This window comes from Coregonus lavaretus, assembly GCF_964263955.1.
Source record: "Coregonus lavaretus genome assembly, chromosome: 20".
Taxonomy (NCBI): domain Eukaryota; kingdom Metazoa; phylum Chordata; class Actinopteri; order Salmoniformes; family Salmonidae; genus Coregonus; species Coregonus lavaretus.
In genome coordinates, this window is record NC_140007.1 from 5,995,464 (window position 1) to 6,067,552 (window position 72,089).

At 42.5% G+C, this 72,089-nt stretch overlaps 2 protein-coding genes across 2 annotated transcripts; one reads left to right on the forward strand and one right to left on the reverse strand.

The window, feature by feature from the left end:
- Window positions 1-14,659: 14,659 nt before the first annotated feature.
- On the forward strand, window positions 14,660-50,990 carry LOC311147763 (ceramide synthase 5-like). Its single transcript, XM_084184536.1, has 10 exons — window positions 14,660-15,024; window positions 28,759-28,861; window positions 29,273-29,403; window positions 29,495-29,552; window positions 30,020-30,070; window positions 30,225-30,317; window positions 47,656-47,784; window positions 49,684-49,790; window positions 49,964-50,120; window positions 50,353-50,990. Exons 1-10 carry the CDS (start codon window positions 14,852-14,854, stop codon window positions 50,512-50,514), a joined length of 1,164 nt encoding a protein of 387 aa, XP_084040662.1. The 5' UTR covers window positions 14,660-14,851; the 3' UTR covers window positions 50,515-50,990.
- Window positions 18,334-22,778, reverse strand: LOC311147290 (uncharacterized protein; the record flags this gene model as incomplete). Its single annotated transcript, XM_084183977.1, has 5 exons — window positions 18,334-18,342; window positions 21,544-21,734; window positions 21,827-21,905; window positions 22,060-22,163; window positions 22,478-22,778. 5 exons carry the CDS (start codon window positions 22,776-22,778, stop codon window positions 18,334-18,336), a joined length of 684 nt encoding a protein of 227 aa, XP_084040103.1.
- Window positions 50,991-72,089: the final 21,099 nt, after the last annotated feature.

The window sequence follows — 72,089 nt, forward strand, 5'->3', positions numbered from 1 at the left end:
TCCCCTAACCAGGATGACGCTGGGCCAACTGTGCGACGCCTCAAGGTTCTCCCGGTCGCGACACAGCCTGGGATCGAACCCGGGTCTGTAGTGAGGCCTCATGCACCGGCGACGCAGTCCCTTAGACCCTTTAGACATTTTAGCAAATTTATTAAAAATAAAAAACTGAAATACCTTATTTACATAAGTATTCAGACCCTTTGCTATGAGACTGAAAATTGAGCTCAGGTACATCCTGTTTCCATTGATCATCCTTGAATTGTTTCTACAACGTGATTGTAGTTCACCTGTGGTAAATTCAATTGATTGGACATGATTTGGAAAGGCACACACCTGTCTATATAAGGTCCCACAGTTGACAGTGCATGTCAGAGCAAAATCCAAGCCATGAGGTCAAAGGAATTGTCCTTAGAGCTCCGAAACAGGATTTGTTGAGGCACAAATCTGGGGAAGGATACCAAAAAATGTCTGCAGCATTTAAGGTCCCCAAGAACACAGTGGCCTCCATCATTCTTAAATGGAAGAAGTTTGGAACCACCAAGACACTTCCTAGAGCTGGCCGCTGGCCAAACTGAGCAATCAGGGAAGAAGGGCCTTGGTCAGGGAGGTGACCAAGAACCTGATGGACATGTTGACAGAGCTCCAGAGTTCCTCTGTTGAGATGGGAGAACCGTCAAGAAGGACAACCACCTCTGCAGCATTCCAAAAATCAGGCCTTTAATGTAGAGTGGCCACTCCTCAGTAAAAGGAAAATGACTGCCCGCTTGGAGTTTGCCAAAAGGCACCTAAAGGATTCTCAGACCATGAGAAACAAGATTCTATGGTCTGATGAAACCAAGATTGAACTCTTTGGCCTGAATGCCAAGCGTCACGTCTAGAGGAAACCTGGCACCATCCCTACGGTGAAGCATGGTGGTGGCAGCATCATGCTGTAGGGATGTTTTTTAGCGGCAGGGACTGGGAGACTAGTCAGGATCGAGGGAAAGATGAACAGAGCAAAGTACAGAGAGATCCTTGATGACTGGGGCGAAGGTTCACCTTCCATCAAGACAAAGACCCTAAGCACACAGCCAAGACAACGCAGGAGTGGCTTCGGGACTAGTCTGAACGTCCTTGAGTGGCCCAGCCAGAGCCCGGACTTGAACCTGAACTAACATCTCTGGAGAGACCTGAAAATAGCTGTGCAGCGATGCTCCCCATCCAACTTGACAGAACTTGAGAGGTTCTGCAGAGAAGAATGGGAGAAACTCCCCAAATACAGGTGTGCCAAGCTTGTAGTGTCATACCCAAGAAGACTCGAGGCTGTAATTGCAGCCAAAGGTGCTTCAACAAAGTACTGAGTAAAGGGTCTGAATACTTATGTAAATGTGATATTTACGTTGTTGTTTTTTGTCTAAATGGTCCTTCTGGGACTGGTATGTGACCTATAGACGTGGTTATGCCTTTACACACATTATTTTGCGCACAAACTTCACATTTTGCCAATGCATCATCTACCATTGCTTGCAAATATGAAGTAACAGTCAGTATCTGGTGTGGCCACCAGCTGCATTAAGTACTGCATTGCATCTCTTCCTCATGGACTGCACCAGATTTGCCAGTTCTTGCTGTGAAATGTTACACCACTCTTCCACCAAGGCACCTGTAAGTTCCCAGACATTTCTGGGGGGAATGGCCCTAGCCCTCACCCTCTGATCCAACAGGTCCCAGACGTGCTCAATGGGATTGAGATCCGGGCTCTTCGCTGGCCATGGCTGAACACTGATATTCCTGTCTAGCAGGAAATCACGCACAGAACGAGCAGTATGGCTGGTGGCATTGTCATGCTGGAGGGTCATGTCAGGATGAGCCTGCAGGAAGGGTACCACGAGGGAGGAGGATGTCTTCCCTGTAACACACAGCGTTGAGATTGCCTGCAATGACAACAAGCTCAGTCCGATGATGCTGTGACACAGAATATGACGGACCCTCCATCTCCCAATCATTCCCGCTCCAGAGTACAGGCCTCAGTGTAACGCTCATTCCTTCGACAATAAACGCGAATCCAACCATCACCCCTGGTGAGACAAAACCGTGACTCGTCAGTCCTGTCTGGTCCAGCGACGGTGGGTTTGTGCCCATAGACAACGTTGTTGCCAGTGATGTCTGGTGAGGACCTGCCTTACGACATGCCTATTGACACATGACAAGCAGTACGGGCGTAGCCTATTGTCTTCTGAATGATAGGCATACAACATCTCTCAGTTTATATACGGCTTTGCAAGCTAATTCCATCCAACAGTTGCCAACCATTATTGAGTGTCACTCCCAACAACAATAGTATCACCCCATATGGTATTGTGTTGTACCCTAGTCAGTATATTCCATCACATACTCCTTCTAAGATTAGCACCAGTGGCCCCCAAGCTATCTTGGCACGCAGACCTTCTGGCACCCACCAGTGACAGAAATAAAACATGGAATGTCCTCATCCTCCCAATCCCTATGCAGCTCCTAAGATCAAAGACATTAACAAATACTGTATAAAAAGATGTCATATCGATTGGGTATTGTGCACCAAGTCTTGTAGGTTTTTTCAGTGTCTTTCTATCTCGCAGCCCTCCTCTTTCTCTCTCTCTGCCATACATTATGTCCCTAAAGCTGGCTGTCTCTTCTCCGCTCTCCCCGTCTTGTTCCTTACAGGCCTGTTCTCTTTGTTCTCTTTGTTCTGTTCTTTCCCTCTTCCTGCTTAGCTGTTTTTATTTCTCTCTCTACTTCCCCACTTTTTATTTCAGTATCAGTTATCATATATCCATCCATGGATTCCTCATCTTCCTCCTTTCTCACCTTCATTTTTTCCACGGCCTCTCAATCCTTCATAGCAATTAAACTTTTTCCCTGGGTTCCTCCCTGTTTCTTGTTCTTTCTCCCCTGTCCTTTCCAGGTCATTTTCTCTCCTCTGAGTGGATGCAGCATACATTTCCCACTCATTTTCCAACTCTACTTCTCCCTTTATCTTCACCACCCCAGATACCAGGGGATATTGCCCGCTGAACCATTCTACTTTCTTTCCACTAGTTTTTTCATTATCCTTTTTCAACATGTTTCTAGCTTCCCGTATGTTTTTCAGCAGTCCTTCTCCTTCTGCTTTAAACATTTTTAGTACCTCTTTTTCTCTTGGCCTTTATTTTCTTTCCTGTGTCATTGTTTTATAGTTTTTAATTAGTGTTTCCATTTCCTCACACACCGAGACGTCAAGCGTTCCTCCTTCTGGCCATTTGGTGCCCATCTTTTTGCTGCGCTGTTCCCAATTTTTGGATATCTTTATCAGCTCCTCTTTGCACAGAGGATACCTGGCCCTTAAAATGTATATTGCTGTTTTACTCATTTCTACTGTCAGTCCCAAGTTCAACCTTTTTTTTCCTTCCTGTATTCTTCTTTGTTCCCTAGTTTCTTTTTATCCTGTTATTCACTTTTCCTATTGGTAATTTGTCCACAATCTTGATTCTCCTAGCCAAAACTCAGTTATTGTAAATGTGTGTGTTCGTTTTTCTCGTAGTTCGCTTACTTCTCCTGAGATCCACCACCTTTTTCTAGCTAATCTCATAAATCGTATTTTTACTCTTATTGTTCTTATTTCTAAACCGCTTGGCAGCGTGTATCTTTCTACTCCCAGTACTTCAATTGACATTCACGCAACGTTCACTCTTTCTCTCCTAGTGCGAGACTGGGTGCGTCCTCTCTGCCAGGTTACACTTAAGCAACGGTCCAGGAGTGGTGCGCAGCCCCTTCCCCACCAGAGACAGAAGCTTTCACACTTTCTTTATGTTTCTCCCACAAACAACCTGCAAATTCAGGCCTTAATTGATTCACTTCCTCAACACAATAAAGCAGTATCCACAGGACTTTTGCCTACCCATGCAGCCCCCTAGTGATACACTTCTCAACACACTAGAGCGGTATCTGCAGGACTTCTAAATTATTTTCTGATCACCTCAAACAGATATTTAGCCGCTCGCGCCGAAATGAATCAAACAGAACGATCTGCAGGATGAACAGATGAATCAGACGATTTGAACAAATGTACCAGATGAACAACTGAGTGACCCCGATGAGTTGAATGCCCGAACTGAGTCAGACTGATTGAATAAGATGAACGGGTTGCATTCGCAACTGGAACAGGTTGAACAAGACAGGTCTGGTGAAAACGAACAGATAAAACAACCGGATCAAACAGATTGATCAAACTGATCAAATGAACAACCTGAATGAAACAGGTGAACAGTCCAACTTAACCGAACTGAATTAAACAAAACCACACAAGCAAACCATGCACCCAAATTATCTGAGCAGATCTACTTCTACCTGGGCTTTTTCTACTTATTGCAACCCTCAAGGCTTTTTATTCCTTCATTGTTTTGCATGCATTTTGAATTCAAAAGCTCACAGTTTATATTTTTCTAGTTCTTGAATTTGGAGAGACCTACTTCGTGTCCTGCTGCTGAGGCCAGGCCCCAGAGCGAACCCCACAAACTCTATACTATCAAGCAAGAATTTCGCTTACCTTTTTTAGTGCCCACTTGTTTGTGCAGTTCGCCCAAGACGTCCACAGCCGCAGGTTTTCACCGTTTCTGGTCCCTTTTAGCCAAAATTATTTGTGACGCCAAGATATGTAGTGGAAATACTTCTCAAAGATATCTCTCAGACACCGGAGCTTGTGAATTCAGTATAGACTTTATTACAAAGTAACAAGCCAAGCTGGTCCATTGAGCAACTGCCCATCCTGACTCGGAGCTCTTGTTTTATACAGTTTCATTCTTACACAACATACATACAGTGGGGAAAAAAAGTATTCAGTCAGCCACCAATTGTGCAAGTTCTCCCACTTAAAAAGATGAGAGAGGCCTGTAATTTTCATCATAGGTACACGTCAACTATGACAGACAAAATGAGGGGAAAAAATCCAGAAAATCACATTGTAGGATTTTTAATGAATTTATTTGCAAATTATGGTGGAAAATAAGTATTTGGTCAATAACAAAAGTTTCTCAATACTTTGTTATATACCCTTTGTTGGCAATGACACAGGTCAAACGTTTTCTGTAAGTCTTCACAAGGTTTTCACACACTGTTGCTGGTATTTTGTCCCATTCCTCCATGCAGATCTCCTCTAGAGCAGTGATGTTTTGGGGCTGTCGCTGGGCAACACAGACTTTTAACTCCCTCCAAAGATTTTCTATGGGGTTGAGATCTGGAGACTGGCTAGGCCACTCCAGGACCTTGAAATGCTTCTTACGAAGCCACTCCTTCGTTGCCCGGGCGGTGTGTTTGGGATCATTGTCATGCTGAAAGACGCAGCCACGTTTCATCTTCAATGCCCTTGCTGATGGAAGGAGGTTTTCACTCAAAATCTCACGATACATGGCCCCATTCATTCTTTCCTTTACACGGATCAGTCGTCCTGGTCCCTTTGCAGAAAAACAGCCCCAAAGCATGATGTTTCCACCCCCATGCTTCACAGTAGGTATGGTGTTCTTTAGATGCAACTCAGCATTCTTTGTCCTCCAAACACGACGAGTTGAGTTTTTACCAAAAAGTTCTATTTTGGTTTCATCTGACCATATGACATTCTCCCAATCCGCTTCTGGATCATCCAAATGCACTCTAGCAAACTTCAGACGGGCCTGGACATGTACTGGCTTAAGCAGGGGGACACGTCTGGCACTGCAGGATTTGAGTCCCTGGCGGCGTAGTGTGTTACTGATGGTAGGCTTTGTTACTTTGGTCCCAGCTCTCTGCAGGTCATTCACTAGGTCCCCCCGTGTGGTTCTGGGATTTTTGCTCACCGTTCTTGTGATAATTTTGACCCCACAGGGTGAGATCTTGCGTGGAGCCCCAGATCGAGGGAGATTATCAGTGGTCTTGTATGTCTTCCATTTCCTAATAATTGCTCCCACAGTTGATTTCTTCAAAACAAGCTACTTACCTATTGCAGATTCAGTCTTCCCAGCCTGGTGCAGATCTACAATTTTGTTTCTGGTGTCCTTTGACAGCTCTTTGGTCTTGGCCATAGTGGAGTTTGGAGTGTGACTGTTTGAGGTTGTGGACAGGTGTCTTTTATACTGATAACAAGTTCAAACAAGTGCCATTAATACAGGTAACGAGTGGAGGACAGACGAGCCTCTTAAAGAAGAAGTTACAGGTCTGTGAGAGCCAGAAATCTTGCTTGTTTGTAGGTGACCAAATACTTATTTTCCACCATAATTTGCAAATAAATTCATTAAAAATCCTACAATGTGATTTTCTGGATTTTCTTTTCTCAATTTGTCTGTCATACTTGACGTGTACCTATGATGAAAATTACAGGCCTCTCTCATCTTTTTAAGTGGGAAAACTTGCACAATTGGTGGCTGACTGAATACTTTTTTCCCCCACTGTACTCACTCCTCTTTAAGGGAAATGATTGACATATTTTAGTCCCACGCCACTATTGTTTCCAAAGTCTAAGTGGTTTCTCTTTAGGTGGGGTTTCCCCTCCACTTGGACTCTTAACACAGTTACAGTATATTGGTGGTGTGATACTAGCAGTATCATAAAAAATTATATGAGTACATTTTTAAAGATGATTAGATTACAGGGTGTGCTGACTGTCATTACTATCCAGGCATGCATCTGGATTACAAAGTGTCAATCATGCTTTATTCTGTTTTTCCCTTCTCCTATACAAAAAGCTGTGGTTACAGCTTTCCCTTAAGCCCATAATGATTCTGTTATTTCATCTTAATATTTAATCATATACATACTGGAAAATTATCCATACCTGAATGCCAAGTGTCACGTCTGGAGGAAACCTGGCACCCTCCCTATGGTGAAGCATGGTTGTGACAGCATCATGCTATGGGGATATTTTTCAGTGACAGGGACTGGGAGACTAGTCAGGATCGAGAGAAAGATGATTGGAGCAAAGTACAGAGAGATCCTTGATGAAAACATGCTCTGGAGTGCTCAGGACCTCAGACTGGGGCGAAGGTTCACCTTCCAACAGGACAATGACCCTAAGCACAGGAGTGGCTTCGGGACAAGTCTCTGAATGTCCTTGAGTGGCCCAGCCAGAGCCCGGACTTGAACTCGATCGAACATCTCTGGAGAGACCTGAAAATAGCCGTGCAGCAGCGCTCCCCATCCAACCTGACAGATCTTGAGAGGATCTGCAGAGAACAATGGGAGAAACTCCCCAAACACAGTTGTGCCAAGCTTGTAGCGTCATACCCAAGAAGACTCGAGGCTGTAATCGGTGCCAAAGGTGCTTCAACAAAGTACTGAGTAAAGGGTCTAATACTTATGTATAAATAAATTGGCAAAAATGTCTAAAAACCTGTTTTTGCTTTGTCAGTATTGTGTGTAGATTGGTGGGGGGAACAATTTAATCCATTTTAGAATAGGCTGTAACATAATAAAATGTGGAAAAGGTCAAGGGGTCTGAATACTTTCCGAATGCACTGTATGTATGGCTACTATTTAATTGTGCTATGTAAACTATTCTGTATCTTCAGAACAAATAACCTTAGATTTTATTACTATGCCTACTTAAATATTTGATACTGTGAAAGATGAATGTCTATTACTACGACTTTGAATATTATTGTGAATGACTTAAAGGGAAATCTGTGAATCTGAATAAAGGGAAAAAGGCCATTCTTGAACATTGGGTGAGACAAGTCTATTGTGAAAGACTGTGATATTGTGAGACGAATATATCACATTATAACATGTTTACTTTCCCAACAAATGAGAGCCGAAATGAGAGAGCAAAAATTATACCTTTTGAATTTAAGCCCCTAGAGTCGATTGACATGCCCGTGCATCACACGGTGATGTCATATTGAATAGCTCCCTGTGTGTTTATGCTAGAGCAGCATTTACCAAACTCTGTGCACGTTTTGTTTTTTGCCTGACCACTAAACAGCTGATTCAAATTATCAAAGCTTGATGATTAGTTGATTATTTGCATCAGCTGTGGAGTGCTAGTGCTAAAACCAAAATGTGCACCCCTTGGGGTTCGAGGACCGTGTTTGGGAAACCCTGTGCTAGAGATGTACTATTTCTTGTAGTGGCTGCAGCTCAATCCACTCTTTCCGCCGTAATTAATTTTGCGCATATTCCATAACATGGGGCTTGTGAAAGCGGCTTTTTTCTACAGACGTGAGGATCTGGACAAGAAAATTGTCTGTAAAACACGAACCGTGTGACAAGTTATGACTGAAGAGAAGCTGCAAGCCTATTTGACTAGCATTAATATTGCAGAGAGATTGTGTCTTCCATCAATGTCATTGTCTGCATCATTTCCAATCCTCCTTTTTTTTTTAAGTCAATATACAGTATATATACACTACCGGTCAAACGTTTTAGAACACCCACTCATTCAAGGGTTTTTCTTTATTTTTACTATTTTCTACATTGTAGAATAATAGTGAAGACATTAAAACTATGAAATAACACATATGGAATCATGCAGTAACCAAAAAAGTGTTAAACAAATCAAAATATATTTTATATTTCAGATTCTTCAAATAGCCACCCTTTGCCTTGATGACAGCTTTGCACACTCTTGGCATTCTCTCAACCAGCTTCACCTGGAATGCTTTTCCAACAGTCTTGAAGGAGTTCTCACATATGCTGAGCACTTGTTGGCTGCTTTTCCTGTACTCTGAGGTCCGACTCATCCCAAACCATCTCAATTTGGTTGAAGTCGGGGGATTGTGGAGGCCAGGTCATCTGATGCAGCACTCCATCACTCTCCTTCTTGGTAAAATAGCCTTTACACATCCTGGAGGTGTGTTGGGTAGTCCCACTAAGCCCAAACCACATGGGATGGCGTATCGCTGCAGAATGCTGTGGTAGCCAAACCTCCTCCTCCATGCTTTACAGTGGGAAAAACACATGCGGAGATCATCAGTTCACCCACACCACGTCTCACAAAGACACGGTGGTTGGAACCAAAAATCTCTAATTTGGACTCAAGCCCAAAGGACAAATTTCCACCCGTCTAATGTCCATTGCTCGTGTTTCTTGGCCCAAGCAAGTCTCTTCTTATTATTGGTGTCCTTTAGTAGTGGTTTCTTTGCAGCAATTCGACCATGAAGGCCTGATTCACACAGTCTCCTCTGAACAGTTGATGGTGAACTCTGTGAAGCATTTATTTGGGCTGCAATTTCTGAGGCTGGTAATTCTAATGAACTTATCCTCTGCAGCAGAGGTAACTCTGGGTCTTCCATTCCTGTGGCGGTCCTCATGAGAGCCAGTTTCATCATAGTGCTTGATGGTTTTTGCGACTGCACTTGAAGAAACTTTCAATGTTCTTGAAATGTTCCGGATTGACTGACCTTCATGTCTTAAAGTAATGATGGACTGTCATTTCTCTTTGCTTATTTGAGCTGTTCTTGCCATAATGTAGACTCCCTTCACAGAACAGCATCCCGGAGTCGCCTCTTCACTGTTGACGTTGAGACTGGTGTTTTGCTGGTATTATTTAATGAAGCTGCCAGTTGAGGACCTGTGAGGCGCCTCTTTCTCAAACTAGACACTAATGTATTTGTCCTCTTGTTCAGTTGTGCACCGGGGCCTCCCACTCCTCTTTCTATTCTGGTTAGAGACAGTTTGCGCTGTCCTTTGAAGGGAGTAGTACACAGCGTTGTACGAGATCTTCAGTTTCTTGGCAATTTCTCACATGGAATAGCCTTAATTTCTCAGAACAAGAATAGACTGACCAGTTTCAGAAGAAAGTTATTTGTTTCTGGCCATTTTGAGCCTGTAATCGAACCCACAATTGCTGATGCTCCAGATACTCAACTAGTCTCAAGAAGGCCAGTTTTATTGCTTCTTTAATCAGCACAACAGTTTTCAGCTGTGCTAACATAATTGCAAAAGGGTTTTCTAATTAACAATTAGCCTTTTAAAATGATAAACTTGGATTAGCAAACACAATGTGCCATTGGAACACAGGACTGATGGTTGCTGATAATGGGCCTCTGTATGCCTATGTAGATATTCCATTAAAAACCAGCTGTTTCCAGCTACAATAGCCATTTACAACATTAACAATGTCTACACTGTATTTCTGATCAATTTGATCTATCGTTACTTTAATTGACAAAATGTTTTATTTTCTTTCGAAAACCAGGACATTTCTAAGTGTCCCCAAACTTTTGAACGGTAGTGTACATATTACCTCAATTACCTTGACTAACCTGTGCCCCCGCACATTGACTCTGTACCGGTACCCCCTGTATATAGCCTCGTTACTGTTATATTACTGCTGCTCTTTAATTATTTGTTATTGATTTTAATTTTTTATTTTACTTACCTATTTTTTACTTAACACTTATTTTTCTTAAAACTGCATTGTTGGTTAAGGGCTTGTAAGTAAGCATTTCACTTCGGCGCATGTGAAAAATACAATTTGATTTGATTTGATATCCATGGCATGAGGCTAGTAGTATTTCAATTGTCTATTATTCATTACATAGAGATGCATGTTGCACGCTCTTTAGTTCTCATAAAACAATTCAAGAAATATATATATACACATATTGTAAAAATCACATACAATGAAATAGCTCCTTGATCACATGACCTATGCACTCTCCACCAAATCCACTGCTCACCTACAAATCTCTCCATGTCCTGGCTCTTTCTTACCTCTGACATGCTGCACACCATAACCCCCTGTCACTCATTCTACTTATCTGACTCCGGCTTCCTTACCCCCCCCCCCCCCAAACACCAGACTCCTGGCCACTGGGGACCATGTCCTCAGTGCCTTCAGCTCAGCTGCTGTCCTTTGAAATGCCTGGAACATCCATCACCCATTTGCATATTTAAAACCAGACTCACAAACCATCTCTTCAGACAACACCTACTGTATATCATTTTCATAGTCATGGCACGCTTTGTGTAAGAGCTATTGAAGATTGAAATCCAAAATTGTATAATAAAAAGTTATCCAATATAAAACACATTTTACCTCGATTTTAAACCTAGGCTATAAACAATGGATCGAAAGCTATTATTGCAGCCTCAGATCTTGGAATATGGGCCAGACAGCTCATTAGGCATTTATAGGCAAATAATGTATACGAAATGCTTCAGTCTGGTTTTAGACCCCATCATAGCACTGAGACTGCACTCGTAAAGGTGGTAAATTACCTTTTAATGGCATCAGACCAAGGCTCTGCATCTGTCCTCGTGCTCCTAGACCTTAGTGCTGCTTTTGACACCATTGATCACCACATTCTTTTGGAGAGATTAGAAACCTTAATTGGTCTACACAGACAAGTTCTTGACTGGTTTAGATCTTATCTGTCGGAAAGATATCAGTTCGTCTCTGTGGATTGTTTGTCGCCTGACAAATCAATTGTACGTTTCAGCGTTCCTCGAGGTTCTGTTTTAGGACCACTATTGTTTTCACTATATATTCTACCTCTTGGTGATGTCATTCGGAAACACAATGTTAACTTTCACTGCTATGCGGACGACACACAGCTGTACATTTCGATGAAACATGGTGAAGCCCCAAAATGGCCTACCCTGGAAGCCTGTATTTCAGACATAAGATAGTGGATTGTGGCAAATGTTTTACTTTAAACTCGGACAAAACAGAGATGCTAGTTCTAGGTCCCAAGAAACAAAGAGATCTACTGTTGGATCTGACAATTAATCTTGATGATTGTACAGTTGTCTCAAATAAAACTGTCAAGGACATCGGCGTTACTCTGGACCCTGATCTCTCTTTTGACGAACATATCAAGAATATTTCAAGGACAGTTTTTTTCCATCTTCATAACGTTGCAAAATTCAGAAAAGTTTTGTCCAAAAATTATGCATAAAAGCTAATCCATGCTTTTGTCACTTCTAGATTAGACTAGAGCAATGCTCTACTCTCCGGCTACCCGGATAAAGCACTAAATAAACTTCAGTTAGTGCTAAACACGGCTGCTAGAATCCTGACTAGAACCAAAAAATTTGATAATATTACTCCAGTGCTAGCCTCTCTACATTGTCTTCCTGTAAGGTTACGGCTGATTTAAAGGTTTTACTGCCAGCCTACAAAGCATTACATGGGCTTGCTCCTACCGATCTCTCCGATTTGGTCCTGATGTACATACATCATATGTGGTCCTCTGTAGCTCAATTGGTAGAGCATGGCGCTTGTAACGCCAGGGTAGTGGGTTCGATCCCCAGGACCACCCATACGTAAAAATGTATGCACACATGACTGTAAGTCGCTTTGGATAAAAGCGTCTGCTAAATGGCATATTATTATTACATACATGTACGCTACGATCACAAGACGCAGGCCTCCTTATTGTCCATAGAATTTCTAAGCAAACAGCTGGAGGCAGGGCTTTCTCCTATAGAGCTCCATTTTTATGGAATGTTCTGCCTATCCATGTGAGAGACGCAGACTCGGTCTGGACATTTAAGTCATTACTGAAGACTCATCTCTTCAGTAGGTCCTATGATTGAGTATAGTCTGGCCCAGGGGTGCGAAGTGAACGGCAAGGCACTGGAGCGACGAACCGCCCTTGCTGTCTCTGCCTGGTCGGCTCCCATCTCTCCACTGGGATTCTCAGCCTCTAACCCTATTACGGGGGCTGAGTCACTGGTTTACTAGTCCTCTTCCATGCCATCCCTAGGAGGGGTGCGTCACTTGAGTGGGTTGAGGGACAGACGTGATTTTCCTGTCTGGTTTTGCGCCCCCTCGGGCTTGTGCGGTGGAGGAGATCTTCGTGGGCTATACTCAGCCTTATCTCAGGGTAGTAAGTTTGTGGTCTGTTGATATCCCTCTAGTGGTGTGGGGGCTGTGCTTTGGCTAAGTGGGTGGGGTTATATCCTTCCTGGTTGGCCCTGTCGGGGGTTTCGTCGGACGCGGCCACTGTGTCCCCCGACCCACCCCTGTCTAAGTCTCCAGTATCTATGCTGCAATAGTCCATGTGCCGTGGGTCAGTCTGTTATATCTGGTGTAATTCTCCTGTTTTATCTGGTGTCCTCTGTGAATGTAAGTTTGCTCCCTCTAATTCTGTCTCGCTCCCTCTCTCCCTCCCCTCCCAGAGGACCTGAGCCCTAGGATCATGCCTCAGGACTGCCTGGCCTGATGACTCCTGGCTGTCCCCAGTCCACCTGATCATGCTGCTGCTCCAGTTTCGACTGTTCTGCCTGCGGCTAGGGAACCCTGACCTGTTCACCGGACGTGCTACCTTGTCCCGGACCTGCTGTTTTCGACTCTCTCTCTCTCTCTACCGCTCCTGCGGTCTGGACCTCTGAATTCTCAGCTATGAAAAGCCAACTGACATTTACTCCTGAGGTACTGACCTATTGCACCCTCTACAACAACTGATTATTATTTCACCCTGCTGGTCATCTATGAACATTTGAACATCTTGAAGAACTATCTGGCCTTAAATGGCCATGTACTCTTATAATCTCCACCCGGCACAGTCAGAAGAGGACTGGCCATCCCTCAACACCTGGTTCCTCTCCAGGTTTCTTCCTAGGTTCCTGCCTTTCTAGGGAGTTTTTCCTAGCCACTGTGCTTCTACATCTGCATTGCTTGCTGTTTGGGGTTTTAGGTTGGGTTTCTGTATAGCACTTTGTGACATCTGCTAATGTAAAAAGGGCTTTATAAATACATTTGATTGATAAGTGATACAGTATTATTAAGAATAAATAGCTAACTTGAAATGCTGAAACTAGCCAATCTTGGGTCTGGCAATGGAGTCCTCTGGATAATTATCATCAGTGACTTGGAACACAGGTGTTAGCTAGCTAGATTGCTGACTATAAGCTGGCTATTTCTGTGTCAAAGCAATCTAAGAAAGTATGTTATGGATTATTGACAATTAATACATATTAATGATAAATTACCTGGAGATTCAATGAGGTAATGTTACAAATAGATGTCTGGATATGGCACCTCTCAGTCCTCTGGCCACTTATTAGGGTTGTTCATCATCAGGGTAACGCTGAAGGGGCAGCAGAGGACCCCCACAATCAGGGGTTGGAACAGAAATTATTTTCCAATCATTTCGTTCTGATCAGAACCATTTTTTTTTTCGTTCCGTTCTACAGTTCTAAAGTTCTGAACCGGTTGGAACCCAAAAAAGTAACGGTTTATATCATTCCTTTCTGTTCCTTTTTAAATCTCTGAAATATACAAAGAAATATACATTTAGCTCGACATTAAACTACATTACTTCACCAATCAGTGTGGCTAGAGCAGCTTGCTGTGGAGCAGGTAAGCGATTTAATCTGTATAGGAAAGCCTTTAAGAGCAAATTGTATTTCGCCATAACAGCATGGTTTAATCATAATGAAAAACAAACACACATTGTGCTACCAGTCAGAGTGTACGGTGCGAAATGCAACTGACATTTTCAGGGTTGCTAGCTAACAACCTTGTGTGTGCAGAGCAGCACTAGAATTAAAAACATGTATTATATTTTTGTAGTTAATAGGCCTAAATGCAATGTGAAAAGTGATAACTATAGTATCCTTAACTAGCATTGAAAAAGTAAATAAATGAAAACGTGTGATGGGCGCCCCGCCCCGTTCCATGTGCGGCTGCGAGGGGTACTTGTCACTACGCAGTCACTTGGGATTGAGAGTTTCCAAAACAAATGCCAGTGAGCTGATGGTGCTGGTGAAAACGAGGTGGGACCGCGCTCTGAGCATATTTCCTCAATTTATCCAGGTGTAGCTGCCCACTCTCCATTTATGAGAAGCCTCCTCAAAAGTAGTGCCTGAAAGAGGTGTATTTTCCCTCGTAAAACTAAGCTTTTTTTTTGGTTTTGAAACGGACAGGCATCTCCTCAAAATGAATTCTCTCTCAGCTTGGTTTTGGAGTGAGAGTTTCTGGCTTCCACCGAATGTTACTTGGGCGGAACTTGAGCACCCACCACCAGGAGAGGAGTACCCCAGAGCTGGCCACCTACTCTCCTGCTTACCGCTGGCTTTTGGTGTACTGGCTGTCAGGGTGTTATTTGAGAGGTATGTATGTATGTAACAAAGTAAAATGTTTGATTTGTCGTATCATCAAATATACAGCGGTATTAACCAAGGCAAAACTAAGAGAGACGAATAGACTAATATATATATATGTGTGTGTCGTTCGTTCTTAAGCATGAATGATACTTTACAGGTATGACAGATGCCAAGAAGAATTATGACATTTTTTCACATATCCAAAACCTGTAGGCCAAGTTCACACAACTCCTGTGAGTTGTTAGGGTGATGCGTCATGCATTCATAGATCCACATACCTGCTCAGCCCAAAGGAACTAATTAGTGACTGCCCTTGGGCCATCATAGGCCGATAATAAGCAGGCATTGTTTTCTGATGATAGGCTCCCAAGTCCCAACATTTAGGCTACTCTATACTCTATACAATGTAGACTATTAAGGAAACCCATTCCTGCCACCAAACATTTTTTAAATAATGTTGATACAATCTAAAGATTTCGAGATACTAACTCGAAATTTCAAGATACTAACTTGACATTGTGACATAGTAGAATATACATATAGGATATCTTTCTTCATTTGTAGCATTATGGCGATTTATTTACATCTCTCCACATATTTTTTTATTTATTTAACCTTTATTTAACCAGGTAAGCCAGTTGAGAACACGTTTTCATTTACAACTGCGACCTGGCCAAGATAAAGCAAAGCAGTGCGATAAAAATAACAACACAGAGTTACATATGGGGTAAAACAAAACATAAAGTCAAAAATACAACATAAAATATATATACAGTGTGTGCAAATGTAGCAAGTTATGGAAGTAAGGCAATAAATAGGCTATAGTACAAAATAATTACAATTAGTATTAACACTGGAATGATAGATGTGCAAGAGATGATGTGCAAATAGAGATACTGGGGTGCAAATGAGCAAAATAAATAACAATATGGGGATGAGGTAGTTGGGTGGGCTAATTTCAGATGGGCTGTGTACAGGTGCAGTGATCGGTAAGGTGCTCTGACTGATGCTTAAAGTTAGTGAGGGAGATCAGAGTCTCCTGCTTCAGAGATTTTTGCAGTTCGTTCCAGTCATTGGTAGCAGAGAACTGGAAGAAATGGCGGACAAAGGAGGTGTTGGCTTTAGGGATGACCAGTGAGATATACCTGCTGGAGCGCATACTACGGGTGGGTGTTGCTATGGTGACCAATGAGCTAAGATAAGGATTTATAGATGGCCTGGAGCCAGTGGGTTTGGCGACGAATATGTAGTGACGACCAGCCAACAAGAGCGTACAGGTCACCGTGGTGGGTAGTATATGGGGCTTTGGTGACAAAACGGATGGCACTGTGATAGACTACATCCAATTTGCTGAGTAGAGTGTTGGAGGCTATTTTGTAAATTACATCGCCGAAGTCAAGGATCGTTAGGTTAGTCAGTTTTACGAGGGCATGTTTGGCAGCACGAGTGAAGGAGGCTTTGTTGCGAAATAGGAAGCCGATTCTGGATTGGAGAGATATACGGAAGTCCAGAAAGGACATATGAATAACAAATAATTCCAATATTATGTCGAGATCACAACTTATTTATCTCATGATCAAAACATAACAAAAGTTGTTTTGTGGCTATCACGAAATAAACTCTGTAAATAGGAGTGATGTATTGATGGTAGATTGACAGTATGGCTGGTGGATCAGCGCATATATTTGTATTGATTGCTACACTAAGGGATGGTACATTTCATGTTAACATCATGCTATAATTTGTGTTTGGAGCTCATTATTAGTTTATAAGTTAGAATGTTAGCAAGCTAAATGTCCCTTACCATGAGCTAAGAGCTCTTGGGGCAATCGAAGCACCTCGTGGGGCATTTAAGCCCTGAACAATGCCTGACAGGCAGCCCTGTCTCCCAGGCTCTGTGCCACATCCAAGACCACAGCCAATCGCATGCAAGCAACAATGCAGCTAGCTTGGCTAGTCTGTGAGCAAGCTAACTAGCTAGTTAGCTAGGTAGTCTTGTTAGTTAGCTAGCTAGCTTGTTATCTATGCTGGCTGTTAGCTTGTATAACTGATATGTGTATAATTGTAAGGGACACATCAAAATTTATGGATACAATTTACATTTACAGAGTGGGTGAGCTCCATTCCTGACAGGCAGATCAGATTCAATAGCAGCCTCAGAGGCTGATAAGTCAGGATTCTGCCTTGAAGGTTGTTTCATACATAAAGGTAATTGCAGGCAGATTAGAAGTCAGTGCATTATGTATAAGGGTTCGTACAAGGTGCATAAAGTACTTGAATTTGGCACTCTGAAATTCAAGTACTGGAAAACCTTAAATCAGACATTTTGTCAAGTTAGTACTTGAAAAGGAGAACAGAAAATGATCAAATATGTTAATATAAAAAATATTAGATAAATGTATTGGTCTTGCAAATAATTTCCAGGCAGACTACCGCGTTTTATTTCCTCACGTGTTTTGCACTCTGGTTGCCACGCGAGCTTGCTCATCCACCCACACTGCCACTCACTCAGCCAGGCAGGTACAGAACTGACTGATTAGGCACCACCAAATGTCACATCGATAGTTAAAATGCCGGACAAATGTAGATTCAATCCTGCCTGGCAGGATATTGATGTTTATGAATGGGTTTTGCCAGACCCAACCAGGGATGTAGTGGTGGGTAAACACACTTAAATGCCGTTTACACACCTTTATATTTGTGAAATAGCGTTTACTCACTTATTATTGCGTTCCCAGCGTTGATCAACGCTCAGAAGGCTTCTTGATCTGAGTTCTAATCACGCATACCTCTGCGAACGAGTGGAATCATGAATGATTCATGTATGCTCGTTATGTTCGCCTGTTCCCCCAGATTTGCCTTGTTAGCAGTGCTTTAATTCACCACTCTGTCCAATGGAAACTCCGCCCACGACATAGGCCGAGAGGTGAAACAAACTACCTCAGACCTAGAGTGGCAAGTAGCAGAGAGATGCCGCTGACAGTGGGAATTATTTTAACATCCCTTGACTCCTGTCGTGTCAATAGACATCCCCCAAACAATGACTCTGAGAATGAGTGTACAACTGGTAAATAGTCGCTGATATTTCAGTCAGATGTCTAGCTAGCTAGGTAGCTCAAGGGCTCTGGCTATTAGCCAGGTAGCTCGCTATAACTAGCTGGCTAGAAGGATTAAGTTAGAAGCTAATGTTGAATGGAGCCTGACCTCAGCAGGAGCAGTTGACTGAAATGAAGCTAGCTATAATCAAAAGATGGGCTACTATAAGTTCTCATAACAAAATACCTTCTTTATAGAGAGTAGTGAGACAGACTGGGGTTAGTCAGGCTGCAATGAAGGAGGCAAAGGAGATACACAGAGAGGGGAAGCATTGAAGCAAGCAGGGAGAAGTTAGTAGTACAGTGGTTCCCAAACTTGGGGTCCGGGACACATGTGGGTCCCCTAAAATTAATTAACTTGTTTCTCTTTAAAGGGGTATAGAATACAATATTTTAGAGTCAACTAAGGGCCTTTTACACTGTCAGAATTAACTTTTGTGTCATTATGTGTTGGGACAGTCTGTGGGACCTAACATTTTGTAAAATACAGTATAAAGAAAATCTTAATATAAAGACAATTTAATATTATGTACACTGAACAAAAATATAAACGCAACATGCAACAATTTCAAAGATTTTACTGAGTTACAGTTCATATAAGGAAATCAGTCAACATCATTAGTCCTGACTTACCACTCATGTACAGTGAGGGAAAAAAGTATTTGATCCCCTGCTGATTTTGTACGTTTGCCCACTGACAAAGACATGATCAGTCTATAATTTTAATGCTAGGTTTATTTGAACAGTGAGATCCAGAATAACAACAAAAAAATCCAGAAAAACGCATGTCAAAAATGTTATAAATTGATTTGCATTTTAATGAGGGAAATACAGTGAGGGGAGAAAAGTATTTGATCCCCTGCTGATTTTGTACGTTTGCCCACTGACAAAGACATGATCAGTCTATAATTTTAATGCTAGGTTTATTTGAACAGTGAGATCCAGAATAACAACAAAAAAATCCAGAAAAACGCATGTCAAAAATGTTATAAATTGATTTGCATTTTAATGAGGGAAATACAGTGAGGGGAGAAAAGTATTTGATCCCCTGCTTATTTTGTACGTTTGCCCACTGACAAAGACATGATCAGTCTATAATTTTAATGGTAGGTTTATTTGAACAGTGAGAGACAGATTAACAACAAATAAATCCAGAAAAACGCATGTCAAAAATGTTATAAATTGATTTGCATTTTAATGAGGGAAATAAGTATTTGACCCCTCTGCAAAACATGACTTAGTACTTGGTGGCAAAACCCTTGTTGGCAATCACAGAGGTCAGACGTTTCTTGTAGTTGGCAACCAGGTTTGCACACATCTCAGGAGGAATTTTGTCCCACTCCTCTTTGCAGATCTTCTCCAAGTCATTAAAGTTTTGAGGCTGACGTTTGGCAACTCGAACCTTCAGCTCCCTCCACAGCTTTTCTATGGGATTAAGGTCTGGAGACTGGCTAGGCCACTCCAGGACCTTAATGTGCTTATTCTTGGCCGTGTGTTTTGGGTCATTGTCATGCTGGAATACCCATCCACGACCCATTTTCAATGCCCTGGCTGAGGGAAGGAGGTTCTCACCCAAGATTTGACGGTACATGGCCCCGTCCATCGTCCCTTTGTTGCGGTGAAGTTGTCCTTTCCCCTTAGCAGAAAAACACCCCCAAAGCATAATGTTTCCACCTCCATGTTTGACGGTGGGGATGGTGTTCTTGGGGTCATAGGCAGCATTCCTCCTCCTCCAAACATGGCGAGTTGAGTTGATGCCAAAGAGCTCGATTTTGGTCTCATCTGACCACAACACTTTCACCCAGTTCTCCTCTGAATCATTCAGATGTTCATTGGCAAACTTCAGACAGCCCTGTATATGTGCTTTCTTGAGAAGGGGGACCTTGCGGGCGCTGCAGGATTTCAGTCCCGACGTAGTGCATTACCAATTGTTTTCTTGGTGACTATGGTCCCAGCTGCCTTGAGATCATTGACAAGATCCTCCCGTGTAGTTCTGGGCTGATTCCTCACCGTTCTCATGATCATTGCAACTCCACGAGGTGAGATCTTGCATGGAGCCCCAGGCCGAGGGAGATTTACAGTTATTTTGTGTTTCTTCCATTTGCGAATAATCGCAACAACTAGGGGTGTAACGATTCGTTTTAACAACGATTCGATTTGTATCACAATTCGTGGTTGTCGATACGATTCAAGGACGATATTGGTTCATTTAGAACGATACGATCCGAAACGATTCAGTGACTTGAAATCGATTCAGTAACCTTTTAGCCAAAAATTCAATCAGTGTGACTGAAATAAATACCTGGATACTGGACAGTGCAGGTGAAGTTTCCTAGATTCCTGTTTCTTGTAATGGAATCAGGTATCAATTAATTATGAATATAAATAAACAAGTAAACAACAATGAATGGCAAATGCATTCACATTTTATTTGAATAAAGTGCAAACAACACTTTAGGTTGAATTAACAGGAAGTTAAAATTGTCTGATCTCATTTTCAATATTCAATACATTTTCAATAAAAGTACAGTAAGTGCAACCAACATTTCAACAGTAGGTTTACCTGCTACTTCTGCTTTTGTTTTTCAACATAAAAATATTACAATATTAATATCAAAAATAAAGTGCAACCAACATCTCTTCAGGTTGAATTAACAGTAGGTTGACCTGCTACTTCTGCTTTTGTTTTTCAACATAAAAATATTACAATATTAATATCAAAAATAAAGTGCAACCAACATCTCTTCAGGTTGAATAAAGAGTAGGTTTACCTGCTACTTCTGCTTTTGTTTTTCAACATTACAATACAAATACAGTATTAATATCAAAAATAAAGTGCAACCAACATCTCTTCAGGTTGAATTAACAGTAGGTTGACCTGCTACTTCTGCTTTTGTTTTTCAACATAAAAATATTACAATATTAATATCAAAAATAAAGTGCAACCAACATCTCTTCAGGTTGAATTAACAGTAGGTTGACCTGCTACTTCTGCTTTTGTTTTTCAACATAAAAATATTACAATATTAATATCAAAAATAAAGTGCAACCAACATCTCTTCAGGTTGAATAAAGAGTAGGTTTACCTGCTACTTCTGCTTTTGTTTTTCAACATTACAATACAAATACAGTATTAATATCAAAATAAAGTGCAACCAACATTTATTCAGGTTGAATGAGCAGTGGATGAACCTGCTACTACTCTCATTTTAATAAACAAACAATATTCAACAAAAGATCAAGTGTAACCTACTAGGCTACTCTTCAATGACTACAGATTTTTTTTCAAAAATATCAACTGATCAACATGATCTGGCTGCAGAACACTTCTCTGTGCGTTCGCTATGTCGCCAGCAGTACTAAAAACTCGTTCTGCTGGCACACTGGTGCCTGGAATGCACAGGTACCGTTTAGCAAGGGTGGAAAGTACAGGTAGCTCTTTCTCCTGAGATCTCCACCACATCATGGCATTTTCAGTCAAAGGCAACGCATCTTTTGCTCGGTACTTTAACACCTCTGCTCTGGCTGTCTCGCTTGTGGATTTTCTTTCTCTTTGGGTGAAGGAATCGCCAAACAGCGCATCTAAGGCTTTCTTCTTACAAGGAGGTGACTCATTTGGAGCTACAATATAAGAAATATATTTCAAAATATAGTCATGTTTCTCATTAATACAAAACAACAACAATCTTTTATTGGTATCACATGAAACACACCTGTGGTCTCTTCATTGAATCCTGACAGCTTTGTGCTTGAGCTTCCCTCGTCTTCCTCCTGATTTCCCATTGCTTGCATCTATTGATGTAAGAATGTGTGAACTGTTCAAATTTCTGCTCTGTAATACTGCACACATAAATTTAGAGGAAGATAAAGAACAGATGAGATTTGAGAGAGGACAAATGAAAGGGGAGAAGAGAAAAGAGCAGAGGAAAGAGGAGAGAAGATTTACCTGGTGGGACACTTCTGCCTCAAAAACCAGTTTTGTGTAGACCTGTTCTCTGTCCTCTTTTTCCAGGTAGGGCAGTTCTTTAAATCGCGGGTCCAACGCTGATGCTGTTTTAAAGAACAAGAATATTGCATTATTAAATTAAGTTGACCTGAAATTGCAAGTGATGACCACCTCCTCATACACAAAATAATCAGAAGATTAAACTTTAGTATGTTTAAAAGAAATGTGGCACAGTGATGATGTAAAGCCACCATGAACTAAGAATTGTATTGCAGATATCTTGTTTACTTTTCCATATGAAAAAACAACTCAAATTCAAACTTGAAAACGCAAAGGTGTGTCATTTTACAAATTAATACAGTCTAATAACCTAAAATATTAACCAAGTTGATTTTAATTAAGACTCCAAATTAATTACCTATGTTGAGAGCATCTTGGGTGCCTCTGTAGCGTGTGGAGAGGTCACTGGCCATCACCCTCTTAATCTTTGCAACCAGGGTTGAGTCGTCTTCGCATGGCTGTAGGTGTTTCAGCAGTTTTGCTTGAAGAGGAGCAATTACAGAGAGAGTTGGCTGGTCTTCTTCACACATCACAGTGGTTGCCATTTTGACAGGACCCATCAACTGAACAATGTCATCCATGTTGGCAATATCACTCTCACTCAGCGTGCCTACATCTGTGACCCCCTTTCGTAGAGACTTGGACATCAGAGTTGCCATTATAGCTGGCTGTTGTTCCAAAAAACGTTCAAGCATTTTGAATGAACTGTTCCATCTGGTGATTATGTCTTGGATCAGTTTATGTTTTGGTAAATCCATCAGAGTTTGTTTTTCCTGTAGGGCGTGACATGCAATCGGGCTGCGGTGAAAATATCCAACAATTTTTCGCACTTTCCCCAACAACCTGGAAGCACGGTCCACCCCCAAACCCTTCTGCGAGGCAAGGTTGAGTGTATGTGCGAAGCAGGTAATGTGTGGACTGAACTGGGCTTCTGCACCGGCCACAATCATATTCCTGGCGTTATCTGTGACGATGGCAGGATTCTTGTCGTAGATTTTCCACTCCATGCAGGCTTCACGCAGTAACGTGCCAATATTTTTACCAGTATGGGCTTAATTTAAAACTCTGGTTAGCAGAACAAAGGTCTTCATTTTCCACTCCGGATCAATGTGATGAGAGGTAATTGTCACACACCCTTGATTTGAGCATGACGTCCAGCCATCTGTCGTTATCGCTACTCGTTCAGCTTGAGAAAGCGACAGCTTCACATCATTCTTAGTACTTTCGTACAATGCAGGAATAACCTTTTCTGAGAAGTGTGGTCGGCTTGGTATTGTGTACCTTGGCTCCAATGTTTGAATCATTTCACGGAATCCCGGATTTTCAACCACACTGTAGGGTCGCATGTCTTTGCAGATAAACTTGGCAATTGTTGCCGTGATGTTTTTCGCCCGAGCTGAGTTTTGGCCTAGTCTCTGACTAAACATGCAGGCGAGACCTGAGGCTTCTGCAGAGTTGACTTTACCTTTCGCTGCTGTAGCAGCGGGAACGCTGCAAGAGGTGCCTGGACGGTCGGTGTTGTGTGAAATCCCATGGCGCCTTAGTAGGTGGTTGGAGAGATTTGTCGTGTTGCCGTTGTACTTTACTTGACCTTTACATATCCTACAAACAGCGAGCGACTTATTTAGAACATCTCCGTCTTTGCAAAAGCCAAAGTGTTTCCACACACTGGACCGCAATGGTGGCTTGATAATTTCTCGCTCGTCGGCTTCTCCTCTGTAGTCCGCCATGCTATGTTTGGTTGTCTTTGCGCCTTTGCGCTGCTGTTGGCGCGATGACGTCACGGATAGGCAGACTGAATCGAGTTTAAAGCCTTTATCATTAAAAGTGCTAAGAAAAAACATCCATATAAAGTCTGACGTGCTTAAATCCAATGGGTTATTTCCTAGTATCGATACAATCGATTTATTACATTTTAAAACGATGTTAGATCGATATATGTTGTCCAAAAGGCCAACTCGCCGAGCACAGATCGATGTAGTTGGATCATAGGAATATAAATCGATACATCGATGTAGTAGATGGATCGTTACACCCCTAGCAACAACTGTTGTCACTTTCTCACCAAGCTGCTTGGCGATGGTCTTGTAGCCCATTCCAGCCTTGTGTAGGTCTACAATCTTGTCCCTGACATCCTTGGAGAGCTCTTTGGTCTTGGCCATGGTGGAGAGTTTGGAATCTGATTGATTGATTACTTCTGTGGACAGGTGTCTTTTATACAGGTAACAAGCTGAGATTAGGAGCACTCCCTTTAAGAGTGTGCTCCTAATCTCAGTTTGTTACCTGTATAAAAAGACACCTGGGAGCCAGAAATCTTTCTGATTAAGAGGGGGTCAAATACTTATTTCCCTCATTAAAATGCAAATCAATTTATAACATTTTTGACATGCGTTTTCCTGGATTTTGTTGTTGTTATTCTGTCTCTCACTGTTCAAATAAACCTACCATTAAAATGATAGACTGATCATGTCTTTGTCAGTGGGCAAACGTACAAAATCAGCAGGGGATCAAATACTTTTTTCCCTCACTGTATGTAGTAGTAAATAAGTAGTGAAACGCGTATTAGAACTTGTAAGGTAGTGATGAGTAGTACGTTTTGTTCTTCATGAGGTTGTGGCGATATACTGTTGGCGACTAGATACAATTGCATAATAGGAACTATTACAAATTGATGGTCCTTGAAAAAGTACTTAAGTCCTTGAATTTGACTTGCCACTGTCTGTACGAACCCTGTATATATGATCAAATCAAATTTTATTTGTCACATGCGCCGAATACAACAGGTGCAGCAGACCTTACCGTGAAATGCTTACTTACAAGCCCTTAACCAACAATGCAGTTCAAGAAATAGAGTTAAGAAAATATTTACTAAATCAAGTTTTTTTAAAATCAAATCAAATCAAAAAGTAACACAAGAAAATTACATAACAATAGCGAGGCTATATACAGGGGGTACCGGTACCGAGTCAATGTGTGGGGGTACATGTTAGTCGAGGTAATTTGTAAAGTGTCTATGCATAGATAATAAACACACCAAGACTGGGTGCACTCTATTCCTGGCAGTCTGATCAGATTCAATAGCAGCCTCAGAGGCTGATAAGTCAGGATGCTGCCTTGTAGGCTGTCTGCAAGGAGCCTTACATATGAAACAGCCTACAAGACAGCATCCTGATTTAAGAGGCTCTGAGGCTGCTATTGAATCTGATCAGCCTGACAGGAATATAACTCACTCCCTCGATCAGATATGCATATGCCTATAAAGCACTTTGACAGCTAATCTGCCTGCAAAGGAGCCTTACCCATGAAACGGTCTACAAGGCAGCATCCCGACTTATCAGCCTCTGAGGCTGAAATTGAATCTGATCAGCCTTTCAGGAATGGAGCTCACCCACTGTAAAGGTAAATATTATCCACAAAACATGACGTGTCCCTTATAATTATACACATAGCAGTTATGCAAGCTAACAACCAGCATAGATAACAAACTAGCTTGCTAACTAGCTAGCTCACAAGACTTGCCAATTTATCTGCATTGTCCTTGCATGTGATTGGCTGTGGTCTTGGGGACGGCACGCAGCCCGGGAGACAGTGTTACCTGTCAGGCATCGTTCAGGTCTTAAATGCCCAGCATTGCAATCAATGCAGCCACAGGGGTCCTTGATGAAGTGGTTATCGTGCATCTGAACAAATGAATGAATGGATTGTGCATGGTACTTTTGATTATCTCGTGATCTCGACAAAACAACTTTTGTTATGTAGTGATCATGAGATAAAAAAAAATTGTGATCTCGACATAACAAGGGAACTATTTTTTTTTAGTTCATATGTCCACAACAGGGCCGCCGGCAAACGTGGGGCGAGCTGCCATTAGCCTACTGGATCAGGAAAAACTCTGGGCCCCAGGAAAACACTCCTGTGATGCCACCTCAAATCCCCACACAATGTTACAAATGAAGAAACATATCCTATGAGTATGGTCTACTATCTAAAAATGTTGAGTTAGTATTAAAAAAATGGTGACTCAAGTATCTCAAGATTTTGACTTAGTATTTAGGCATTTCGAGATAATATCGACATAATAACAAAATTGGTGGTAGGAATGGGCTGAAAAAATTAACAAAGCGCTCGACTCCACCTTTATATAAACTTAAATCGGGTGCTGGATCCTCATGTATATAATCCAAAGAACAGAAAAAAAGACACCACTCCGGTAAATAAACGTAAATTGACATTTTTATTGCCGCACAAACATTTCAGGTATGAACCCTTCTTCAGCGTGCAAGGCAATGGCAAGCAATGTCACAGGAATGAACTTCCATAAGACTATTGACAGAAACACTATTGTGGAAAATATTGATAGTAGGCTACTATGTGTTGCGCCGACTAAACTCAACTCCACGATTTACGATGGAGTTGAGCGGCGACTAGTGTGGGCGGACTGGAGCTCCGACCTCACATAAAATGACGTTTTTATAAAGACCTACGGATTTCCGCATTGTCCTGTAATTGCGTGCTATACTTTGGGTGCTGAAATACGTAGTTGTTGATAAAAACGTAATTTTATGTGATGTCGGAGCTCCAGTCCGCCCACACCAGTCGCCGCTCAACTCCATCGTAAATTGTTGAGTTTAGTCAGCTACTACCGTATGTGTATAGGCCAACGAATAGTCTATTATACAAATAGTATACAAAGGATATGCATCATAGGTGTCTTGTATGACCTGAAGGGAAACTGAGTCTGTTGTGCCACTGGCGTGAGAGAAGCCCTAACCCTTCTGGCTTCATTGACCTGTGTTCTATTAAATGCCACACAGTCACTTAGTAACCAGGTCTTGAGGCATATTTGTTCAGCGTTCATCTGTCACACATTTATGCACCACTAACACAAGTGCCACTAAATCACTGCTGCTTATCTTTGCAGAGGGACAAAGATCACCGCAGAGTGACTGCTGCAGGTGACATGGCTATTGTATTATGTGCATTGCTATAGTCTAAAATGTATCTTCCTCTCTATGTGTCCTTGTCCTCACCTTTGACTGTTTTGATGTGAAAGAACAGAACTGGTGAAAATGAATAGGCTAGTCAATAATCTTCTGCTTTCTACTGACTTTCCATATGTTTCCAGATCAGTGCAGATGAGGCTGAAAAGGAAAGAAAAAAAGATTGATGATATACTTTAGTATATCTTGAAGGAGTTCCCACATATGCTGAGTACTTGTTGGCTGCTTTTCCTTCACTCTGCAGTCCAACTCATCCCAAACCATCTCAATTGGGTTGAGGTCGGGTGATTGTGGAGGCCAGGTCATCTGATGCAGCCCTCCATCATTCTCCTTCTTGGTCAAATAGCCCTTACACAGCCTGGAGGTGTTTTGGGTCATTGTCCTGTTGAAAAACAAATGATAGTCCCACTAAGCGAAAACCAGATGGGATGGCGTATCACTGCAGAATTCTGTGGTAGACATGCTGGTTAAGTGTGCCTTGAATTCTAAATAAATCACGGACAGTGTCACCAGCAAAGCACCCCCTCACCATCACACCTCTTCCTCCATGCTTCATGGTGGGTACCACACATGCGGAGATCATCCGTTCACCTACTCTGCGTCTCACAAAGACACGGCGGTTGGAACCAGAAATCTCAAATTTGGACTCATCAGACCAAAAGGACAGATTTCCACCGGTCTAATGTCCATTGCTCGTGTTTCTTGGCCCAAGCAAGAAGTCTCTTATTCTTATTGGTGTCCTTTAGTAGTGGTTTCTTTGCAGCAATTCGACCATGAAGGCCTGATTCACACAGTCTCCTCTGAACAGTTGATGTTGAGATGTGTCTGTTACTTGAACTCTGTGAAACATTAATTTGCGCTGCAATCTCAGGTGCAGTTAACTCTAATGAACTTGTCCTCTGCAGCAGAGGTAACTCTGGGTCTTCCTTTCCTGTGGCGGTCCTCATGAGAGCCAGTTTCATCATAGCGCTTGATGGTTTTTGTGACTGCACTTGAAGAAACGTTCAAAGTTCTTGAAATTTTCCGGATTGACTTACCTTCATGTCTTAAAGTAATGATGGACTGTTGTTTCTCTGCTTATTTGAGCTGTTCTTGCCATAATATGGACTTCATTCTATTTCTGTGGTCTGCTAATCCAAATAGGCCATTTTGAATTATCTGCATAGGAAGGTAGTGAATGTTGCTTGATTGGGTCATAGAGCCGGGACACTAAGGACAGGAAGGTCATGTGATAGACGTTAGTGTCGGTCTCACTCTCAGCAAGGAGCTTTCTCCTCCCAACCCACCACACTTTCACATGACAGATCATCGGCCTCCTCTGTTTAGAGTTAGTGCTACATTCCTCACCATTTTCTCTCTTTAACTGGCTGTTTCCCTCCTTTCTCACTCTATGTTTATCTCTCTGTCACTCACACACACTGCACACACAGTAAAGCTGTGGGCAAACTGTGAAAGCTCTGTCTGTTTGTAGAATAGGCCCCTTGTGAAACCCATGGTCTGCTGATATTTCTGCTTAGAAGTACTGTAGGTATTGTAGAGCCAGCCCTGTGTCCACTAACTACAGATCCATTTGTAATATCTCTCACCTCTCTCTCTCTCTCTCTCTTCCCTCTCTCTCTGTCACTGTGTGTGTGTTTAGGTTAGTAGCCAAACCCTGTGCCCACATACTTCAGATTCAGGCTGGAGTGAGCCGGCGAGCCCAGGCCAACGCTGTCCTGGAGAGGGTGTTTACATCCACAACGGTACATAAAGCATGGTTCTGATGTGCTACTGCTGGGTGGACAAATGCAGCATTGTGACTTGAAATGTTTCTTATGTAATCACCCATGATGTAAAAGCAAATCACCCCACATGTAAATGCACTGGAAATTCTGTAAATGAATTAGTGGAAGTTACAAATATCAAATATACTGTAGGCCTATTCCACGCTAGCGAACCAGATTTTTACTCGCTAGTCAGGGGAAAGTGCGATCAGATGTTGATTACTGTCCAAAGCCAGTTAGCCATGGTGAGTCCGTTTCTGCTGTAGCCAATTTTTCTGTTAACTTGTTTAGCAGGGCAACAGTGTAGCGTTGTTGATTGTAGAAACAGTCCTGTAGGCTACTCCAGCTAAAACAGTGACTCTGTCTCTCCTGTGCCATCCTCTTCTTCAGAGTCCTGACTCGTGGCAGATTGAGGGGCTGTCTAAGCAGATGGATTGGGATGTTAGGAAAGTCCAGAGATGGTTCCGACTCCGGAGGAGCCAGGACAAGCCCAGTACACTCACAAAGTTCTGCGAGAGCATGTAGGTTCTGAAGTCTTGATCCATCTAGATGCACTAGAGCCTTTCTGTTCTGTTGCGGTTTTTCATGTTTACTCTTTCCTTTTCATCATAGGTGGAGGTTGACGTTTTATACCGGTATATTTATCTATGCGATTCGCTATCTGTGGGTGGTGAGTTAAATGGACTTATACTACACTGAATAACTTTTCTGTATATACACTGAACAAAAATATAAACGCAACATGTAAGGTGTTGGTCCCATGTTTCATGAGCTGAATTTTTTTTTATGTCTAATAAAGCCTTTTTGTGGGGAAAAGCATCAATCTGATTGGCTGGGCCTGGCTCCCCAGTGGGTGGGCCTATGCCCACCCATGGCTGCACCCCTGCCCAGTCATGTGAAATCCATAGATTAGGGCCTAATGAATTTCTTTGAAATGACTGATATCCTTATATGAACTGTAACTCAGTAAAATCTAAATGAAAGGAGCCCTTCTAAAATGGAGGTTTTTGCAGGAAATAAAATATAGATCAGATAATGCAGATTGTTTTCATTTCAGAGGAAGTCCAATTTAATAAAGTTGACAAGCATTGTGTTATCATCTTTGATAATCTTTGACCTGTGCATGTCTTCCTCTAGTCTCCTTGGACTTGGGACACACGGCAATGCTGGTACAACTACCCATTTCAGGTAAAGGATCTACCTACAAAGTACCTAAATACCAGGATCAATTCCTGTAATTTGTCAACAGATGAAGATTACATTCCTAACCATAGGGGTTATTGTCAATATCTTCTGCTTTTTCTAAGGATACCATGTTATGATTCTTCCTTTCCTCCCACAGACGCTGAGTCCTGGCCAGTACAACTACTATGTAGCTGAGCTGGCCTTCTACTGGTCCCTCATGTTATCCCAGTTCACAGACATCAAAAGGAAGGTGAGTCAGGTGACTGGGTTGGAGGGAGGGGGGGGGTGGGGTACTGGGTGGACTGGGGTAGATGGACTCTGAGTGGAGGGCACACGTAGAATCTTCAGCTATTGTGCTCCCCTCTCACAAAAAACACTAAATGTTACTACAAGTTCACTCCGTTGATCTATGTGCGTGTGTAAACATGGTTGAAGTGGGATTTTTGGAATAGCGGAGCACCTTTTGGTAACATATCCTCGCCGGTCCCACTCCCATTCACAAGTGGGCGATAGCAAAGTTTTCTATTTTTGTCTCTTCATTTTGTGAAAGCAAGAAAGAGTCACCTTCCGTTGCTAGTAGTAGCTAGCTGGCAGCCTGGCTAAAAACATAGCAAGCTAGCCTTTCTAGCTTCACACATCTCCATGTGAAATGATCAGATTTATCAATAAAAAAATATGCCCTTGCAAATATTCTTATGCTTGCCGGTGTAATCTAAAACATTATTCCAGTTTGATATGCTGCTTGTGTATTCATTCCCATATCAGCTAAAAATAGAACGTCATGTCCTCCCGAGTGGCGCAGTGGTCTAAGGCACTGCATCGCAGCGCTAGCTGTGCCACTAGAGATCCTGGTTCGAATCCAGGCTCTGTCATAGCCGGCCGCGACCGGGAGACACATGGGGCGGCGCACAATTGGCCCAGCGTCGTCCAGGGTAGGGGAGGGAATGGCCGGCAGGGATGTAGCTCAGTTGGTAGAGCATGGCGTTTGCAACGCCAGGGTTGTGGGTTCGATTCCCACAGGGGTATAAAAAATAATGTATGCACTCACTTAACTGTAAGTCGCTCTGGATAAGAGCGTCTGCTAAATGACAAAAAAAATAAATGTAAATGTAAGTCGCTCTGGATAAGAGCGTCTGCTAAATGACGTAAATGTAAAAATGTTTTGGTCACAGAGAAAAAAAGTACCTGGCTAGCTAGTTGGCTACAGCAGGTTCTACAATTTCACAATAGCCTGGAATCACCAAATATTACTTCTAAACACAATACCTTTTTGAGTGGATTCTTGTTGTTTGGTTTAGTGTTTCAACAGTCACTGAGATTATATTTGGTTATCAATGCAAAATAGGCTACTTGAATGAATAGCCTATAGATCAGATCAAGGAACCAAGCCCCCACGGCTGCGGAAGGAATGATACGGCGTGTCTACATATTCGGGTAATAAAAAAAATATGTTGAATGCCCTTTTGTGACGAAAAACAACATTGCAACACTTTGAATCTTGTGTCTGCGTAGAGTTTGTAGTAAGCTTAATCCTACCACCACTCCAGTCTTGTGCGCATAGCAGTGGCTTTGCTCCATCCTAATTGATCTCTATTGTAGCTGGTATGCAAGCCATTTAAATCCACTTGATTTTCCGGAAAGTCTGGCCAGAATTGGCACCAGTTTGTCCTGTTCGAAGACTGTTGCTACTTCATTTTAAGACACACTTCAGTTTCACGCTAGGTTAGCAAGATAATGATTGTTTTGTTATAGAAGGCCTGTGAGACTGTAAACTTTGAACAGGTTAGACACAGTGAGTTTCTATGTAGGGAATAGTTTAGGACAATAGTTTATGTATAAAGCACTAGGCCAGAGTATGCAATCCTACTGAGAGTAGACATAATATAATGTATTTTCACACAGTGGGGAACCGTGAGGGCCTTCTAGGGTTTTAATTTCTATTTCATATTTTCAATGATATTCTCATTATATTATTCATTTTGTTGTGTTACAGCCTGAATTTTAAATGGATTAAATTGCAGGTTTTTGTCACTGGCCTACACACAATACCCCATAATGTCAAAGTGGAATTATGTTTTTTGAAATGTTTACAAATTAATTAATAATGAAAAGCTGAAATGTCTTGGGTCAATAAATATTCAACCCCTTTGTTATGGAAAGCCTAAATAAGTTCAGGAGTAAACATTTGCTTAACAAGTTACATAATACGTTTCATGGACTCACTCTGTGTGCAATAATAGTGTTTAACATATAATTTCTGAAGGACTACCTCATCTCTGTACCCCACACCACAGGAGGTTGGTGGTAATTGCTGGAGCGGAATTGGTGGAATGGTATCAAATACATGGTTTCCATGTGGTTGATGCCATTCCATTTACTCCGTTCCAGACATTATAATGAGCCGTCCTCCCCTCAGCAGCCTCCACTGCCCCACTCTGTAAGGTCCCTCAGTCGAGCAGTGAATTTCAAACACAGATTCAACCACAAAGACCAGGGGCCTGTTGCACAAAACTAGGATAAGGGATTAAGCCAGGATATCTTGGTGATCCTGGCTCAATTGATCCGTAATCCGGTTGCACTAAAGATGGATAGGGGGCAGGAGGATATGTTATGGTATAAATTACCATGGAGATTTATTCTGTGGAGCTAGCCTGCTCCAGACCAGGCTAAATTCCAGGATCTATTTAATCTCATCCCTACTGTCAGTCAGCAGTCACCACAAATGGAAACCAATAGTTATTTCACTGCTCACTATACATTGTTATCACATATAACTAGACCCACTGTCATTATTTAAACGTTTGTGATCATTAATTTCAATGATTTTGGATAAAAAATGATTTTTAGATGATGTTGCTATCATTAGATAATTTACAGTTTCCCATAGACTATAAGGCTATATATAAAATGATAGAATATTAGGGCCACAGAGGGGAAAAAAACACAAGTCATAATATTGTAACCAGTTGTTTTAAAGGAGGACAGTTGTTAAAATGACAGATGTGGGGCATTTCGTGAAATTGTACTTCAGTATGGTTTCATAAACAAAGACATGCTGATGTGCCAGAATATTAAGTATCACATTGTCATAAGTATCAAAACTGTAAAAACAATATGTAGCTTTTCTGCAGAAAGAACCAGCCTCATAAATTTATGACTTTATCCTTTTTCTTCAGTGTGGCCCTAGTACTCTGTCATATAAACAAATACACATTCCATATGAATATAAAAACACAATGTGTAACATTATGTTCCTTTATTGAATAAGGACAAAACAAAGCAGGTAAACCATCAGCTCCTTTCGAAACTGAAGTCACAGTGACTCTACAAGATGGAAAGCACAGAATCCAAGCATATTATACAAAATGATACATACACATTCAAAGGTCTGTATATAACACACCCTGCATGTCTGCACACTAAAATAAATGCAGGACAAATCCATACACATCAACTGAACAGACAAATGAATGGATGCAGTAGCCTCCCTGCAGCCTTGTATTACACACAGTATACCGCACAAACATCATAAGAGGCCAAATTCTTAAAAAAACGAACCCAAAAAAACCCAAATTCCTCTGCCACCGCAGGACATATTTAACCAAAATTGAAAGCACACATACTAACTAAAATAATTCAACACATATTGGTCCCTCAGCAGCCGACCACTGTCGTCATCAGGGAAGATTGCCGGATTGTCCCAGTCCATGGCTGGTGGCACTCTGGGGGCCCTCTCCTTCCTCAGGCAGGCCACATTGTGGAGGACAGCACAAGCCACAGTAATATCACATGCCCTAACAGGGCTGACCCTTAATTTGTGAAGGCAGTGAAAGCGTGCCTTCAGGAGGCCAAAGGTCATTTCAACTCTGGCCCTGGTCCTGGCATGGGCATGGTTGTAGGCCTGCTGTGCTTCCTGGGGGTCTGTGAAAGGTGTCAGGAGAAAAGGCTGGCAGCCATACCCCCTGTCTCCCAGCAACACACCAGAGAATTCACCTGTCAACACAAAATCTCATCATTACTACCTCATAAACACAGTGATATTCTTGACACAGCCATGATGGTTATAAATAGGGGTTGTGTGGCTTACCTTGTGATAGGCACTGATAGATTTCAGAGGCCCGAAAGATTCTGGAGTCATGGACTGAGCCAGGCCATTTTGCCACAACATTGCTGATCACACAGTCAGCATTGCAGACCATCTGAAATCATAAGATGAGGAATATTACACCAATCAATGCACATCACTGGCAATGCAGAGTGTTCGTCAATGGACAATATCAAAAAGTTATGTTCACCTGAACATTAATGCTGTGAAAGGATTTCCTATTCACAAAATCGGCCTCATGGGCACCTGAGGGGGCTTTTATCCTTATGTGTGTGCAGTCCACTGCACCAATGACATTGGGGAAACCTGTCACACAAAGTAATGAGTATCCTACTATGTGTTAACAGTTGTCCTGTAATTTGTAGATCCTCTTACCTGCAATCCTATAGAACTCCTCTTTGATGTCACAGAGTCTTCTGTGGCCAGGGAAGGAGATGAAGACATCTGCTAATGCTTTGATAGCCAGACACACACTCCTTATTGTGTGGCAAATTGTGGCCTTGTTCAGCTGTTCTGCATCTCCCACTGAGTACAGGAAGGCTCCACTAGCAAAAAAGCGCAAGGCCACACAAACCATTTGCTCCACACTCAGTGCATGGCTCCGTGCAGTGCGGTGCTTAATCCTGGGACCCAGTAGTCTGCATAGATACCTGATGCCATCTGCAGAAAACCTGTATCTTTCATATAGATGGTCATCAGGGAAGGCCAGTGGGTCCAACCGGTCCCTGAAGACCCTTTCTCGCCTGAAGGCTCTCCTCAGCACAAGTGCTTCTTCATCCACCACATCTCGCACGAATGGGCATGCCATTGTCAGAGCAGAAAGGAACACACAATTTTGGGCCTTCATATAGGCTAGTGGCCACACCTGGTGCTGGGGGGGTGGGCAAAAGAGGGCGATGCCTTATAACGATGACTTGGTTGTACTGATTGCTGGGAAAATAAAAAAAACCTTAGAAAGATGCCACCGTCCTGTGTGCTCACAATAAGAGCTCATATGTCATGGCTCACTTGACTTTACGAGAATATACCTAATTTTTATTTTGAGCTGTGTCATCTTCTTGGAGCTGGGGGAGGAAAGAAAAATAATGATTAATACATTTGTGTTACAGTTAGCATACAGTGTACATTGAAGGCATATCTCACCTCCCTCTCAAGTTTTTTTATTTCAAGGTCCAGTTTCCTAATTGTCCTCTTTTTTATTTCGGACTCCAGTGCAAGATTTTCCATCTTTTTCTTCTTGTACTGAATGTCTATGTCTGCCAGTTCTATTTGGCGCCGGAGGTGGTTGCCATACAACTTTCTGATAGCTTGTGAGCTCTGTGAACACAATACAATTAGCGCAGCTGGAATTTGGCAGGATGTGGTGTCCTTTTATTAATACGCACTATGTTGCCAGGCTGGTTTTCCCACTGTATAGCATCTGGGTCCTGTAAAAGAAATTAGATTTTTTGATTTTGATGAGGACTCCTCACCATTGTAGAGTAAATAGTACTTTCACAGTCTTAACATGATACCTCATGCCTTCTGGAATCCAGAGAGATGGTCTCCTCCTCATCATCGTCTCCATCATGTGCTGTTGCTGCTGCACTGGGGCCTTCACCCTATCACATTTAATCGGATTCATATTGAAGCTAGTAGACAAGACATGCCAGGCCTACAGTATGCCTTTGATGGAGTACTCACTGGATCAGCATCGTCTGGTGCTTGTGCTGGTGGCTCTAACAGGAACACAGTGCTGCCAGACACTGCAAGGCAATAGGTAAACCAAAGTCAGACAGTCCAAATTGATTCAATATGAATGTGGTTGTATCCCATGTAGAGATGGAAGGACATACCTTGAATGAAGCGGGTGGCATCTTGGGAGGAACCTATGCTCGTCTCTTTCCCCCCAGGGATCCCCTCTAAGACGGGCCTGCCTTTATTTAGCTCCAAGGCCATGTCCTCTGCTGGGGTAAGGTCAGCCTTTGGTGACCCACCACCCGTGCCTTGTCTGTGGGTATTCTTTTTCACTGCTAAAACAGTACAGACAATGTGTGAGCAGGCACCTTCTGGGTACAATATATGCTTGTGCTTTGTTAAATATTAGTCAGGGACCATACCATTCTGCAGAATGTTCTTGTATTTGATTTTGACCTGCTGCCATGTCCGTTTTGGCCCGTTCATGTTTAATCTACACACACACACACACACACACACATTTAATGGAGTCACACTGCAAAAAATTACTTGGTATTTTTGTCTTGTTTTCAGTAAAAATATCAAAAAATTTATCATAGCTTTATACAGTGTGATGGAGTTACTTTACACAATTTCACTCATATCTGCAGTGCATTTCAATTAAAAATTTAACCGTTTCATAATTACAGTACAACTGCATTTTTGGAGATGTGAATTAAATATTTGAATTGTAATTGTGATGTTTCAGCGGAGCGGTGAGTGTGTAATTGTGCACTACTTACGCATTCAGGCGGTCTGCAATACTTTGCCACGCTTTTTCTCTTTGCTTTATCACTGTGGCGGTGTTGCCTTTCTTCTTAATTATATATTTTACCTCCTCGTATGCCTCCATGAGGATTTGTGCTTCCGACGGGGAAAAGTACGCGGCTCTAGTTGCCATGGTAAATCAGTTAATCTGTGATCTGTGGCGGGGTCTATTTGAGTGAGCCGTGAGCGCGCACCTATCCAGGATTGGTTTCACCTGGCTTAATGAATCCGTGTCTGCTCATCCTGGCTTGGTCTTTGTGCAACCAATTAAGCCTGGACGCACATGTTTTGGCTTCATTGAGCTCAGCTGAGTCATTTATCCCGGATGTCTTAATTCTACTTTTGTGCAACAGGCCCCAGGAAGGTTTTCCAATGCCTCGCAAAGATGGGTATTTATAGATTATAAAAGTTTTAAACAGACATTGAATATCTCTTTGAGCATGGTGAAGTTATTAATTACACTTTGGATGGTGTATCAATACACCCAGTCACTAAAAAGATACAGGCGTCCTTCCTAACTCAGTTGCCGGAGAGGGAGGAAATCGCTTAGGGGTTTCACCATGAGGCCAATGGTAACTTTAAAACGGTTACAGAGTTTAATGGCTGTGATCTGAAAAATTGAGGATGGATCAACAACATTGTAGTTACTCCACAATACTAACCTAATTGACAGAGTAAAAAGAAGGAAGCCTGTACAGAATATAAATATTCCAAAACATGCATCCTGTTTGCAACAAGGCACTTAAGTAATACTGCAACAAATGTGGCAAAGTAAACTTTTTGTCCTGAATACAAAGTGTTATGTTTGGGGCAAATCCAATACAACACATTACCGAGTACCACTCTCCATATTTTCAAGCATAATGGTGGCTGCATCATGTTATAGGTATGCTTGTAATCATTAAGGACTGGGGAGTTTTTCAGTATAAAAAAGAAACGGAATGGAGCTAAGCACAGGCCAAATCCTAGAAGAAAACCTGGTTCAGTCTGCTTTCCACCAGTCACATGGAGATGAATTCCCCTTTCAGAAGGACAATAACCTAAAACACAAGGCCAAATGTACACTGCAGTTGCTTACAAAGAAGACTGTGAATGTTCCCGAATGGCCGAGTTAAAATTTAGCTTGAAAATCTATGGCAAGACCTGAAAATGGTTATTTAGCAATGATCAACAACCAATTTGATGGAGGTTGAAGAATTTTGAAAATAATCATGGGCAAATGTTGCACAATCCAGGTGTGTGGAAAGCTCTTAGAGACTTACCCAGGAAAGACACACAGCTGTAATCGCTGCTAAAGGTGATTCTAGCATGTATTGACTCAGGGGGTTGAATACTTATCTAATCAAGATATATTAGTGTTTTATTTTTCTTCCACTTTTGTGTAGATTGTTGTAACACAACAAAATGTGGAAAAAGTCAAGGGGTGTGAATACTTTCTGAAGGCACTGTAGCTTTTGTTGTAGGATAGTGTGCAGCGGCTGCAGGTGAAGCAGGTGATACCGAAGAGGATGTTGTTTCTAATTTGTTCGCTTTGCCCTATTCAAGATTATAACTTTCAACAAGTTACGTTTCAAATTATCATCATCTGAGTCCTCATTTATAAACATTGTGTATAAACGTTGCCCATCATTCACCTTTTATGGTGACAATAACAGCCTTATATGCTGTATTTGGAAGTATTGGAATTAGGCAAAGGCCATTTCTAAAGAAAATAGCAATGGCGAAATTGATCAAATGTCTCTGGAGGTGTTGTCAGAATGTTGAAACTTTTACAGTGACATTATCTGACAGTTTCTGTAAGAAAAAAGAATAGCAAATTGTTGTGGACCTGGAAACAGATTGTTTGAATTCAATAATGAAATATGCTGCACTGCCTGCGAATTCAGAAACATTGTTTAGTATGTCTAAAAACATTTTGGGGACTACAGTAGACCTACTTAAAGTAGCCTACACACTTCAATGCAAAAGAGCAACTGTCTGTTCATCTGTTAAATTCTACTGTAGGCTATATTATAAACCGCGCTCCCTTTCGGATGTATAGAGATAAATACTTTAAATAATAGCCTATCTATAGACCAAATAAAATTAGAGATGTGCATGGTAATTTGTTGTAGGCTAAAGCTTCTTCGGGAATAAGGACCTATCATGGCCAAAAAAGGTGGTGAGGAATTTATTCTGCAATGGTTATGAAAATGGCTTATGTTTATGAAATATTGTTTACTTGAGACATTTTAAATTACAGTAGGCTATTTAGATGTACAGTAGACAAAAAAATAACAAATGGAAAAGGTGAACAGTCTGTTCTACCGTTAAACTGCACTCTGAATCGGATGGCATAGGTGACCCATTTCAAGAAGCTAGGCGTATGACGCACATCCCTACTTCACAGGAGAGGCATTTTATTTTTTACTTTTTTTTAAATCAAAATGTGTTTTTTTGGCAGAAATGCCTTCTGGAACATGGACTTTCATGTGCCTTAATAACTAACTTGTATGCCATTTGTAAAAATGTTAAATTATAAGTCTAGTTGGTTTATCCACGGAAAAAGACCAGAACCTTCCCGTTAGCCATGATTGGCTGAGATAATAGATGGGCTGGACATGCCGAGAGATGAGTTCAAATTCGTCTGCCATGTAGCACGCTTCTGTCTATAACATGAGCTGCTCAGTATGTGTAGATAATCTTTGCTACCGCAGCTTTTTTGAAAGACATAATGTTAGCCATGAACAACTGCAAAAGTGTTGCTACTGCTCTTGACAACATTGCTGCCCAGAATTTAGCAGGCACTATCGATAAAGATCAGTGGGAAAAAGTTGTGATGGATTACTTTCTGCACACGGTCAGTGTGAACCGGAGTGACTTGACACAACAACGGGCCAAACAAGCTGTAGCTAGCTACAAACCAAACGGAAAAGACACGCTGCCGTGAAGCGTTCATCCATGTACAGTGGGGAAAAAAAGTATTTAGTCAGCCACCAATTGTGCAAGTTCTCCCACTTAAAAAGATGAGAGAGGCCTGTAATTTTCATCATAGGTACACGTCAACTATGAAAGACAAATTGAGAGAAAAAAATCCAGAAAATCACATTGTAGGATTTTTAATGAATTTATTTGCAAATTATGGTGGAAAATAAGTATTTGGTCACCTACAAACAAGCAAGATTTCTGGCTCTCACAGACCTGTAACTTCTTCTTTAAGAGGCTCCTCTGTCCTCCACTCGTTACCTGTATTAATGGCACCTGTTTGAACTTGTTATCAGTATAAAAGACACCTGTCCACAACCTCAAACAGTCACACTCCAAACTCCACTATGGCCAAGACCAAAGAGCTGTCAAAGGACACCAGAAACAAAATTGTAGACCTGCACCAGGCTGGGAAGAATGAATCTGCAATAGGTAAGCAGCTTGGTTTGAAGAAATCAACTGTGGGAGCAATTATTAGGAAATGGAAGACATACAAGACCACTGATAATCTCCCTCGATCTGGGGCTCCACGCAAGATCTCACCCCGTGGGGTCAAAATGATCACAAGAACGGTGAGCAAAAATCCCAGAACCACACGGGGGGACCTAGTGAATGACCTGCAGAGAGCTGGGACCAAAGTAACAAAGCCTACCATCAGTAACACACTACGCCGCCAGGGACTCAAATCCTGCAGTGCAAGACGTGTCCCCCTGCTTAAGCCAGTACATGTCCAGGCCCGTCTGATGTTTGCTAGAGTGCATTTGGATGATCCAGAAGAGGATTGGGAGAATGTCATATGGTCAGATGAAACCAAAATAGAACTTTTTGGTAAAAACTCAACTCGTCGTGTTTGGAGGACAAAGAATGCTGAGTTGCATCCAAAGAACACCATACCTACTGTGAAGCATGGGGGTGGAAACATCATGCTTTGGGGCTGTTTTTCTGCAAAGGGACCAGGACGACTGATCCGTGTAAAGGAAAGAATGAATGGGGCCATGTATCGTGAGATTTTGAGTGAAAACCTCCTTCCATCAGCAAGGGCATTGAAGATGAAACGTGGCTGGGTCTTTCAGCATGACAATGATCCCAAACACACCGCCCGGGCAACGAAGGAGTGGCTTCGTAAGAAGCATTTCTAGGTCCTGGAGTGGCCTAGCCAGTCTCCAGATCTCAACCCCATAGAAAATCTTTGGAGGGAGTTGAAAGTCCGTATTGCCCAGCGACAGCCCCAAAACATCACTGCTCTAGAGGAGATCTGCATGGAGGAATGGGCCAAAATACCAGCAACAGTGTGTGAAAACCTTGTGAAGACTTACAGAAAACGTTTGACCTGTGTCATTGCCAACAAAGGGTATATAACAAAGTATTGAGAATTTTGTTATTGACCAAATACTTATTTTCCACCATAATTTGCAAATAAATTCATTAAAAATCCTACAATGTGATTTTCTGGAATTTTTTTCTCATTTTGTCTGTCATAGTTGACGTGTACCTATGATGGAAATTACAGGCCTCTCTCATCTTTTTAAGTGGGAGAACTTGCACAATTGGTGGCTGACTAAATACTTTTTTCCCCCACTGTATACGGGTAAGAGCCTAGCTACATATTTAGATATTATATGTTTCTAATTTTGTAAGTAATTTCAAATTGAAGTGTACTGTTAGCTAGGTAGCGAATGTTAGTTTGCTGGCTGGCTCGCTAGCTATCGTTACGTGTATAATCTGTGTAGTAATATTATTCATATCTCAGAAATCCATTTTGCATTGCTAGTTATTGCCTAACGTTAGCTAGCTAGCAAACATTGAACCTAGTTGGTTAGCTTTAGCTACCTGCAGATTCATACTGGTTCATCATGCATTGTGGCTAGCTATGACAATCCGTTTGTACTGTAGCTATGGGTTGGGATTATGGTTAATTGTTTAGCTAGCTAGCTACAGGTCTAAACAAAAGACTCCACTTCGCAAGAGAATGATTGCATGATCCATCAAGTTAGCCAGGTTTGTCTGGGGGTGATTACAAGCCATCTATTGTATTTCATGAACATTTGTACATGTCTAGACAATAGTGACTCATCCACTAAACTAGATGTGGCTGAGGGGTGGTTATAGTATTTATTTCACATAACCCATCAATTTAGACAAGTGTCTGGGTAAGCATCATCTAATAATTATAAAATATTTTTATCTGGACACTTTCAAAGTCAGATTGGGACATAGGCCAAGGACTAGATAGTGTATTTTTTCCTGGAGTTTTTTCTTATTGTAGGCTACTACTAAAACCACTGTCTTTGTTTGTTTACTACACTACCTTACTCACTCTGTTTAGCACAAGCCTCACAAAGGGCTGTGGCGGTCATAAAATTTGGTCAGCAGGTGATTTTCAAGCAAATAACTGACGGTCTCACAGTAATTGACGTTAATGAACATAAACACATTTTGCATCTCCTGGCTTCCACACATAGCCTACAAGCCACTGATGCAGACCTTAGGAACATCTACATTTTAAAAAGTCTAATAAATCCATGTAATATAGCCTACACCATCACAATAAATCCATTATTTATTTTAGACAGGTTTAAAGAAACATGATATGAAGAAAATGTAGTCTATTTCAGAAGAACAGAATAGCATACTCTGAGTTGGCCTTATGTTTGGCCCTGATCTGGCTATGCCATATGGCTGTGGCTAGTTCATTTAGCAGACAAGATTTGCTTAGAATTCCGTGGCATTATTTTATATAATTTTATAGCATGGAGAATACAATTGAACGTAGCTGAATAAAATAGAAAGGATATTTTCTCCAAATGATTTCAGGGAGTGCTCACATGCGGCTGTTCTGTGTTGAGTGGTTAACAAAGAAACAGGTACTCGTATGCTTAATTTTGAGTTATTTATGTAACTTTAGTTGTGATACAAATGTTGGGCTATATGTTTAGATTTTTTATACATTCTAAGGCTGCATGATGCGACTAATGATGCATTAAAGGCATGAGCTCTGCTTTGTTTTTTGCACAGGCTGTACACACCATCAGTCTCCCATTCACAGTTTGACAAGCACTTGATAATGCCTTGAATTTCCCGGCGACATCCCCTTTGTGTGGCCGTAATTCCCCTAAAAAAATCCATGCCTTTTGCAGCCAGTGTCCCTTGTGCCCTTGGGCTGAATATAATAATTATAATTCCCTTCTCCCGGCTGCGTGCTCCGAAGCACATCTCACTCACATGACTCTCTGTCACATGATCAGGTCTTTCTCACAGGCTACAAGTGAAGAAAGACACATCGGGGACGCAACTGCACGCATCCTTATCCAATTCCGAGGCGCATATTGAAGATATTGGAAGAACTGTCCTCATTTACTTTTCGTCAGCCAACAAGATGAGTAGGCCAAACGAACAGCAAAAACACTAGCCTATGTCAACCTACTATCCCCCATAGTACAGAAGTTGACCTATTCTGTGCGAGAAATAAATATTCCAAACAGTCTGGGACAGTTGTGGGATGCGATAGATCCCAAACTAATACAACCACCAGCATAGAAAAAATTAAGTAATGAGGCTGACGTAACAGATAAGAATGTTTCGCTTAGAATTTTGATAAACTATTAGGCTATTTCTTCACATTATCAGCACAGCAATGTGCACACAACAGTAGGCTATAAGTGCGAATGTTCCATTAGCAGGAAAACACCGTTCTCAAAAGTGACCGCATATGCGATAATTTATGTAACGCTTTTATTATAAAGGTGCATTTATACGGTGAAAATGATCTTCCCCAAACTTGAAACTTACTCGCTGACGTATGTATACCAGTTAGGCTCTACACCCGTTGTAAAGCGGATTCATGTGCTTAATTTTAAGTTATTTGGCAACTTTAGTAGTGATACAAACCTTATAAAAACATATAGGCCTATGGGCTAGGCTGTGGCGTGCGACAATGATTTGAAAAGGTCACACAAAAAAGGCATGCGCTGTTTCTTGCCTTACTGCACACAAGCTGGGCATCATTCACAAGTGATAATGTCATTCAAGCTGTGCATCATTCACAAGTGATAATGTCATTCAAGCTGCGCATCATTCACAAGTGATAATGTCATTCACAAGTGATAGCCAAATATTGTCACCCATGCTCTCCATTTGTAAATGATTTGCCCCACAGTGGACTGATGGAGATTTTATAGCCTTCCCCAGACTGATGTGCTCTCACAACCCTCGTCCTGATGTCCTCTGAGATCTCCTTTCCTCTCGGCATGGTGTGCTTTGCATTCACCTGGATGGGTAACACCAAACTGACCAGGTTTCTTATCTGTATTTATCAGAGTCCCGCCCAAACTCTTTCCTAACGATCTCTCCTTTGATTGGTTCATTTGGTAGCTGATTCTACTTACCTACTTGATTTAACCAATGCAACTTAGGGTTCACTTATTTTCGCACCTGCACTAATTCCTTTTTAATTTTGTTTTTCTACTACAGACATGATTTCCTCTACACCACCATAAGGTATTGGTAAATATAAACCTGTTATGTCAGATCAAAAAGACTGGTTCTGATTAAATGAAAATGTCATGGGAAAAACTGAAAAACTCTGTAATTGCACAAGGGGTTCACATACTTTCAAGCAGCACTGTATAATAAATAATATATGTGTGAAATTTGTTTTGATTTATCATGCACCTGTCTCAAAACGGGCAGGGGAATAAATACATGTCAACTATGCACTTTCCCGTAGTTCATTTTCATGCCAGCCAGGTAGGCTATACAGCTGTGGTAAAGAGAAGCAATGTGCTTAATATTAGGAAAATTGAGAAATAAATATAGAGGCCTAGCCTATAGAATGCTGATGGGATCCTCTTCTTTTTTAAACGCAATCACATAGCCTATAGAAATGTTCCGCAAAATGAGCTCATGGGCTCTCATGAAGTGTTTGATTAGATTTTTTTATTACATTTGCATTGATGTCAGTGATTTAGCGGGACAATAGAGTGCTGAGTACCAGGCAGTTAACAAGTTTGGTAGGCTACTAATGACCATCAGCAGCATCAGAGCTTGGAGAAGCCTAATTACCGTGACTAAACGCTCACGTGGAACTTGACTGCCGTCATGACTCGTGACCACCGGTGTAGCGGTAATACGGTCACTGTAACAGCACTAGCCTCACATGTGAATCCTTAAAGAGATGGGTGGGGCTAAGGCTTAAGAGGGTGTGAACAATGCTAAATAGGTGTAGACAAAGAAGAGCTCTCCAATAGGTTTACCAAAACTTTTATCCAATGTAAAAAAAAAACGTTTGCTACATAAGATCAAGGCGGTCGATCACATTAGAGCAAAATACTTGAAATAGTTTATTTACTACTTTCAAGTGGGTCTAATTAAATGAGTAATGGGATATTGTAGGCCTATAGGCTTCGCGAGTATGACACCACCACGGTCAAAAAAGGTGAGGAATTTATTCTGCAATGATCATGGAAATGAAATGGGAAATAGATGCCTATTTCGAACTATTTTAGAATGCAAAGAAAAAAGAAAGAAAAAAAGGATCTTCGCTCCTCTCACTAACGGAAAATGAATGCATGTTATTATATTTACCTTTATTTTTTATTTTTTTTGGGGGGTGGGTAGGTATATCTTGTACTTACATCATGTTTATCAATGAGGCCCCTGGTGAGTGGAACTGTGTTTTTTTTTATTGCACCCCGCTTGCTGTTAGCTATCTCTTTTGAAAATAATTAGTTATGCATGTGAAACATTGTTGCATTTAAACTTTAGAACACCGGTTACTTTGTGTGCTGAACATGATCAAGATGTTTGCAATGCGAAGTCATAGTAATAGTTTGTACATTTCGATTGGAAAAATGATTAGCTTAATGGTTGTGTTTATGTATTCTTATGATTGGGACCTTGACTTATTTTTATTATCAATTATGTCAGAGTGAATGGGCTGCTTATTCTTTAACATGCTAGGTGTGACTGCTTGCCGTCTTTCTTTCTTTTTGAGTTTGGTACGTGTTAGAAGATTTGTTTCCCCACTGAAGACCTAGGTCCAATATCCACAGTTCGCCACTGTTGTCACATGGGTGCTAGAAGAGGTAGAATTACATTAACACTGTGCTGTTCTCTGGCAATGGATCAAGAGCAAAGGAAGGTTATATTTGTATCACTTAGCAAGTTTTGCAAGTTTTAGAAGGTTGTAAAAGGGTTTCCAATACACCTGAGTTTGAACCTAGCGTCTTTGCACGTCATTACAAATCCCAAAGTCCTTAGGCAAGTTGTTTCAAGTTAAGAAAATGAACTCAGTAAATTGAATGTAGTTAAATATACACTGAGTGTACAAAGCATTAGGAATGCCTGCTTTTTCCATGACAGACTGACCAGGTGAATCCTGGTGAAAGCTATGATCCCTTATTGATGTCACCTTTTAAATTCACTTCAATCAGTGTAGATGAAGGGCAGAAGACAGGTTAAAGAAGGATTTTTAAGCTTTGAGACAATTGAGACATGGATTGTGTACCAATTTATCCATTCAGAGGATAAATTGGCAAGACAAAAGATTTAAGTGCCTTTGAACGGGGTATGGTAGTACGTGCCAGGCACACCTATTTGGGTGTGTCAAGAACTGCAACTCTGCTGGGTTTTTCACGCTCAACAGATTCCCGCGTGTATCAAGAATGGTCCACCAACCAAAGGACATCGAGCCAACTTGACACAACGGGACGCATTGGAGTCAACATGCCATCATCCCTGTGGAACGCTTTTGACACCTTGTAGAGTCCATGCCCTGATGAATTGAGGCTGTTCTGAGGGCAAAAGGGGGGGGGGCAACTAACTATTAGGAAAGTGTTTCTAATGTTTTGTACACTGTGTATAACCAGAAGTCAAGACAAAGGAGATGATTGTGGACTACAAGAAAAAGAAGAGGACCGAGCACGCCCCCATTCTCATCGACGGGGCTGTAGTGGAGCAGGTTGAGAGCTTCAAGTTCCTTGGTGTCCACATCACCAACAAACTATCATGGTCCAAACACACCAATACAGTTGTGAAGAGGGCATGACAAAGCCTATTCCCCCTCAGGAGACTGAAAAGATTTGGCATGGGTCCTCAGATCCTCAAAAAGTTATACAGCTGCACCATCGAGAGCATCCTGACTGGTTGCATCACTGCCTGGTATGGCAACTGCTCAGCCTCCGACCACAAGGCACTACAGAGGGTAGTGTGTACGGCCCAGTACATCACTGGGGCCAAGCTTCCTGCCATCCAGGACTTCTCTACCAGGCAGTGTCAGAGGAAGGCCCTAAAAATTGTCAAAGACTCCAGCCACCCTAGTCATAGACTGTTCTCTCTGCTACCGCACGGCAAGCGGTACCAGAGTGCCAAGTCTCGGTCCAAAAGGCTTCTTTACAGCTTCTACCCCCAAGTCATAAGACTCCTGAACAGCTAATGAAATGGCTACCCAGACTATTTGCATTGTCCCCCCCACTCTTTTACACTGCTGCTAATCTCTGTTTATTATCTATGCATAGTCACTTTAACTCTACCTACATGTACATATTACCTCAATTACCTCGACTAACCTGTGCCCCCACACATTGACTCTAATAATTTTTTACTTATCTTTTTTTTACTTAATACTTATTTTTCTTAAAACTGCATTGTTGGTTAATGGCTTGTAAGTAAGCATTTTTACAGTAAGGTCTACACCTGTTGTATTCGGCGCATGTGAGAAATACAATTTGATTTGAAGTGGTCTAGTGCGGTTTCTATGAAATCATTCATCATGTGTGGTAGAGTTCTCAGTGCCATGCAGATTCAGCCTTTTCAAATGCTGGTTGTGTTGAGTATAATGTTTCAGGTCCATAAAACTGGAATTGTTTAATAGACCGGGGTGTTGTGACCTTGGTTTTACTTACTCAGTGATTCAATGCACTTTATTGGCATGAAATGGCATAGGTGTAAATGTATCTCCCTCCCCTGGTTTACCTTTCTTTCTCTTTCTCTTTCTGTCTGTCCCTCTCTTTCCTTGTTCACCTTTGTCCTCTGACAGGATTTCATCATCATGTTTGTCCATCACCTGGCCACCATAACCCTCATCACCTTCTCCTACTGTAACAACATGCTGCGAGTGGGCACTCTGGTCATGTGTGTGCATGATGCCTCCGACATCTTTTTGGAGGTATACGGTCAAGGGCCTATACTATATGTGGAGCGCTGTCTTTTTACTGGCTGAGGTGGTTCAACACAATGTAAATGGTATTTATGGTATACAGTGAGGGGAAAAAAGTATTTGATCCCCTGCTGATTTTGTACGTTTGCCCACTGACAAAGACATGACCAGCCTATAATTTTTATGGTAGGTTTATTTGAACAGTGAGAGACAGAATAACAACAACAAAATTCTGGAAAACACATGTCAAAAATGTTATAAATTGATTTGCATTTTAATGAGGGAAATAAGTATTTGATCCCTCTGCAAAACATGACTTAGTACTTGGTGGCAAAACCCTTGTTGGCAATCAGAGGTCAGACGTTTTTTGTAGTTGGCCACCAGGTTTGCACACATCTCAGGAGGGATTTTGTCCCACTCCTCTTTGCAGATCTTCTCCAAGTCATTAAGGTTTCGAGGCTGACGTTTGGCAACTCGAACCTTCAGCTCCCTCCACAGATTTTCTATAGGATTAAGGTCTGGAGACTGGCTAGGCCACTCCAGGACCTAAATGTGCTTCTTCTTGAGCCACTCCTTTGTTGCCTTGGCTGTGTGTTTTGGGTCATTGTCATGCTGGAATACCCATCCACGACCCATTTTCAATGCCCTGGCTGAGGGAAGGAGGTTCTCACCCAATATTTGACGATACATGGCCCCGTCCATCATCCCTTTGATGCGGTGAAGTTGTCCTGTCCCCTTAGCAGAAAAACACCCCCAAAGCATAATGTTTCCACCTCCATGTTTGACGGTGGGGATGGTGTTCTTGGGGTCATAGGCAGCATTCCTCCTCCTCCAAACACGGCGAGTTGAGTTGATGCCAAAGAGCTCGATTTTGGTCTCATCTGACCACAACACTTTCACCCAGTTCTCCTCTGAATCATTCAGAAGTTCATTGGCAAACTTCAGACGGGCATGTATATGTGCTTTCTTTAGCAGGGGGACCTTGCGGGTGCTGCAGGATTTCAGTCCTTCACGGCATAATGTGTTACCAATTGTTTTCTTGGTGACTATGGTCCCAGCTGCCTTGAGATCATTGACAAGATCCTCCCGTGTAGTTCTGGGCTGATTCCTCACCGTTCTCATGATCATTGCAACTCCACGAGGTGAGATCTTGCATGGAGCCTCAGGCCGAGTTGAGATTGACAGTTATTTTGTGTTTCTTCCATTTGCGAATAATCTCACCAACTGTTGTCACCTTCTCACCAAGCTGCTTGGCGATGGTCTTGTAGCCCATTCCAGCCTTGTGTAGGTCTACAATCTTGTCCCTGATATCCTTGGAGCGCTCTTTGGTCTTGGCCATGGTGGAGAGTTTGGAATCTGATTGATTGATTGCTTCTGTGGACAGGTGTCTTTTATACAGGTAACAAACTGAGATTAGGAGCACTCCCTTTAAGAGTGTGCTCCTAATCTCAGCTCGTTACCTGTATAAAAGACACCTGGGAGCCAGAAATCTTTCTGATTGAGAGGGGGTCAAATACTTATTTCCCTCATTAAAATGCAAATCAATTTATAAAAATTTTGACATGCGTTTTTCTGGATTTTTTGTTGTTATTCTGTCTCTCACTGTTCAAATAAACCTACCATTAAAATTATAGACTGATCATTTCTTTGTCAGTGGGCAAACGTACAAAATCAGCAGGGGATCAAATACTTTTTTCCCTCACTGTATGTGGTTGTGAGAGTACTGTGTTTCACCCTGGCGTGTGTTTGCTCTGTGTTTCTAGAGCTGTGTGCACTGCTGGTGCACTTAGCGAATACCTGTAACTTGAATCTGACTGTTGAACATGTTTGTTTACCACGTCAGTTGGTAGCGAGTTAAAGTTGGTTTGGTATCTCTAATCATGTGCCTTTTATTTCCTTCTCCCCAAGTTTGCCAAGTTGGCCAACTATGCAAAGTACCAGTGGATTTGTGACACCGGCTTTGTAGTGTTCAGCATAGTCTTCTTCATCACACGACTTGTCATCTATCCGTTTTGGTAAGGGGAGGTACATATTAAATTACGCAACAAGGCACACAGCTACGTTATCTTACTGCAGCCATTCGGTCATCAGCACTATAGGATAGATGTAGAATTAATTTGATTTCTATAAAAATGGTCTCTTTGGTGTCTCCATGTGACGGTGCCCTAGTAACGTGTGTGTGTTATAGGATCATATACAGTGTGCTGGTGGAGAGCTGGGAGATCATTGGTCCATACCGGTCCTGGTGGCTGTTGAACGGCCTGCTGCTGGTCCTTCAGACTCTTCATGTTATCTGGTTCTACCTCATCGCTCGAATCGCCATCAAAGCCATATTCAAGGGCAAGGTGTGTTTACTCCTTCTGTGAATAAAAGTGAACCTATGGTAGCAACAGGGATAATTTGTGTAATATGCTCACACTGTACTTAGTAGTAAAATGTGCCAATATCAAACATTTTTCTGTTTACACAAACAATCTATTAATGTTTAGGGAGGAAAAACAGCAATATGTTTATGATATGATTCCTCCACAGACTATTCATTATGTTACTGAGCACAAACTCTGTCCCTTTTAAAAGGTGGCAAAGGACGACCGCAGTGACATCGAGAGCAGCTCAGAAGAAGAGACCGACACCAATGTCAAGATTAGGAACAAGTCACATCCCAACGGTAGCGAACAATCACTAAAGGAGGGCAATGGGACCAATAGCTTTGTCAACGGTGAAACACAAGACCACTGAACACTGGGAGACGTGAATATGAATTGGACAAGGGGGGTCCAAATGGATCCACTCTGCTGTGTGCACCACAATAAGTATACTTCAACTCTTCTTTCACTTTCAGAAAAACAAACCCTTTCAGGATTGGTGTGGTAGGACGATAAAATGGACAGTGACTGCTACCTTGGGGACCTCTATTTATCACTGTGTTTCTTTGTATCAAGTTTACAACTTTGCCTTTGCTTATAGTGGAAATAGGGGAAGAGAGTTTTCATAGCAGTTTTACCGGTCAAATACAGCTTGTGCTTCATTTTTTACAATTTAGAGATATAGCTTTTTTTACTTGGAGAGATGGCTTTATCAATGAAACTGGTAATATTTTAATGGTTGTGTGAGATTCTGTGCCTTATTGAATATGCTGCCTCCCCTCATCTGAGGGAAGAAAGATACCAAATAAAAATTCTGTATTTTTCTCATTAAAAACATTTATTTAAACCAATTAATTAGTCAACATCCTTTGACAACCAAAATGATAATGATACTAAAATAACCTCATGAATGTATTCACTATCAAACACTGCTGTCGGTTCAGCCCATGGCTGTTTGAATGCCATTGTCATGTAACAGCATATTCAGTGGTTAAAGTTCTCCATCACTGCGACGGATTTCTGTCATATGGATTCTGGTTGTTTTTGAGATCAGTGAGATAGGCAATGCAACATTTTGGGGGATGGGGGGACAGTGGTGTGTAGCTGCTGGCAAAGTAATGCAATGCCTTTATCACTCAGATCATGGTGCAACTTTCCAGTTCTACTATTTTTGCCATGTAGTTATTAAATCAAAATCAGACAACCCCGTAGTAGAATATTTTACCTAGTCGGCTTGTTGTTTGTTCTATGTGACAGAAATATTCAACTCGAGGCGCATTCAAGTTGCGAGAGCAATATGGAGGGAAACGTATTCTAACAAGCAGTCAATGCACTTTAAAAGCAGTTTTGGCTAATGTATTTTAAAAGCAGATTTGGCCTTTGTTAAAAAAGAGTGGGGTCCCAGTTTTCCATTGCTACCATTTTATTTATTTACTCCTTCAACAGGGCCGGATTAATGCAGGGGATTACCTGGGCTGAAGCCACTGGGCCCAGTCCCGTGGGGGGACCCAAGAGGCAGCATTTTTCACCCGTTAAAAAAAAAAAAAAAAAAAAATGTACAGGTATATGTATGCAGTGCATTCGGAAAGGATTCAAACCTCTTCCCTTTTTCCACATTTTGTTACGTTACAGCCTTATTTTTAAATGGATGAAATACAAAATGTTCCTTATCAATCCACACACAATACCCCATAATGATTAAGTGAAAACAGGAAATTTTTGCACATGTATTTTTTTTTATTTTTTTTACAGAAATACCTTATTTACATAAGTGTTCAGACCCTTTGCTATGAGACTCGAAATTGAGCTCAGGTGCATCCTGTTTCCATCGATCATCCTTGGTGTTTCTACAACTTGATTGGAGTCCACCTGTGGTAAATTCAATTGATTGGACATGATTTGGAAAGGCACACACCTGTCTATATAAGGTCCCACAGTTGACAGTGCATGTCAGAGCAAAAACCAAGCCATGAGGTCAAAGGAATTATCTGTAGAGCTCCGAGACAGGATTGTGTCGAGGCACAGATCTGGGGAAGGATACCAAAAAATTTCTGCAGCATTGAAGGTCCCCAAAAACACAGTGGCCTCCATCATTCTTAAATGTAAGAAGTTTGGAACCACTAAGACTCTTCCTAGAGCTGGCCGCCCGGCCAAACTGAGCAATCTGGGGAGAATGGCCTAGGTCAGGGAGGTGACCAAGAACACGATGGACACTGACAGAGCTCCAGTGTTCCTCTGTGGAGATGGAAGAACCTTCCATAATGACAACAATCTCTGCAGCACTCTACCATTTAGGCATTTATGGTAGAGTGGCCAGACAGAAGCCACTCCTCAGTAAAAGGCACATGACAGCCCGCTTGGAGTTTGCCAAAAGGCACCTAAAGGACTCAGACCATGAGAAACAAGATTCTATGGTCTGAAGAAACCAAGATTGAACTCTTTGGCCTGAATGCCAAGCTTCACGTCTGGTGGAAACCTGGCACCCTCCCTACGGTGAAGCATGGTGGTGGCAGCATCATGCTGTGGGGATGTTTTTCAGCGGCAAGGACTGGAAGACTAGTCAGGATCGAGGGAAAGATGAACGGAACAAAGTACAGAGAGCTCCTTGATGAAAACTTGCTCCAGATCGCTCAGGACCTCAGACTGGGGCGAAGGTTCACCTTCCAACAGGACAACAACCCTAAGCACAGGGTCTGAATACTTTACCAATGCACTGTATAAACAATAGTCTGAATGTAGGCTCATTTTGAATCTCTGCTAGCTAGCTACACACCAATGATTTGTTTAGCATAGCAACATTGAATGATTAGAATTAATGACTGGGTCAAAACATTAGAAAATAACTAACGACCAGCCCGCTTTGGTAGCAACTTCAGAATGCAAAAGTTATCCGATGCGGGAGGCACGGGAAATAATGGCTCTGAGTGGCCATCGGGTGTGAGAGCTCACTCAATAGTTATTGGCAGCCCCTAACATGGAGAACGGAAAGCGCTGGAGTGCCATTTTAAGTGGCAACGATGTGAGTGGGACGTCTGATTCTCCGCCAAAGAACAGGCAAGCACTGGCTGTCACCAACCAGCGCCAGGACCGTGGTGAGTTCTTCCACTCGTGTGCCATCAATGGAAACATCACTATTAACATCAACAAGTAGCTTGGTTAGCTCGGACTTGCCAACCATAGTTGTTGCCTATGTATGCCTATTGGATATTTATTAAATCATTATTTATTGAGGTTCTTGTCTCTCATCATCATTAAATCTCTGCTAGCTAGCTACGTGCCAATGATTTTGTTTAGCATAGCAACATCGAATGAATAGAATTATTAGAATTAACGACTGGGTCAAAATATGAGACTAATGACCAGCCCGCTTGAGTAGCAACTTCAGAAAGCAAAAACAAATGTACTCGCACATTTATAATTCTTTATGAAAACAATTAATATTTTTATAAATATGCTAGCAACCGTTTTATAAAAGAAATGATGCCTTAAAACCTGGGAATTATCGTGTGACAATGCCCTCCAAGGGCTGTATCTCACAACAGCCCTTGTTGGGAGTTATTGCTGAAATGACATACTTTGTAATAGGTTGTTTTCAGTAAAACGTCGCAATATGTTCGATTTGGCTGCTGGCAGGGGACAAGGAGACCCCTGGCTACGCTAAAACCAGTGACAACTACGTGCCGTTTTCAAGGGATTGTTAAATAAATGTTATAACTATTTTGTTTTAATATCATCACCCATTGTGCATTGTCAGAACTACATATTTTCGATTATATTATTCCATGCCAAACAATAGCGCACATTTAGCTCTATTTTTTTATTTTTATAATTTAACCTTTATTTAACCAGGTAAGCCAGTTGAGAACAAGTTCTCATTTACAACTGCGACCTGGCCAAGATAAAGCAAAGCAGTGCGATTAAAAACAACAACACAGAGTTACATATGGGGGTAAATCAAAACATAAAGTCAAAAAATACAACAGAAAATATATATACAGTGTGTGCAAATGTAGCAAGTTATGGAGGTAAGGCAATAAATAGGCTATAGTGCAAAATAATTAAAATTAGTATTAACACTGGAAGAGATTAGGTGCAAATAGAGATACTGGGATGCAAATGAGCAAAATAAATAACAATATGTGAGATATACCTGCTGGAGCGCATACTACGGGTGGGTGTTGCTATGGTGACCAATGAGCTAAGATAAGGCGGGGATTTGCCTAGCAGTGATTTATAGATGGCCTGGAGCCAGTGGATTTGACAACGGACATGTAATGAAGACCAGCCAACAAGAGCGTACAGGTCACAGTGGTGGGTAGTGTATGGGGCTTTGGAGACAAAACGGATGGCACTGTGATAGACTACATCCAATTTGCTGAGTAGAGTGTTGGAGGCTATTTTGTAAATGACATCGCCGAAGTCAAGGATCGGTAGGATAGTCCGTTTTACGAGGGCATGTTTGGCAGCATGAGTGAAGGAGGCTTTGTTGCGAAAGATTCTTAATGTGAGTCTGGAAGGAGAGTTTACAGTCTAACCAGACACCTAGGTATTTGTAGTTGTCCACATACTCTAGGACAGACCCGTCGAGTGTAGTGATTCTAGTCGGGTGGGCGGGTGCCAGCAGCGTTCGATTGAAGAGCATGCATTTAGTTTTGCTAGTGTTTAAGAGCAGTTGGAGGCTACTGAAGGAGTGTTGTATGGCATTGAAGCTCGTTTGGAGGTTTGTTAACACAGTGTCCAATGAAGGGTCAGATGTATACAAAATGGTGTCATCTGCGTAGAGGTGGATCTCAGAGTCACCAGAAACATTGATATACACGGAGAAAAGTGTCGGCCCAAGAATTGAACCCTGTGGCACCCCCATAGAGACTGCCATAGGTCCAGACAACAGGCCCTCCGATTTGACACATTGAACTCTATCTGAGAAGTAGTTGGTGAACCAGGCGAGGCAGTCATTTGAGAAACCAAGGCTATTTAGTCTGCCAATAAGAATGCGGTGGTTGACAGAGTCGAAAGCCTTGGCCAGGTCGATGAAGATGGCTGCACAGTACTGTCTATTATTAATCGCGGTTATAATGTCGTTTAGGACCTTGAGCGTGGCTAAAGTGCACCCATGACCAGCTCGGAAACCGGATTGCATAGCGGAGAAGGTACGGTGGGATTTGAAATGGTCGGTGATGTGTTTGTTAACTTGGCTTTCAAAAACTTTCGAAAGGCAGGGCAGGATGGATATAGGTCTGTAACAGTTTGGATCTAGAGTGTCACCCCTTTTGAAGAGGGGGATGACCGCGGCAGCTTTCCAATCTCTGGCGATCTCAGACGTTACGAGAGGTTGAACAGGCTAGTAATAGGGGTTGCGACAATTTCGGCGGCTAGTTTTAGAAAGAAAGGGTCCAGATTGTCTAGCCCAGCTGATTTGTAGGGGTCCAGATTGTGCAGCTCTTTCAGAACATCAGCTGTCTGAATCTGTGTGAAAGAGAAGCGGGGGGGCATGGGCAAATTGCAGCGGAGGGTGCAGAGCTGGTGGCCGGGGTAGTGGTAGCCAGGTGGAACGCATGGCCAGCCTTGGTAAAATGCTTGTTGAAATTCTCGATTATTGTAGATTTATCGGTGGTGATAGTGTTTCCTAGCCTCAGTGCAGTGGGCAGCTAGGAGGAAGTGCTCTTATTCTCCATGGACTTTACAGTGTCCCAAAACGTTTTGGAGTTAGTGCTACAGGATGCAAATTTATGTTTGAAAAAGTTAGCCTTTGCTTTCCTAACTGCTTGTGTATATTGGTTCCTAACTTCCCTGAAAAGTTGCATATCGCTGGGGCTATTTGATGTTAATGCAGTACGCCACAGGATGTTTTTGTGCTGGTCAAGGGCAGTCAAGTCTGAGGAGAACCAGGGGCTATATCTGTTCTTAGTTCTGTATTTTTTGAATGGGGCATGTTTATTTAAGATTGAGGGAAATTACTTTTAAAGAACAACCAGGCATCCTCTACTGACGGAATGAGAGATATATCCATCCAGGATACCTGGGCCAGGTCAATTAGGAAGGCCTGCTCGCTAAAGTGTTTTAGGTAGCGTTTGACAGTGATGAGGGGTGGTCGTTTGACCGCGGACCCGTTACGGACGCAGGCAATAAGGCAGTGATCGCTGAGATCCTGGTTGAAGACAGAGGAGGTGTATTTAGAGCGTAAGTTAGTCAGGATGATATATATGAGGGTACCCATGTTTATGGATTTAGGGTTGTACCTGGTAGGTTCGTTGATAATTTGTGAGATTGAGGGCATCTAGTTTGGATTGTAGGATGGCCAGGGTGTTAAGCATATCCCAATTTAGGTCACCAAGCAGTACGAACTCTGAGGATAAATGGGGGGCAATCAATTCACATATGGTGTCCAGGGCACAGCTGGGGGCTGAGGGGGGGCTGTAGCAAGCGGCAACAGTGAGAGACTTATTTCTGGAAAGGTGTTTTTTTAGAAGTAGAAGCTCAAACTGTTTGGGCACAGACCTGGATAGTATGATAGAGCTCTGCAGGCTATCTCTACAGTAGATTGCAACTCCACCCCCTTTGGCAGTTCTATCTAGACGGAAAATGTTATAGTTGGGGATGGACATTTCTGAATTTTTGGTGGCCTTCCTAAGCCAGGATTCAGACACTGCTAGAACATCAGGGTTGGCGGAGTGTGCTAACGCAGTGAATAATTCAAACTTAGGAAGGAGACTTCTGATATTAACATGCAAGAAACCAAGGCTTTTACGGTTACAGAAGTCAACAAATGATAGCGCCTGGGGAGTAGGAGTGATACTGGGGGCTGCAGGGCCTGGGTTAGCCTCTACATCACCAGAGGAACAGAGGAGGAATAGAATAAGGATACGGCTAAAGGCTTTAAGAACTGGTCTTCTAGTGCATTGGGTACAGAGAGTAAAGGGGGCAGATTTCCCGGGCGTTGTAGAAAAGATTCAGGGTATTATGTACAGACAAGGATATGGAAGGATACGAGTACAGTGGAGGTAAACCTAAGCGTTGGGTAACAATGAAAGAGATAGCATCACTGGAGGCACCGATCTGAGTCGGTCTCCGCATGTATGGGGGGTGGGACAAAGGAGCTATCTAAGGCAGGTTTAGCTGGGCTGGGGGATCTACAGTGAAATAGTACAATAAGAAATAACTGAAACAGCAACAAGCAAACCATATTGACATGGGAGAGAGGCATAAAGCAATCACAGGTGTAATTTGAGAGAGCTAAGACAATAGCTGGTAATGGTGACACAGGTTGGGCTGAGGCTAAACATAAACAGGATGATGTACCGTAAAAAGGAACAGTCCAGCAGGCATCGGCTGTATAGCTGAGTTATCATAAGGTCCGGTGAACAGCAATAGAATAGTTTGGAGGTAGTTTGGGACCTGCTAAAGCACTAGCGAGCAAGAGGCCACGGCTAGCGTGTGCTAGCGGGACGAGGGCTAGCAGATGGAATCTTCGTGGTCGACGTCGTAACGGGAAGCCTGTTGTAACCACATCAGACGATTTCGTCGGCAGACCAGTCGTGTTGGATCGGCGGGGCTCCGTGTCAACACTAGGTGGTCCCGTTCGGTTGACAGAGAGGTTGATAGCCGGGAGATGGGCCTGGCTCATCTCATGGGCCTGGCTCAAAGCTAGCTCAGGCTGATTAGCCAAACCACAACGGCAATTTTGTTGCAGCTAGCTGGTAGCGATGAATCCGGTGTTAAAGGTCCAGTGATCCAGTGATTCCGGCAGAAAAACCGATATGTTCTGGGTCGATAACGCGCTGTGCAGACAGTGCAGACTGGCCGAATAATAGTCCAGGCTAGAGCTGGCTGGTAGGTGGTGCAGGCCACGGACAATGGTGAAAAACCGCTAACGGTAGCTAATAACAAGTAGCTAGTTAGCTGGCTACTCCCGTCCGATAGACCGAGAGGTAGATAGCCGGGATATGGGCCTGGCTCTAGGCTAGCTCGAGGCTAACTGGTGCTTGCATCGGGGGCAGTGGTGATTAGCCAAACAGCAACATCCATTCGTTTGCGGCTAGCTAGTTGCGATCCGGTGATTAATGTCCAGTGATTAAATTATTCCGGCATAAAAATCCAATGTTCTGGGTGAAATACCGCTAACTGTGGCTAATAGCAAGTAGCTAGTTAGCTGGCTAGCTAGTTTCAACTGGAGATTCTAGATAAAAGGTAAGTCAATAATAGAATCTGTTCCACATTGAGTGAGGCGGGTTGCAGGAAAGTATATTTTGTAGAAGGATGAAAAGTCTGATAGGGAAATATGTACGAAAAATACAAAAAAACTGGGTATTTATAGGCTATTTACAGACACACGACAAAAACTAAACTGCACTGCTACGCCATCTTGGAATTTTATCATCAAAGTTATACAGCAAGTAACTGCATGCTTTTCATGATCAGTACACATCAATAATCATGTAATTTCCCCAAGCATACTTCCAAAGTTGTGGCAAAATGGCTTAAGGACAACAAAGTCAAGGCATTGGAGTGGCCATCACAAAGCCCTGACCTCAATCCTATAGAAAATGTGTGGGCAGAACTGAAAAAGCGTGTGCGAGCAAGGAGGCCTACAAACCTGACTCAGTTACACCACCTCTGTCAGGAGGAATGGGCCAAAATTCACCCAATTTATTGTGGGAAGCTTGTGGAAGGCCACCCGAAACGTTTGACCCAAGTTAAACAATTTAAAGGCAATGCTACCGAATACTAATTGAGTGTATGTAAACTTCTGACCCACTGGGAATGTGATGAAAGAAATAAATAATTTTCTCTACTATTATTCTGACATTTCACATTCTTAAAATAAAATGGTGATCCTAACTGACATAAGACAGGGAATTTTTACTAGGATTAAATGTCAGGAATTGTGAAAAACTGAGTTTATGTCACGACTTCCGCAGAGGCTGCCCCTCCTGGTTCGGGCAGGCTTCGGCGTTCGTCGTCACCGGAGTACTAGCTACTGCCGATTCCATTCTCATCACTCCACTTGTCATGTCTTGTCAATCACACACACCTGGTGCTCATTCCCCTAATTAGTATGTGTATAAGTGTTCCCTCTGTTCCCCTTGTCTTTGTGAGTGATTGTTTGTTGTGAGAGCGTGTAGCTCGGTTGAGCTACTTTTCACTGTGTTTATGCCAAGGTGGATGTTTTCCCTTGTAATAGTTTCATTTGACGCTTGGGGCGTTTGATTTATGTAAACGGAAGAAACTCTGGACTTCGGTATTTTACCTCCTGTGCCTGACTCCTTCATTCACACCTCGTCACAGAATCACTTACCTGATCTGATATGGAGTCAGCAGGAGAAGACTGCATGCCTGGAGTTGTGGCAAGGGTCCAGGAGCATTCCTCGATGTTGGCCAGTTTGGGGGAAGCGATGGATCGGGTACTTCAGGTGGTAGAACGCCTGGAGAGGAGAGGATCCGATCTATCGAGACCAGCTGGACGTTACCCCCACCGTGCACATTCCCCCCGAATACCATGATCTGGCGCTCGCGTTTTCCAAGATGCAAGCGACTAAATTACCACCTCATCGGGAGGGGGATTGCGCGATAAACCTTTGGGTAGACGCTGTACCTCCCAGGAGTCATGTGTATCCCCTGTCGCAGGCTGAAACGGAGGCTATGGAAACATACGTCACCGAGTCCTTGCGCCAGGGGTATATTCGTCCCTCCACTTCACCTGCCTCCTCGAGTTTCTTCTTTGTGAAGAAGAAAGATGGCGGTTTACGCCCATGCATTGATTATCGACCACTGAATAATGTGACGGTACGATTTAGTTATCCTCTTCCCCTCATTCCTTCAGTGATTGAGTCAATGCATGGGGCCCGCTTTTTCACAAAATTAGACCTCAGGAGTGCCTACAACCTGGTGCGTATTCGGGAAGGGGATGAGTGAAAAACAGCATTCAGCACAGCCTCGGGGCATTATGAATACCTGGTGATGCCCTACGGTTTGACGAATGCTCCATCTGTTTTCCAGTCCTTTGTGAACGAGGTGTTTCGAGACAAGCTTGGTCGCGGTGTGGTGGTCTACATCAATGACATCCTGGTGTATTCCGCTATGCGCGCCGAGCATGTGTCCCTGGTTTGCAAGGTACTGGTCCGACTGCTGGAAAATGATCTTTATGCCAAGGCAGAGAAGTGTGAGTTTTCCAGCAGTCAATCTTCTTCCTCGGGTATCGCATTACCACCACAGGTGTGGAGATGGAGGGAGACCGCATTGCAGCCATACGTAATTGGCCGACTCCAACCACGGTAAAGGAGGTACAGCGCTTCCTTGGCTTTACCAACTACTATCGAAGGTTTATTCGGGGCTTTGGCAAGGTCGCAGCTCCCATTTACCTCCTTGTTGAAGGGTGGGCCGTCCCGGCTCCGCTGATCTGCTGAGGCTGATTTGGCCTTCAGTAGATTGCGGGGTCTGTTTACCTCAGCCCCGGTACTGGCCCATTCCGATCCATCACTACCGTTTGTAGTGGAGGTGGATGCGTCCGAGGTAGGGATAGGAGCTGTCTTATCCCAACATTCGGACACGCCACCCAAGCTCCGCCCCTGTGCCTTCTTTTCTAAGAAGCTCAGCTCGGCGGAGCAGAACTACGCCGTTGGTGATCGGGGAGCTGCTGGCTGTTGTCCGAGCTTTGACGGTGTGGAGACATTGGCTCGAAGGGGCGAAACACCCTTTCCTCGTCTGGACAGACCACTGTAACCTGGAGTACATTTGGACAGCGAGGAGGCTGAATCCTCGCCAGGCCAGGTGGGCCCTTTTCTTCACCCGGTTTGATTTCACACTCTCATACATTCCGGGTATGAAGAACGTGAAAGCAGACGCACTGTCTCGGCTGTATGACACAGAGGAGAGGCCCAGCGACAACACCCCCATACTCCCGGGCCTCATGCATTGTGGCGCCGGTAGTATGGGCAATGGACGCAGATATAGCGCAGGCATTACGCACAGATCCATCTCCTCCACAGTGTCCAGCTGGGCTGCAGTACGTGCCTGCGGTTATCCGTGATAATCTGATCTACTGGGCACACACGTCACCCTCCTCTGGTTATCCAGGTATCGGTCGTACAATGTGCTGCCTGACCGAGAAGTACTGGTGGCCTACCTTGGCTAAGGACGTGAGGGTGTATGTTTCCTCATGCTCAGTGTGCGCCCAGAGTAAGGCACCTAGGCACCTCCCAGCGGGTAAGCTACAACCTTTACCAGTTTCACAACGACCATGGTCTCACCTGAGTATTGATTTTCTCACTGATCTTCCCCCCTCCCAAGGTAACACCACTATCCTGGTCGTTGTGGACCGCTTTTCAAAGTCCTGCCGCCTCCTTCCTCTGCCCGGTCTCCCCACGGCCCTACAAACTGCGGAGGCTCTGTTTACTCACGTCTTCCGGCACTACGGGGTACCAGAGGATATAGTGTCCGACCGAGGTCCCCAGTTCACGTCTAGAGTCTGGAAGGCGTTCATGGAACATCTGGGGGTCTCGGTCAGCCTGACCTCTGGATTTCACCCCGAGAGTAATGGGCAGGTGGAAAGGGTGAATCAAGATGTGGGTAGGTTCCTGCGGACCTACTGTCAGGACCGGCCGGGGGAGTGGTCGGTGTTCCTGCCATGGGCAGAATATGCTCAGAACTCTCTCTGCCACTCCTTCACTAACCTAACACCCTTCCAATGTGTTTTGGGTTACCAACCGGTCCTGGCACCGTGGCACCAGAGCCAGACCGAGGCTCCTGCGGTGGATGACTGGTTTCGGCGCGCGGAGGAGACTTGGGACGCTGCCCACGTTCACCTCCAGCATGCCGTGCGTTGTCAGAAGGCCAACGCTGACCGCCACCGCAGGGAGGCCCCGGTGTTCGTACCGGGGGATCGGGTCTGGCTCTCGACCCGAATCTGCCCCTCCGCCTGCCCTGCCGGAAGCTGAGCCCGTGGTTTGTGGGGCCATTTAAAGTCCTGAGGAGAATAAACGAGGTGACATACAGGTTGTTACTCCCCCCTGATTACCTTATTAACACCTCGTTTCATGTGTCTCTCCTCAGGCCAGTGGTAGCTAGTTCGCTCCAGGTGTCTGAGGTACGGGAGGTTCCTCCACCTCCTCTGGACATTGAGGGGGCCCTGGCGTACTCGGTCCGTTCCATCCTGGGTTCGAGGCGTCGGGTGGGGGGCCTTCAGTATCTCGTGGAGTTGGAGGGATACGGTCCGGAGGAACGGTGCTGTGTCCCAAGGCGGGACATCCTCGATCCCTCCCTGTTGAGGGATTTCCACCGTCGCCATCCGGCTCGCCCTGCTCCGCGTCCTCCTAGCCGTCCCCGAGGCCGGGGTCGGCGCACTGCTGGAGCCGCGCGTCGGGGGGGGGCTACTGTCACGACTTCCGCCGAGGCTGCCCCCCCTCCTGGTTCGGGCAGACTTCGGCGTTCGTCGTCACCTGAGTACTAGCTACTGCCGATCCCATTCTCATCACTCCACTTGTCATGTCTTGTCAATCACACACACCTGGTGCTCATTCCCCTAATTAGTATGTGTGTAAGTGTTCCCTCTGTTCCCCTTGTCTTTGTGAGGGATTGTTTGTTGTGAGAGCGTGTAGCTCGGTTGAGCTACTATTCACTGTGTTTATGCCAAGGTGGATGTTTTTCCTTGTCATAGTTTCATTGGACACTTGTAGCGTTTTATTTATGTAAACGGAATAAACTCTGGACATCGGTATTTTACCTCCTGCGCCTGACTCCTTCATTCACACCTCGTCACAGTTTAAATGTATTTGGCTAAGTTGTATGTAAACTTCCGACTTCAACTGTAACTCTGATGATAGAGCTAAATGTGCGCAATTGTTTTGCATGGAGTAATCAGAATTTTGAAGGTCTGACTATTATCTTCTAGAGGTGCAACACAATCTCACACTCAATTCGTGCAAATATGTTCAAAAAGTATTTCAACAGATTTTGTGAGTTTTTGTATGGCTTAATTCGGGTGGGAAAAATACTGTGTGCGACTTAATTCGTAGGAAAATACATTTTTGGGGGGCAAGCTTATGAACAATCTTTTGAAAGTTATTGGAGCAATGCATTTTGGGCAATGGTGTTCTACACTGCCTTTTTTGGTGTCCCACATTTATTTATATAAAAAACAAACGTGTTAACAACCCAATATTGTTAATCAACCAGGTTGTCACCGAAATACTTATAATAATAGTAGCCATACTTTTTAAATATATTTTTTATTAATACCTATGCTGTTTTCTATGCTTGTTTTCGCTTAATACTTTTATGAGGGTTGCCAGATTGGAGTAAAAAACTGTTTGTCTTTTTTTTTATTGTGGTATCAATTTAAGGTATTTGATTGGGGAATAGGGATAGATTTTCATGATGGGAAATTAATACATCAATAAATGTGGGGAAACAGAACACCTGCAAGAAATCGGTGGTTTAAATTCCCCTGGTGCAACTGCATGGTATTTGCAACTATAACGAGTCTGGACGATGATCAGTTAAGCCATATCAGTGTAGTTAAACAGGTTAATGTAACATAATGAATTATGTTGGCTTACACTTATGGCACATCCAAGGCCATTTCTTATGATTATTACGGTCGTGTCAATCATGTTATAAACTTAGGCTATTGTAACAAGGCATATGCCAGCATTGTAGTCCTACTGCCTCTGCCCAGAGGCCTACTAGGCTTTCATGGCAACGGCCATTAGAGCTCACTTTGCCAAGTATGAGCCCTGGATAGAGTCCCTGTTACAGCTTTCACTTTCTTCCGCTACATTGGTGGCAGTGTTGGGATCACGTCCAGCTCATGTCTAGTTATGTGATCTAGTGGTGGGAAGCATTCTGTTTTTCAATATTGTGTTGGGTGTAATTACATTGATTTATCTAGTGAACAATGGATAAGCAACAATGGGTGTGACGGATAGAAGTAGTCACTACAGGTGTGATCAAGCCTTACATTAAAGTTGCCTGAAGCTGAATGGAAAGGGCTATGCCCTGACCAATTATTCATAAGAAAATCCTCTGTGACTGTCTAATTTACACTACCGTTCAAAAGTTTGGGGTCATTAACAATGTCTACACTGTATTCACGAAAGAAAAGCAATTTTTTGGTCCATTAAAATAACATCAAATTTATCAGAAATACAGTGTAGACATTGTTAATGTCTATTGTAGCTGGAAACGGCAGATTTTTCCAGGAATATCTACATAGGCGTACAGAGGCCCATTATCAGCAACCATCAGTCCTGTGTTCCAATGGCACGTTGTGTTAGCTTTATTTAACTAGGCAAGTCAGTAATGAACAAATTCTTATTTACAATGACGGCCTACACCGGCCAACGCTGGGCCAATTGTGCGACGCCCTATGGGACTCCCAATCACGGCCAGTTTTGATACAGCCTGGAATCGAACCAGGGCGTCTGTAGTGATGCCTCAAGCACTGAGATGCAGTGCCTTAGACCGCTGCGCCACTCGGGAGCCCCAAGTTTATCATAGCCTTCATTTCTTAGAACAAGAATAGACTGACGAGTTTCAGAAAAAAGTTATTTGTTTCTGGCCATTTTGAGCCTGTAATCGAACCCATAATTGCTGATGCTCCAGATACTCAACTAGTCTCAAGAAGGCCCGTTTTATTGCTTTTTTAATCAGCACAACAGTTTTCAGCTATGCTAACATAATTGCAAAAGGGTTTTCTAATGATCAATTAGTATTTTAAAATGATAAACTTGGATTAGCAAACACAACGTGCCATTGGAACACAGGACTGATGGTTGCTGATAATGGGCCTCTGTATGCCTATGTAGATATTCCATTAAGAATTAGCCGTTTCCAGCTACAATAGCCATTTACAACATTAACAATGTCTACACTGTATTTCTGATCAATTTAATGGACAGGAAAATTGCTTTTCTTTTGAAAACAACGCCATTTCTAAGTGACCCAAAACTTTTGAACGGTAGTGTATATCAAATAACCTGACAATTATCCACATCATATGGGTATACAAATAATGTGTTATGCAGCAAAACACAACTAACCTTTTGATATAGAAATTAATTCTATATACAGGTTAAAAGTAATGACTAAATGTTCCACCCTTAAATATAGTTGTAAAATGTTCTTGTTTTAAGTATGATTAGTACTTTCTTAGTAGTGACTAATTATTACACTCTGAAACTGTGTAAGATGTGTTAGAATCTACTACCTGGTAATCTGTGAGTGTAGGACCAGTAAAGATTATGACATTGTGCTACTATTTAGCAATGTGAGTAAGAGTTAGGCCAGACAACAAAGGACAAGGAGAACTGTCTACAGGCAACTGAGAAACCAAGATAACTGAGGAATTTAGGGAGGAGAGAGACTATGATAAGAAAATGTATGTGTGTAAATGTGTATATGTGTGTGTGTGTGTGTGTGTGTGTGTGTGTGTGTGTATGTGTGTGTGTGTATGCATGTATGTGTATGTGTGTGTGTGAACTGATGGTCAGGAGAGCAATTATAAAGTGGAAAACTACAGCCTGCCTACAGAGAGGAGGGGTTTTTGTATGACATATGAGTATAAAAGATGGACTCTGAAATCGTGATGGCAGAATTCTCAATGAATAAATCTCTGACTATGCAGACCGGGACTCTGTCCGTTACTTAAATCCCAAAAGACTTACAACCTTTTGGGAGACGCACAGAGACACTGAATTAGTTTGTTAAATAATTCACGTAACACCTTTTTGTAGGATGCAAACCAGTAATATAAATCACTGTTGATTCATCCTGTTCTGATCTAATGAGTTGGATGTATGATTTTCTACGGCCTAGAATCGAGGCCTTTCCCAGTCATGAAGGACGAAGCTAGGCCCCTCTTGGTTCTCATTGGCGAAGACTGAACTCAAGTTAGGGGTTATATGTCAGACTCTCCTTTACCACTTTGCCCAACATGTTATACCTCAGAGGTTGTAAATAAACCCTTTTTAAGGTGATATAACTCCTATCATTATTATAGGGCTGTGAAACCCATAGCCTAATGGCTTCAGAATGAGCATTTCACACTGGAAATTGCTGCTGACATTGAACATAGCTTAGGGTTAGGTTATTTAATTCATTTCAGACTATCCTATGGAACTATTCCCAACATCTTATACCCCATAGGTTTGAACCTTTTCACAAGTGAGTTCCAAATATCTCTAACGGTCGCCCCAGCGTGAGTTGTTTTATGCACGTGATGTCAGAATGCACTCACTGTTCCAAAATGTGATTGTTACGCCACCTGACAGTTAACACGCGCTGCCTGTCATTATCGATGAATCAAATCAAATCAAATTGTATTGGTCACATACACATATTTAGCAGATGTTATTGCGGGTGTAGCAAAATGCTTGTGTTCCTAGCTCCATCAGTATCTAACAATTCACAACAATACACACATCTAAAATAATGGAATTAAGAGGAATTGATAAATATATAAATATTAGGACGAGTAATGTCGGAGTGGCATTGACTAAATACAGTAGAATAGAATACAGTATACACATATGAAATGAGTAAAGAAGTATGTAAACATTATTAAAGTGACCAGGGATTCCATGTCTAGGTATACAGGGCAGCAGCCTCTAAGGTGCAGGGTTAAGTAACCGGGTGGTAGCTGGCTAGTTATGACTATTTAACAGTCTGATGGCCTTGAGCTAGAAGCTGTTTTTCAGTCTCTCGGTCCCAGCTTTGATACACGTGTACTTTGTATTTGTATTGATTACGGATCCCCATTAGCTGCTGCCAAGGCAGCAGCTACTCTTCCTGGGGTCCAGCAAAATTAAGGCAGTTTATTCAATTTTAAAAACATTACAATACATTCACAGATTGCACAACACACTGTGTGCCCTCAGGCCCCTACTCCATCACTACCACATATCTACATTACAAAATCCATGTGTACGTGTGTGTATAGTGCGTATGATATCGTGTGTGCATGCATGTGTCTGTGCCTATGTTTGTGTTGCTTCACAGTACCCGCTGTTCCATAAGGTGTATTTTTATCTGTTTTCTTAATCTAATTTTACTGCTTGCATCAGTTACTTGATGTGGAATAGAGTTCCATGTAGTCATGGCTCTATGTAGTACTGTGTGCCTCCCATAGTCTGTTCTGGACTTGGGGACTGTGAAGAGACCTCTTGTGGCATGTCTTGTGGGGTATGCATGGGTTGCCAAGCTGTGCAGCAGTAGTTCAAACAGACAGCTCGGTGCATTCAACATGTCAATACCACTCATAAATACAAGCAGTGATGAAGTCAATCTCTCCTCCACTTTGAGCCAGGAGAGATTGACATGCATATTATTAATATTAGCTCTCTGTGCTGTGTACATCCAAGGGCCAGCCGTGCTGCCCTGTTCTGAGCCAATTGCAATTTTCCTAAGTCCCTTTTTGTGGCACCTGACCACACAACTAAACAGTAGTCCAGGTGCGACAAAACTAGGGGCTGTAGGACCTGCTTTGTTGATAGTGCTGTTAAGAAGGTAGAGCAGTGCTTTATTATGGACAGACTTCTCCCCTTAGATACTGTTGTATCAATATGTTTTGACCATGATAGTTTACAATCCAGGATTACTCCAAGCAGTTTAGTCACCTCAGCTTGCTCAATTTTCACATGATTTATTACAAGATTTAGTTGAGGTTTAGTGAATGATTTTTCCCAAACAAAATGCTTTTAGTTTTAGAAATATTTAGGACTAACTTATTCCTTGCCACCCACTCTGAAACTAACTGCAGCTCTTTGTTAAGTGTAGCAGTCATTTCAGTCGCTGTAGTAGCTGACATGTATAGTGTTGAGTCATCTGCATACATAGACACACTGGCTTTACTCAAGGCATGTCATTAGTAAAGATTGAAAAAAGTAAGGGGCCTAGACAGCTGCCCTGGAGAATTCCTGATTCTATCTGCATTATGTTGGAGAGGCTTCCATTAAAGAACACCATCTGTGTTCTGTTAGACAGGTAACTCTTTAGCCACAATATAGCAGGGGGTGTAAAACCATAGCACATACGTTCTTCCAGCAGCAGACTATGATCGATAATGTCAAAAGCCGCACTGAAGTCTAACAAAACAGCCCCCACAATCTTTTTATCATCAATTTCTCTCAGCCAATCATCAGTCATTTGTGTAAGTGCTGTGCTTGTTGAATGTCTTTCCCTATAAGCATGCTGAAAGTTTGTTGTCATTTTGTTTACTGTAAAATAGCATTGTATCTGGTCAAACACAATATTTTCCAAAGGTTTAATAAGGGTTGGTAACAGGCTGATTGGTTGGCTATTTGAGCCAGTAAAGGGGGCTTTACGAATCTTAGGTAGCAGAATTACTTTCACTTCCCTCAAAGCCTGGGGGCACACACTTTCTAGTAGGTTTAAATAAAAAATATGGCAAATAGGAGTGGCAATATCGTCCGCTATTATCCTCAGTAATTTTCCATTCAAGTTGTCAGACCCCGGTGGCTTGTCATTGTTGATAGACAACTATAATTTTTTTCACCTCTTCCACACTCACTTTACGGAATTCAAAATTACAATGCTTGTCTTTTCATAATTTGGTCAGATATACTTGGATGTGTAGTATCAGCGTTTGTTGCTGGCATGTCATGCTTAAGTTTGCTAATCTTGCCAATAAAAAAATCATTAATGTAGTTGGCAATATCAGTTTTTTTTTTTTATGAATGAGCCATCTGATTCAATGAGTGATGGAGCCGATTTTGCCTTTTTTCCCTAAATTTAATTTAAGGTGCTCCAAAGCTTTTCACTATCATTCTTTGTCAATTATCTTTCTTTCATAGTGTAGTTTCTTCTTCTTTTTATTCAGTTTAGTCACATGATTTCTCAATTTGCAATACGTTGCCAATCAGTTGTGCAGCCAGACTTATTTGCCATTCCTTTTGCCTCATCCCTCTCAACCATACCATTTTTCAATACACGGGGATTTAAGTTTTTACAGTCATTTTATAAATAAATAGGTCATTTAGCAGACGCTCTTATCCAGAGCGACTTACAGGAGCAATTAGGGTTAAGTGCCTTGCTCAAGGGCACATCGACAGATTTTTCACCTAGTCGGCTCGGGGATTAGAACCAGCGACCTTTCGGTTACTGGTACAACGCTCTTAACCACTAAGCTACCTGCAATTTCTTAATGGGTGCATGCTTATTAGTAACTGGAATGAGAAATGTCATAAATGTGTCAAGTGCAGCGTCTGTTTGCGCCTCATTTCACACCACGGACCAACAAATATTCTTTACATCAACAACATAGGAATCACTACAAAACGTATTGTATGACCTCTAATACACTATATTAGGCCCAGCCTTTGGAACTTTGGTTTTCCTAGATATGGCTACTATATTGTGATCACTACATCCGTACTGACCTCGCCTTCTGGATGGTAGCGGGGTGAACAGGCCGTGGCTCGGGTGGTTGATGTCCTTGATGATCTTTTTGACCTTCCTGTGACATCAGGTGCTGTACGTGTCCTGGAGGGCAGGCACTGTGCCCCCGGTGATGCATTGGGCAGACCGCACCACCCTCTGGAGAGCCCTGCGGTTGCGGACAGTGCAGTTGCCGTACCAGGTGGTGATACAGCCCGACAGGATGCTCTCATTGTGCATCTGTAAAAGTTTGTTTTCAGCCTCCTGAGGTTGAAGAGGTGCTGTTGCGCCTTCTTCGCCACACTGTCTGTGTGGGTGGTTTTATTAATGAAATAATAGCCATCATCATACTAAAAACAAATATGTAATATACACAACCAAAATATTTTATTTAAGTAAAGTAATGTGAATAAATGATGGTTAGAGCCTAATAAGGGATTGTAATGGTCAGTCACTACCATCAATTGTGCCTTCTTCACCACACTGTCTGTGTGGGTGGACCATTTCAGATTGTCAGTGCTGTGTACGCCGAAGAACTTGAAGCTTTCACCTTCTCCACTGCGGTCCAGTCGATGTGGATAGGGGTGTGCTCCCTCTGCTGTTTCCTGAAGTCCACGATCAGCTCCTTCGTTTGTTGACGTTGAAGGAGAGGTTATTTTCCTGGCACCACTCTGCCAGGGCCCTCACCTCCTCCCTGTAGGCTGTCTCGTCATTGTTGGTAATCAGGCCTACTACTGTTGTGTTGTCTGCAAACCTGATGATTGAGTTGGAGGCGTGCGTGGCCACGCAGTCATGGGTGAACAGGGAGTCCAGGAGAGGGCTGAGCACGCACCCTTGTGGGGCCCCTGTGTTGAGGATCAGTGAAGTGGAGGTGTTGTTTCCCACCTTCACCACCTGGGGGCAGCCTGTCGGGAAGGCCAGGACCCAGTTGCACAGGGCGGGGTTCAGACCCAAGACCCCGAGCTTAATGATGAGCTTGGAGGGTGCTATGGTGTTGAAGACTGACCTATAGTCAATGAACAGCATCCTTACATAGGTATTCCTCTTGTCCAGGTTGTTAAGGTTGCATTGCACTGATTATAATGAGCTAATGCTAAAGGCTATGTTTCAACTTGTCAATTTCAAATTATTTTCTAACAAGTTGTATTTTCTAACAACAGTTTCAATTAAGGTGTGTTCCGCCTCTTCATTAATTCACATAGAAGTAGTCAATTTCAGTGTTGCGGACAATTTATGTTTGAGGCTCTTTGAGGAAAGCCCTTCCCCTTTTTTTCCGCACATCAAGTATGCTGACATTTGCACAGTCTTGCACGAACTGGCACATTTTCTGGCTGGCGCTCGCATTGCCGCCTTTGGACATGTGTGCGTTCCTATCAAAGTAAGTGCCTTATTTTCTGTATATCGTGTTATTGTTTCTACTGTAGCATGAAGTAGGTATGTATGTATGTATGTATGTATGTATTTATGAAGCATAATGTATTTACTGTTTTATTCACATGTTTTCAAGTACTGGTGACAAATAATGCATTCCAATTATTGCAGAGATTAATGACACCTATGATGTGTGTAAAATACTTTTTTAAGGTTGTACTGATTATAATGAGCCTAATGCTAAGCTATTTTCCAGCTATGTGTGGTGCTATGTATGTTGGCGTTATACAATGCATTCTGGGTGTCACGTAAACGCCTGTCAGAGCAAAGATGTTATAATGAGGTGAAGGAATGGTTCACTCATCTTTCGAGTAAACTTCCGGAAGTGAATGAAGGGAAGTGAATGATCGTAGACGACACACCCCCTTCAACATGCATACTGCAAACAGACCAAACTCATCATCGGATTACTTTCGATTTCTAGAAAGTGTTTTAATCAATTATTTTGATCAATGTTGAGCTCACACGTGATGTCATGAATTATAAATAGTAATTGCTATTAGCTAATTCATATTGTGGTTCCTGTCAGCCGAGAGTTATCTAAATATGACCGCTTGTGTTACGTCAATCTTTCCTCAGTTAGCGCTAGGACTAATGTAGCCTACATTTTCCGGTTTGGATGATTGTGTATGCTGTCCCTACTTCTGTGAATGTCTGAACATTGCATCCAAAAATAAACTGGTCACATTCAGGACATAACTTTGTAAGGACTGTGTTTGTGGCTTGCTCAAATGCTGACTGTTGCGTCAATCGAAACTGGACGTTCTAAATAAGCATTCTAATCAAACCGGTTTGAGCATACGCTCCAGGGACATTTAAATTTGACATTTTAGTCATTTAGCAGACGCTCTTATCCAGAGCGACTTACAGTTATTGAGTGCATACATTTTCATACTGGCCCCCCGTGGGAATCGAACCCACAACCCTGGCGTTGCAAGTGCCATGCTCTACCAACTGAGCTACACGGGACCACTGTAGAATGATCACACCCATTTGTTGGTACGTGTGAAAAGGTTAAATAAACCCTTTTTAAGGTGATATAACTTTGATCATTATTATAGGCCTGTGAAACCCATAGCTGAATGGCTTCAGACTGAGCTTTTCTCACCATTTATTTACAGAGAGCAA

Coding starts and splice junctions, on each gene's coding strand:
- LOC311147763 (XM_084184536.1), top strand. CDS start 14,852: ATGAATTCTCTCTCAGCTTGGTTTTGGAGTGAGAGTTTCTGGCTTCCA. Junction 28,862..29,272: donor GGGTGTTTACATCCACAACG/GTACATAAAGCA, acceptor CCTCTTCTTCAG/AGTCCTGACTCGTGGCAGAT. Junction 30,071..30,224: donor GGTACAACTACCCATTTCAG/GTAAAGGATCTA, acceptor TTCCTCCCACAG/ACGCTGAGTCCTGGCCAGTA.